This window comes from Adiantum capillus-veneris, chromosome 7, assembly GCF_014529385.1.
Source record: "Adiantum capillus-veneris isolate H3 chromosome 7, ASM1452938v2, whole genome shotgun sequence".
Lineage (NCBI taxonomy): Eukaryota > Viridiplantae > Streptophyta > Polypodiopsida > Polypodiales > Pteridaceae > Adiantum > Adiantum capillus-veneris.
This window is the reverse complement of record NC_140937.1, coordinates 166616731-166688819: the sequence shown is the minus strand read 5'-3', so window position 1 is coordinate 166688819 and position 72089 is coordinate 166616731. Positions and strand designations below refer to the sequence as shown.

The window sequence follows — 72089 nt, the reverse complement described above, 5'->3', positions numbered from 1 at the left end:
AGAGATGAAAAATTCTTCTTTGTCGACAAAGCTTTGGACATGAAGCCCTAACTTCCCAATCAAGGGCGGAACGGATGATTTCTGTCCCTTGAAAACCTTCTCAACCGTTAACATATCTCCCATCTGGAAAGCTTGAATGCCCAACTTGGTGGCCAACTTCATTGATATGAAGTTGTGAGTAGAGCCAGGGTCAAACAAGATGAAGGCATCATGCTCTCTTACCTTTCCCCAAGCATAGGAAAGTGATGATCCTTTGCAAGAAACATCCTCTTTTGGAGCTTCGATGGCGGAAGCCCTAGGAGTCTCATTTGATCCATACAGATACCCTCTTGAGAGATAACATGACCTAGGTACTGAATCTCTTGAAGAAAAAAATTCTCTTTTCTTTTGGTTGAGAAAAATCTTATTCTCCCTCAATGCTTGAAAAATCACTTAGAGATGTTGCTTATGTTCCTCCAAAGACTTGGAATAGATGATGATATCATCAAAGAACACCCCAATGAATTTGTTGTAAGGTCTAAAATTTTTCTCCATTAGACGATTGAATGTAGCTGGTGCATTAGTCAAGCCAAAAGGCATGACTAGATATTCATAAAGACCAAACGTTGTGCCAAAGGTGATCTTTAGGACATATTCATCCATATCCTTATTTGATGATATCCTCTTGAATTAGGTAGAGCCTTGTAGCTTATCAACAAATCTTCTACCCGAGGCATGGGACATCTATTTTTGATAATGATATGGTTTAGTGCTCGATAGTCCACACACATACGGTATGTACCATCTTTCTTTTGCACTAAAAGGACTGGAGAACAAAAGGGAGAGGAGCTAGGCCTCGCCATCCCTTTGTCTACCAATTCTTGTACTTGCCTCTGATCTCCTCTTGTTGAGCTTGAGAGAATCGATTAGGAGGCCTGTTAGGCGGTGAGCTTCCTGGAAGGAGCTCAATTTGATGGTCATCATCCCCTTGTTTTGGAGGTAAGTCCATAGGGATATCATCGATGAACACATCTTGGAATCCTTTTAGAAAATTAGACAAGTCTAACTCTTCTTAATTCCTACCATTTACATTTGATAAAACATAAGGATCTTTTAGAGACTCTTTGACAAAAATCATGTATGCAAAAACTAAGCTCTTCATTGATTTATCAAAAGCACGAGGATTTACAAGTGGAATAGTGTGGCCATGCTCACTAGCATCTATATACATGTTCTTTCAATTGTAGGTGAAGTAGATTCTCCTTTCAGGGAACTTTATACTGGCAACCATGTGATCAGACTATGGCGCCCCTAGGATAGCATCCTCATGTTGGAGAGGAGAGATGAAAAATTCTTCTTTGTCGACAAAGCTTTGGACATGAAGCCCTAACTTCCCAATCAAGGGCGGAACGGATGATTTCTGTCCCTTGAAAACCTTCTCAACCGTTAACATATCTCCCATCTGGAAAGCTTGAATGCCCAACTTGGTGGCCAACTTCATTGATATGAAGTTGTGAGTAGAGCCAGGGTCAAACAAGATGAAGGCATCATGCTCTCTTACCTTTCCCCAAGCATAGGAAAGTGATGATCCTTTGCAAGAAACATCCTCTTTTGGAGCTTCAATGGCGGAAGCCCTAGGAGTCTCATTTGATCCATACAGATACCATCTTGAGAGATAACATGACCTAGGTACTGAATCTCTTGAAGAAAAAAATTCTCTTTTCTTTTGGTTGAGAAAAATCTTATTCTCCCTCAATGCTTGAAAAATCACTTAGAGATGTTGCTTATGTTCCTCCAAAGACTTGGAATAGATGATGATATCATCAAAGAACACCCCAATGAATTTGTTGTAAGGTCTAAAATTTTTCTCCATTAGACGATTGAATGTAGCTGGTGCATTAGTCAAGCCAAAAGGCATGACTAGATATTCATAAAGACCAAACGTTGTGCCAAAGGTGATCTTTAGGACATATTCATCCATATCCTTATTTGATGATATCCTCTTGAATTAGGTAGATCCTTGTAGCTTATCAACAAATCTTCTACCCGAGGCATGGGACATCTATTTTTGATAGTGATATGGTTTAGTGCTCGATAGTCCACACACATACGGTATGTACCATCTTTCTTTTGCACTAAAAGGACTGGAGAACAAAAGGGAGAGGAGCTAGGCCTCGCCATCCCTTTGTCTACCAATTCTTGTACTTGCCTCTGATCTCCTCTTGTTGAGCTTGAGAGAATCGATTAGGAGGCCTGTTAGGCGGTGAGCTTCCTGGAAGGAGCTCAATTTGATGGTCATCATCCCCTTGTTTTGGAGGTAAGTCCATAGGGATATCATCGATGAACACATCTTGGAATCCTTTTAGAAAATTAGACAAGTCTAACTCTTCTTAATTCCTACCATTTACATTTGATAAAACATAAGGATCTTTTAGAGACTCTTTGACAAAAATCATGTATGCAAAAACTAAGCTCTTCATTGATTTATCAAAAGCACGAGGATTTACAAGTGGAATAGTGTGGCCATGCTCACTAGCATCTATATACATGTTCTTTCCCGTGTAGGTGAAGTAGATTCTCCTTTCAGGGAACTTCATACTGGCAACCATGTGATCAAACTATGGCGCCCCTAGGATAGCATCCTCATGTTGGAGAGGAGAGATGAAAAATTCTTCTATGTCGACAAAGCTTTGGACATGAAGCCTCAACTTCTGAATCAAGGGAGTAACGGAGGATTTCTGTCCCTTGAAAGCTGTGTTAGCCATTACCATATCTCCCATCTCAAACGCTTGAATGCCCAACTTGGTGGCCAACTTCGTTGATATGAAGTTGTGAGTAGAGCCAGGGTCAAACAAGATGAAGGCATGCTCTCTTACATTTTCCCAAGCATAGGAAAGTGATGATCCTTTGCAAGGAACATCCTCTTTTGGAGATTCGATGGTGGAAGCCCTAGGAGTCGCAGTGGATCCATATAGATACCATCTTGAGAGATAATATGACCTAGGTATTGAATCTCTTAAAGAAAAAATTCTCTTTTCTTTTGGTTGAGAAAAAGCTTATTCTCCCTCAATGCTTGAAAAATCACTTCGAGATGTTGCTTATGTTCCTCCAAAGACTTGGAGTAGATGATGATATCATCAAAGAACACCCCAATGGATTTGTTGTAAGGTCTAAAAATTTTCTCCATTAAACGATTGAATGTAGCTGGTGCATTAGTCAAGCCAAAAGGAATGACTAGATATTCCTAAAGACCAAACGTTGTGCCAAACGGGATCTTTAGGACATCTTCATCCACTATCCTTATTTGATGATATCCTATTGAAGTAGGTAGAGCCTTTTAGATTATCAAACAAATATTCTACCTGAGGCACGGGAGATCTATTTTTGATAGTGATATGGTTTAGTGCTCGATATTCCACACACATACGGTATGTACCATTCTTCTTTTGCACTAAAAGGACTGGAGAACAAAAGGGGGAGGAGCTAGGCCTCACCATCCCTTTGTCTACCAATTCTTGTACTTGCCTCTGATATCCTCTTGTTGAGCTTGAGAGAATCGATAAGGAGGCCTGTTAGGAGGTGAGCTTCCTGGAAGGAGCTCAATTTGATGGTCATCATCCCCTCGTTTTGGAGGTAAGTCCCTAGGGATATCATCGATGAACACATCTTGGAATCCTTTTAGAAAATTAGACAATTCTAACTCTTCTTGATTCCTACCATTTACATTTGAAGAAACATTAGGATCTTTTAGAGACTCTTTGACAAAAATCATGTATGCAAGCTTTTCATTGATTTATCAAAAGCACGAGGATTTACAAGTGGAATAGTGCGACCCTGCTCACTAGCATCTATATACATGTTTTTTCAATTGTAGGTGAGGTAGATTCTCCTCTCAAAGAACTTCATATTGCTAGCCATGCGATCAAACCATGGCGCCCTAGGATAGCATCCTCATGTTGGAGAGGAGAGATGAAAAATTCTTCTTTGTCGACAAAGATTTAACAAACATGGGGGCATCATCATTAGCACCTTCATGTGCAAAATCAAAGCTATCAATGTCTATTCTACTCTCTTGGTTATTGTTAGACATGTTAACAAAATTTGCGTACGGACTTAGTGTATACTTTGGCAATTCAAAACCTTAGTTTCCACTCCTCTTAGAATTATAAAATCGGCTCTTAAGTATATGCACCCACGGCTCGAAGTGGTTAATTATAGAGAGTAGTGGAGTAGGTCTAACATAGCAGAGTTTTTGAGGGCTAGCTCCTTTCACACTTCTTGTGTCTCAAAAATGGTAGCCGTAGGCAGGTCTAAAAAGACTCCATTATTTAGTCCAAAGCTCCCGAGGTGTGCACCATATCCCACATAGTGGGCTCAACAAAACCGATAATAGATCCCAGTTCTACTTACCCAAATATAAATAACAAAATCAACCATTTATAGGCTACTTAAGGACCTTTCTTCTTAAGCAAGAAAAGAGAAACCAAATGTTCTGATACCAATGTAATCAAATTGGTCTATTTACTTGAGAATAGCGGAAATTAGAGAGAGTACTTTTGTGAAATTACTTTTTGAGCATAGCGGGTGAACAAAATTGATGGTAGCAACATAAACAAGCATTTAGTTAACTTGGCATGAATAATACTTTTGCAAGAGATAGAATTTAGACCGGATTTATGTGGAGCCGGTCCCCCCTCCAATAGGCATTTGTATTATGATTTCTCCCATCAAGAGAGACTTGTTACAATACAATATTTGTGTTCCTTGTGACCTAGGTGATGCGATGAAGATGGAAAGATTCATGCATCACGAGCATAACATAAACTTTGAGGAAAGAATTAACTATCCCAAGCCTCAATCCCAAGACCTCAAACACCTTAGAAGGTGGAGAGAGCTAGCAGGGAATGAAGGTAGGGAAGAGGAACAAGAAACATTTCATAGGAGAAAGAATTAGCTCCTCACTTATTATCACTCTTCTTGCTATCATACATCATAGCATAGTGATGAAGATGGAGAATAAGGAAAGCTTCAGCATTGAAGCATGGCTCTTGGTTGGATTTGCATTCCATAGCCAAGAATGTTGGCGTAGGATCTCAACCTCTCTACTTGCTTGGAGAAGGAGAGGGAGCTCTTACACTTCGCAATTTACACAATGAGAATGTGTGTGAGTGTGTGTGGGAGCGTATACCCCCTAAGAAGGCCCCCTAATTGCTTTGATCAACCCCCCTTGTAGCTCATGCTTGAAGCTCATTGGACCCCTCCAGGCCTAGCTAATCATAGGCAAGAGTCATACCAAGCAACAAGGGTAGCCTTGGGACAAGTGTCCCCCTTTCCCCTTTGAGAGAGAGGGTCTGATAAATTCTAAAACAATTAATTAAATCCATTGAATTCTCATTAGACCCCTTGGAGCCACCAACAGGCTTTAGGGACGCCATGAGGGTAGCCTAGCTAGGGGCTTGACATTGTCCTACTTGCCCCTTGGGAAAGGGGTTCCCTTTGGGAGAGAGAGTGGTCAAGAAACCACCCCTCCTTCTTGCATGGCTCGCCCCCTCCTTGTAGGGATTCAGTTTGACTTTTGTGCCATCTCAAGCTCCTCAACCTTGGGCCTAGTTCTCACCACAAGCTTGGGCTGGGTTCTCACCTCAAGTACAACCCTAGCATCTCAAGCATGACAAGCAGCACAAGCATCTCAATCATCAAGCACCTCAAGCATCTCAAGCATCGCAGTCATCAAGCATGTCAAGCACCTTAAACTTGGGCCAGGTACAACCCTAGCTTACCTAAGGTCAAAGGACTTTTATCACTAACTATTGGAGGTTTCCAATGAAGCTAACCCTAAAGTCTTTATGCTCCATTGGTTAGACTTGCTCTTTGATAGACCATCTCTCATTTGGGCCCCATTACCATTGGCTCCGTGTTGAGATAGATCTATAAGCACATGTCTATATCCTAACCCTTGTTCCCGTTTATTCTCCCACATTAAATGATCACTTTAATATGAGAAAATCATTTGGATTGGTTAGTTATTAGATTTTATGACATGACTATACACCTTAACATGAACCCAATCATGTGTGTACTCGTTTACAATATCATACCACTTGCATGCCCTTTGTGTGTCATTTCCATAAATGGAGTTGTGAAGCTTGTCAGCCTTATAAAACTCTACACACGACTCCTGTAAGAACTAGGGAAACTAGACCTGAGATCCTCCTCCCAACCTCCCTTTATATAGGCGGGCTCCTATCCCCTTGCCCTAGACGGATCCCCTATCCACACTGCCTAGCCCGACCATTGGCCGTAGTCCATGACTATCCTAGTTCTTAGGGTACATGACCCTTGTCCTAACATTACTCCCCCCTTAAAGAAGAGTTTTATTCCTTGAAAACAAAAGTGGGAAACTTCTTCTTAAGAACACTAATGTTTTCCCAAGTGGCACCTTCTTCAGGTCGGTCTTTCCACTTGATTAAGGCTTGTTGTCGTACATGATGTCATGTACACAACTCAAGATATTCCATAACACATTCAGGTTCATGCGGTAAAGTAGGAGGTTCAATGTAATCGACCAAAACCTGTTGGTCAATGACGTTGTTGTCCCCATGTAACCGCTTTCGTAGACGGCTTACATGAAACACCGGATGAATGCGAGAATGTGGTGGTAGTAATAGTTTGTAGGCACGATCACCAACTCGCTTGAGTATTTTAAAAGGCCCACAATATCGGGGAGATAATTTAGGTGTCAGTCCAGTTTTCAGACTTTTTGAATGTTCTAGCACACGTAAAAATACTTCTTCCCCTTCTTCAAAGTTAACTTGCCGACGTTTCTCATCAGCGTATTTCTTATACCGATCCTGTGCTTGCCAAACATTCTAACAAGCAAGTTTCAGCATATCCATGTGGTCTTGGAGGAAATCCTTAACCTGTTGGAGTTTTTTGGTTGCCAACCCCACCGTAGCTGGTGACCTAGGTTGAAACCCGTACATGAGCATGAAAGGACTAAAACCTGTTGTGACATGCTTAGAACTGTTGTAGGCAAACTCGAGAATAGGTAAGTATTCTTCCCAGTCTGTCTATTTTTTGCTGACGTATGCTCTTAGCATATTCTCTAGCACCTGGTTAACCCGTTCTGTTTCACCATCCGTTTCTGGATGATCAGCTGTACTGATGTTGAGTTGTGTACCCAATCGTTTAAATACAGCTCTCCAGAAGTGGCTGTTAAACTTGGGGTCACGGTCACTAACAATGTTACTTGGCAACCCATACAATTTGTATAGATTGTCCACAAATAACTTTGCTAGTTTCGGTGTCTTAACCATTGATTTGGTTGGAATAAACTTACATAGTTTAGTCAACCTGTCATAGACCACCCATACTGAGCCATGACCTCGTATAGTGGTTGGTAAACCTACAATGAAATCCATGGAGATACTTTCCAATTTTCCACTGGGAATTTCCAAAAGATGTAAGAGTCCTCCTGCTTTCAGGCGCTCTGCTTTGTTAACTTGACATTTTTGGCAATGCAAGACATAAGCTTGAACAAAGCCATGTAGGCTTAGCCAGCAAAACTATCGTTGTACGAAAGAATAAGTTTTTCTAATCCCCGGGTGCCCTGCACTTGGACTATCATGACATTCATAAATAATTTGGCGTTGAATGTCTGTGTCCGTCGGTACACAAACTCTCCCCTTGTGGAGTAGGTACCCATTGTCGATGGTAAAATGCTTCCATCGTTGTAGTTGATCACTTGATAAAGGAGAACTAGGTGTGGAGGTTAATTGTATACTACCTGCATTGGAGTGAGAAGGATCCCTCTTTTGAACATGGCTCCACACTTTGGAATATGTTTCATCTTGCTCATATTTGCCCTTGAGAGATTCTAAAAATTCACTACGAAGTTCCATGAACAAGAGTGAATTGATCTCTGGCATTCGAGTGAGAGCGTCTGCCACTACATTGTATCGGCCTTTGCGATACCTTAACTTGGCTTCATATTCCTGAAGGATCTCGGCCCACCTAGCTTTCTGTTTGTTGTGTAAACCATTTGATGCTTTCATGGTCAAACACAATCGCGAACTAAGCACCATACATATAGTGCCGCCATGTCTTTAAGGCAGACACTATTGCATAGAGTTCGCGTTCGTAAGCACAATAATTATGTTGAGTTGCATCCAGCTTCTTACTTTCAAATGCAATTGGCCATCCTTCTTGTAATAGGACTGCTCCAATAGCACGATCACTAGCATCCGTTTCCAAAACAAATGGTTTCAAAGGATCTACAATAGCCAGTATAGGAGCTGTAGCTAAAGCATCTTTGAGTGTTTCAAAACTGGTGCTGTTGAGCGGAACCCCACTGAAAAGCCTTACCTTTGCCTTTTAGTTGGTTCGTCATAGGTACAACAATGTGAGCATAGTTTTTAACGAACCTTCGGTAATAACTTGCAAAGCCTAAAAAGGTCTTTAATTCTTCCAGATTTTTAGGAGGTGGCCATTTCCGTATGGTATTCACTTTGGATTGATCCATGTATAGGCCATTAGCTGAAATAACATGCCCTAAATAATGAATTTCCTCCTTAAGAAAATCACATTTAGATTCCTTGGCGTATAACTTGTTTGCACGTAACAACTCAAACACCTGCCTGAGATGTTGTAAGTGCTCTTCTTCAGAAGCACTATAAACTAGAATGTCATCGAGGAACACAACGACAAATTTGCCCAAATATGGTTTCAAGACACTATCCATTAGTTTCATGAATGTCGCGAGAGCATTGGTTAACCCAAAGGGCATCACCAAAAACTTGTAATGTCCAAACCGTGTTCGGAATGCAGTCTTAGGTATATCTACAAGCCGAATACGGCGGACTTGGTGATATCCTGACCGCAAGTCGATTTTTGTGAAAATGCGAGCATGAGTTATCTTATCAAATAACTCATCTACCCTTGGCAATGGGTATTTGTTCTTAACTGTAACCGCATTTAACCCCGGTAGTCTACGTACATGCGCATGCTGTCGTCCTTTTTCTTCACCGAAAGGATAGACGAAGCCCACGGTGAAGAACTGGGTTGCATAAACCCTCTGCTAAGGTAGTCAGCAAGCTGAAGTTCCACCTCAGCAGCCTCTAAGTAACTCATACGGTAAGGTAGTTTACTAACAGGTTTACAACATACAGCTACGTCAATGCCATGTTGCACTGAGCGTGTCGGCGGTAAACCTGATGGCAAATCATTAGGAAAGACATCTTGAAATTCCTTTAACAATTTTTTTAACTGATTAGCAACGTTTGCTTGTGTAGAATTAGAAATTGGTGGAATAGAGGAGAGAGAAGCATGCGGCGTTGAGGAATGTTCAACAGACTCAATGTTAGAAAGAAAATGAGACAGTGAGTAACACAAGAAAACCTGTTCTATTTCATTATCAAAAACGAGCTGCATAAGCTCGGTAGTACAAATCAGTGGTGATGATGGTATATCCTTTTCTCCTAACAACAACACATGTGTGCCATGGGAATCGAACATCAAACTATTGTGCTCATAGCTACGCATCAGTGATGGTCCTAGGCTATGCAATCACTCCCTAACAAGAACCACATCAGCCCTTTCCATGTTCATAACTTGAAAATCCAAACAAGTAGAGTACCCTTGTACTTCCAATGGAACAGCTCGGCATTGAGTATCGGGTGGATGCATGAATAGGTGGACCAAAAACCTTGTCCCGGATAGATGTTTTATAACCGGTACATAAAACCATCTATATTAGTTCAATTCGATATATTCTTTCGAAAATATTTTTAATTAAATATAGAATTTCCACAGCTTTTTGTTAAATATAGAAGATGGCGTTGTACCTCTTAACTATGCACGTCAGCCAACCCTTTACACCATTACTATTTCCACACCTCTTTTTCAAATATACAAGACGGTTCTATAGCTCTTAACTATGCACGTCAGCCAGCTCTTTGTCTTCCCGCTCTCTTGTTTTCCTGTCTCTCTCTAACTCTCTGTGTAGGAGCACAGATTGCTGATTTACTTTGTAGGCCTATCACACATCTATTGCTGTCATATACTGCTCTTGCTCTTTGTAGGCCTAGCACCTCGCTCAATCTCTCCCTCTCTAGCATGGAGCAAGAATCTCACACTGTATGTGACTGCTCTCAGCCTCACTGTGAACTGTGTGCTAGGTATGCTGTTGATGCGGTCAAGGAATATCATGCTAGGAGAAACAGGGAGCAGCATGCTAAGAACAAGCTTGAGCAGGCAGCACGTGAGGAAGATAATGATCAAAATGGTGCTGATGATGCAAAGCGTCAAAATTTTTACAATGACCTTGTTATGCTCTTCAATCGGCGTACAAAGGCCCTCGATGTTGTATCACGCTCAGATATTTTGTGCAAGTTTGTCAATCATCCTTCTCTTGGAGACCTTGAAATGCCCAGGGCACAAACAACCTTCATTGAAGCCATACGCAACACAATAGATGCAATCAAATTACCCAAGAGCAGACAGGAGCTCTTTATTAAAAGGTTCATCACCACAATGCTTATGAATGTTGAGTGTACATCTACCTCAAAAGTGAATGTTTCAGCTGCATCTAAGTTGCAATTTGCACAAGAGGAACTTCATAGCTGCTGTTTGGCGGACGAAGCGACAAGCGGCCGTTTCCAGAGAAGGGTCATATTTTTAGTAGAAACCTTTGTAAATTCTTTTGTAAGAGAGCATCTCTAAGCCGAGAACTTGTCAAAGGATTTATGATTATTCTTCTGGGAGAATTTGTACATTAGAGAGCCAGTTAGAAGTTTAGGAGCTTTTGGTCGGACAAGCCATTTGTACATACCTAAACTAAAAAGGTCATTTTTTGTGAGTTTGAACATTATCTTTTTGAGGAGAAACTGAGAAGACAACGTACGTTTGAGAGCTCCTTCTTGCTCCAACTTGTAATCTTTGCTATTGTGGCTACGGTAATCCAAATTCAAATTCGTTTATTGCATTGTGTTCCTCTTACTTTGCTCTTCCATTCAAGTGTAATCATTCAAGATTCGGTGTAGGTTTTTAACTACGAGTTTGAGACCTTAAATCGCTGTTTTGAGCGTCTATATGCGTATTTTATGTTGTTTTGACCCTAGGAGAGGCTTTAGGGACCCTAAAACGACCCATTAGGATCACCTGTTCGTTGCTTTTGCTGACTTTGGGACGAACGATCACGATCTTTGTACCTCTCTAGAATGCTATGACAGTGATAGGATATGATCCTGATAGTCCCCTGTAGCTTCCCTTCAAGTTTCGTGCGATTCCAAATAGATTTGCATGGTAAATGGGCATGACGACTGTAGAGCTGTGTAGAAGGACATAGTCAAATTACTTAGCAATAGTGCATTTGATTTGCTTGTAGAGTTAGTAGATGCATCTCATCGAGTTCACTTCATTAGGATTGACACCCGAGTGAGTTGCCATGCCTCATCCTAGTCGCTTCCCTTATATTGATAAATATGTTGATGCTTGAGAGATATGCTATGGACGTCCGTCGCGGCAACCCGCAAACATTGGCGCCGTTGCCGGGGAATGCACCTTAGGTGATGAGTGACCGAGTGTGCAGTTAGATTCTTAAAAAATAAAATCAATCCACAAATCCATTTTACACCTCAGTTAGGCTGCTAAATAGGGGTTTAGAGCTTAGTGGAGTCTAGAGTCAACGGACCGGTTAGATCCTCTCTTAGGAGATTTAGGGAGCTGTGAGTGAGAGTGTTCAAAGCTTTTTTGCTCTTCAATTTCTCTAATTCGATTGAGTATTGAAATCTCAACCGAAATCCGTCGTGTTTGTTTTGTTTGATTCATTTCCTTATGTTCTTTCATTTCTGTACTTAGGAGTAGGATAAGCAAATCACATTTCAATCAGATTTGGGACAAAAGTTAGACTCGAGAAACTAGAAAACCATAACTTTGGCAAAAAGGCCATAAGACTCTGAAATTTTGAAAATCTGACCAAACAGAGCTGAAATTGATTCAAATCACAAAGTGGTAGCACCAGACACTGGGAAATACTTGTCAGAGGAAGCAGACCAAATTTCATCAGATTTGGCCCGAGTACTACGATCGCGATCAATGTACCTAAGTGCCAGATTTTGACCAGATTTGTTGTGTGCCTTCCTGGTAAGATTCTAAACAAGTTTGTCTAAAGCAACAACACCAAAAAACATCAAAAATCAAGGAAATCAGGCCACTTGGGTAAAACTATCCTGACAGACCCAGAAAGTGCAAAATCTTGGCTTTTGATGATCCAAATGCAAAAAGACTTGGGGGATAGCTCTAAAACATCAGTGTCTACAAGCATGCCAAATTTGGTCTAATTTGGTCTTAGAACTACGATCGCGATCGGTGTACCTAAGTGCCATATTTTGACCAGATTTCATCTGTGGGATCCTCAGGTGTATACAAACATAAAAGTCGAAAGGACCTAGAGCCAGAAACCTCAAAATACCTGTCAAACCATTTGAATACAGATCCAAGTCAAAAACTGCTAAATTGGCATAGAAATTGACTTTCAGTAGACCAAAACACATCAAAACTGGGAAGAAACCATACAGAGGGATAGCTTGTACACAGGACAACCCCAGATAGCTTCCAAATCCCAAATCAAGCACCAAAATCAAATCAAACTGACAGATTCTAGAAAACAGACACTTCCAACCAAGAACTGGTAAAAGCTTGACTTTTTAGAGTCTGAATACAAAAGTATCAGAGAGGTAGCCTTAAAATAGCCTAGTGAACAAGCTGGTGAAGTTTCATCTAAATTGGGCTCAAAACTATGATCACGATCGGTGTACCTCTGTGCCAGATTTGATTCATTTTTGACCTGTTCATAGACCTAAACTATTTAACATATCAGGAGTTGTCAAAACCCAAATTGGACATATTGCCAAAATCTGCAAGCAAAATTGTGTTGAAGTCATTGTGAAAGTGTTGAATCTGCTGACAGTTGGAATGATACAGTGATCTCATAGCCATCAAGTGTATTCATTTGCAGAGACCGATCAAGTAACAATCCATGCAGTCGCGGGAGTTGGAAGATCACTCCATCTCCAGGTAAGAGGTTTGGATTCAATCAGTAAATCCCACTTTCTTCATGTTTTTGAGATCGGGAAAACAAATCAACATCCAACACCGAAATTTAGTGGATCAAGCAAGTGTTTTATCAATGGAGGAGAGTGTAAACCAAGGTGTAGTATGACCGTTAGAGCCGATCCTTGAAGAAGGCATCTCCGATACTTCTTCAGAGAGAACTTACGAGTATTTCACGGAACACCTGGGACATTTAAAACTAAGCGGAAGAGGAAACATGGCAGCAGGACCATCAAACCCTTCGGCCACAATGAAGCTATTGTTCATCAAGTATCAATATGACAACAAGAAAGGTGCCAAGATATACAAAGATGGTATGGACCGCTACTGTGTGAAAATAGAAGATAGACCAAGTGAGTTCAGGGACTTAGTGCCTGTGAGCTATAGCGGATATAGGTACCTAGATGACAAGGGTATCATGTACTTGGTAGTCCTAAATCCTAACATTGTAGACAAGTGGGGATTGATGGGCACGAAAGCCAAATAGATGAGGAACATGAGGAGAAGGCACCAACAATAAGCTTCCCTAATGCGAGGTTAAGGCGAGAAAACGAAACTTTGAGAGTCAACATGGATAATGTCTACTTGGGGTTATACAAGTATAATAATGGAGAGCAAGATCTCTATTATAGATGCGAGGAATCCTACGTCGGAGAGATGACTGAGCGAAAAAGACTTTATGTCTTCACCTACACAGAGGAAGCAGAAACGAAAATTGCCGCATAAGACACGTATAGAAGATGATACGCAACAATCAATAAAAAGGAGTTGGAAGGATATACGTACTTTGGGGGACCACTCCACCAGTATTATGTCACTCCAAGCCCACTAAGACCAGCACCTACAACTGTCGCGCCAGACCCAATGGCAACAGGTGAAGAGAGGAGTCATGTAGTTGATTCTTTCAGTTGACCTCAGTATTCTATGCCAAGCCCCATGGGAACGTTACATTCCAGAGAATCAATGCCTACAAATCGAGGTAGTGCGGTTCCTATCTCTACACATACTGCAATAGGTCCGACATTTGCAGCCACACCATCACATTTGCCTCCTAGTAGTAGATTCGAGGCAGGGGAGCCAACGAGAGCAACCCACGACATCCATGATGCACGAGAACAATTAAGTTGAGACACGGGAGCAATGAGACTGGTCGCAGACCATAGACGGATTAGGCCATCCCAAGTAGTGAAGCGCATGCCGAAGAAGTATAGCGGATCAGGGGATCCATATGCCCATGTATCGCTCTTCAAGCAAGTCTTAAGAACAGAGCAAATCACTGATTTCCATACTCAATACAAAGGATTCGGGGTGACCTTGGAAGGGACGGCCTTAAAATGGTTTCAACCTTTGAACCCTGAAACTTGTCCGAATATTGAACATGTATTGCGAGAGTTCGCGGAAGAATTCTCAAAACGGGGTATAAAGCATAATACTGTATCATAGATATATGCTTTTAAACAAAGGGAGAACGAAAAAGTGAAGGGAGCATCCTTGAGATTCAAGCAATACATTGAGAGGTGCCCGAGGAGAGAATTACCGCAGGACGAGAGATTGTCTGTGCTCTTCATTGAAGGACTTAGGAACGAAACCTTGAAAAAGGACCTTCACTTGAAGGCCTGTAGCACATATTTCAACCAGTCATAACCCAATCAGTTCTTTCCTAATTACAATCATTGATCGTGGGTTTCGTGGAAGTTACCTTCCATTTACAGCCGGTTTTTTCCTTCCTAACCTTACATATGCAATGCTTAACTTAATTTGAACTCTAAAAGCTATTAATGGCATAATTGAAATCCACCTAGGACTGGTCGTCCATTTGTTGTGGGGAAGGTGCCCGTAGACTCTCCTCTGTTGGCCTATGGCTAGGCCTTGCTTCATGGTCATTAGTTGCTTTGTTGCGTTTGTTACTAACATCTTCATCTTCAGTCAAAGGATTCCCCCTGGTTCTCTTGGGAGCCATTTCGGCAGCCTTATAAAAAGACTTAATCCATTAGAGGATTAATTGAATAACATTTATTTTCTTTGTTTACCCAAAAATAAGGATTTTTGGAATAGATAGGGATCTTTAATAGTCGTTTTTATAGGTTACTCATCCCATAACTTAATTATGCTATAAATACTTTTTCCCCCCATCCTTTAATAAGGATTTTGGACCTCGGTTAATTCTTTGGCACTTAGATAATTTAATTTCTTAATTTTTCTTATCCATTATATACAAAAATCGGCTACTTTTGACCAAAATACGTACCTAAACTATTTATCTAAGGTTAGGATAATTATCATAGATTCCCCAAGGTATATTCCTTCTTTGGTATTGATATCAAAGGGTTTCTATTTATTTTACTATATTTCCCTTTTTATTTTCCCAAAAATTGGAGTAATTTTACTGGGATATATAGTGAACTAATTTTCTAATGATAGCATAATTACCACCGGTTTCTTGAGGTCTAATAAACCTCTGATAAACATCTAAATTCAATTTAAATCTATTTGTTAATTTCCCCTATTTAATTTGTCTAAAAAAATAGTGTTTCTCTACTAAAATAATTAGCTAGGTTTATTTTTTGAGCTTCTCCTAATTATCACGGGTTTCTAAACACCTAATTAACCACTGATAATTATATCACAGCATTTGAATTTCATTTACTAATTTCCCCTATTTAAATTTCTCAAAAAAACAGGGTATTTTAGCTAAAGTAATTAGCTAGATTAATTTTCTGAGCTTCTCCTAATTATCACGGGTTTTTGAACACATAATTAACCACTAATAATTATATCACAGCATTTGAATTTCATTTACTAATTTCCCCTATTTAAATTTCTCAAAAAACGTGGGTATTTTAACTAAAGTAATTAGCTAGATTAAATTTTTGGGCTTCTCCTAATTATTATGGGTTTTTAAACACCTAATTAACCACTGATAATTATATCATAGCATTTTAATTTCATTTACTAATTTCCCCTATTTAAATTTCTCAAAAAACAGGGTATTTTAGCTAAAGTAATTAGCTAGATTGATTTTCTGAGCTTCTCCTAATTATCACGGGCTTTTGAACACCTAATTAACCACTAATATTTATATCATAGCATTTTAATTTTGTTTACTAATTTCCCCTATTTACATTTCTCAAAAAACAAGGTATTTTAGCTAAAGTAATTAGCTAGATTAATTTTCTGAGCTTGTTCTAATTATCACGGGTTGTTGAACACCTAATTAACCACTGATAATTATATCACAACATTTGAATTTCATTTACTAATTTCTCCTATTTACATTTTTCATAAAACATAGTATTTTAGCTAAATTAATTAGCTAGATTAATTTTCTGAGAGTTTTCTAATTTTTACGGGTTCTTGAATACCTAATTAACCACTGATAATTATATCACAGCATTTGAATTTCATTTACTAATTTCCCCTATTTAATATTCTCAAAGAACAGAGTATTTTAGCTAAAGTAATTAGCTAGATTAATTTTCTGAGCTTCTTCTAATTATCACAGGTGTTTAAATACCTAATTAACCACTGATAATTATATCACAGCATTTGAATTTCATTTACTAATTTCTCCTATTTAAATTTCTAAAAAAACAGGGTATTTTAGATAAAATAATGAGCTAGATTGATGTTATGAGTTTCTCCTAATTATCACAGGTTTTTGAGCACCTAATTAACCACTGATAATTATATCACAGCATTTGAATTTCATTTACTAATTTCCCCTATTTAAACTTCTCAAAAAACAAGGTATTTTAACTAAATTAATTAGCTAGATTAATTTTCTGAGCTTCTCTTAATTATCATGGGTTTTTGAACACCTAATTAACCATTGATAATTATATCACAGTATTTGAATTCCATTTACTAATTTTCCCTATTTAAACTTCTCAAAAAATAGGGTATTTTAGCTAAATTAATTAGCTAGATTACTTTTCTGAGCTTCTCCTAATTATCATGGGTTTCTGAACACCTAATTAACCACTGATAATTATATCACAGTATTTAAATTTCATTTACTAATTTTCCCTATTTAAATTTCTCAAAAAATAGGGTATTTTAACTAAATTAATTAGCTAGATTAACTTTCGTAGCTTCTCCTAATTATCATGGGTTTTTGAATATCTAATTAACCACTGATAATTATATCACAGCATTTGAAATCTACTTACTAATTTCCCCTATTGAAATTGTTCAAAAAAGAGAGTAATTATGCCTAATTAATTAGGGAAACTTCTCAAAAATTTATAGGATAATTTTCCTAGATTAATAACTGTCTAATTCATCTCTGATAAATACTTCAACTTAATATAATCCTAATTAATATTTTTACCATTAATTCATGGTTAATTTGGCTAATTTCAGCCCTAATATGATAGGATAAATAATCATCTTAGTATTACTAAGCTTAATTATAATAATCAGCAGAGATTAATTAATTTAAAGAGGTTTAAGGAGCATGCATAGGCCTAATCTTTGATTTATTAACAATTTATCTTAATCTAACTTTGCTAATTAAGAAGGATTAGGTTAATTACCGTTAGGGTTAATCAGTTAGAGATTAAACTCTAATTATTTCTGCGTAGTGTTTCTCCCTAGATGAGAGAGAAATTCTCAAGGCTCCGAGTCTAACAAAATATGAAGAGAAAGGTCCTATTTATAGCTTTTTCTGGGCATCTGGCAGATTTTGGCAGCTTTCCCTAGTCCAAGCAGCCCCCTAGCTTGAAATTTGTGCCATTTTCAGCCATCACTGCTCTTGGAAAGTTTCCCCAGCTTCCACACTCACCCCATACCTTCCAGAATTTGCCTGGTTGATTTTTGCAGATCTTTAATGATGAAATTTGGAATTTTCTATCTAACTCTAGAACCTTAGTGTAAAGAAGTCTTTGCTAATGATTAATAATGAAACCATCCAATTTTTGTTATTAATTGAATTTCTATGGTAATTTTCCAGGACCCGTAACTATTCCCGTTTTTATCGGAATCAGATTCTGAAAATTTCTAAACATAGTAAAGCTCTGCTTATGATTCCAAAAATACCAAAATTAATAGTGTTTGGAGTCCTGCAATAGTGTTTTCCATTAAGTTTTTCAAGCTTAGTACAGTTTTGAAGGTTTCGGAAACTGGAAACCTCACAAATTGGATAGTGCTATAACTGTGGAAGTACAGATCATTGGGAGCGTAGCTGCCCTTTCAAAGACGAAAGAGTAAATTTTTTGGGTTTTGTGACGGATGTGGTGTGAATCACATATTGCCAGATTGCCCAAGGAATCTGGACAAAAAGGGAAATGCAACTATAAATATTGTGGGGGTGTTACCAAGTGCAAGCAGTGGATCAAAAACCGATTCCATGATCCAAATCAATGTGATAACTAGAGCCCAAGCCAAGGACTTAGAGAAAAACAAGCCATTGGAAGAAAAGGTCGAGTTGTCAATACCCACAGAAAATGAGAGTTTATCTGTGAGAACCCATCGAAAATCCTGGAAGGCCAAACGAGACAGAATGAAAACAAGAAGGTTGAAAACCCAAATTGCCATGCAAAACGAATTACATGAAACGAAAGAGAAACTGAAACAAGAGAGAGATAGTAAAACTGCTGAGGATAACAACAAGCCGAGGAAAGCGTCCTCAGGAGGATCAGTCTTGGTTGAGAAAGTGCTAGAGCCTTTAGATGCTCTATTACAAGTGTACAAAGCAAGGCTAAAAACAAACCAAACCTTAGAGCAGAGATGGTTGACTTATCCTCAACCAGAAGTGGAAACAAAGTGTTTGGAAATATGTAAACACCTCATTGAAACAGCCCAGGCATTGATGGAACCTAAGGCGGTTAGAACCACAGAACAAGAAGTGCTGATTCACAAAGTGCGAGAAAAACTAAAAATCGATGAGCTAGAATAAATAAACAGACCCAGGCCTGAAACGATATTGTCATTGGATCACCGAGTGGTACCGAACACCACTGATGACGCTAAGTCAATGACTATAATGCCAATTCCAGAAGTTGAAGAAGCATGGCCACAACACTTATGGAAAACCATTAGAAATAGAAAGAACGGAAGCGCGACGTTACAGTCTGCTCCAATTCCTAAGATTAATTTGGACAACGGATTTTATCTACGAGATATACAATCGTTGTATGGAGATGCGAGAACGGAGGTTTCGATGGAAAGCAAAGCTCAATCCTTGAAAACCCTGCCTTAATTTATAGGTAACATGAGGCACAATCAGAGATAAGGTTAGTTCCATCCCAGATGAGAACTATTCCACAAATGATTGACTCAAAAAGTCTTCAAGAGATGCTGTCGACACCTATAACATGCACAATCACACACGTCAGAACTCTTGAGAGTCAGACCACACTTATGGGAAGACATGGGGAAACATTTGGAGAACAAAGGAGTAAATATTCCTCTTCAGACAAATCCTATGGGAGAAGAAAACAAACGGCAAGGTCAACCCAAAGCCCAACCAGTGCCCATAAACAAGGTCGGAGATTACTATGAAGGTGAGGAAGGTAATACAACCTTACCTGTTGAATATCGGGATATAAAAATGATACCTATCCTAGACAGTGGAGCGGGAGTTGCGATTGCTACAAAGAAAATCTGGGAGAAATGGGGCCGTCCAGCTCTCAGAAAGACGAGAATGAAACTGAACCTCGCAGATGGGTATGTAGAGAGACCATTGGGAATCCTAGACCAAATAGTTGTAACTTCGTGTGGAATTAACTATGAGCACACCTTTGCTATGCTGGATTTCGGGAAAACAAACAACTTCGACATTATTTTGGGGTGACCTTTTATGAGTCAACTCAAAATGATACAAGATTGGGGGTACGACCAAATTTACCTAAGGCACGAAGAGCTAATAACGAAAATCAACATTAAGGATCACAGCTATAGAGACTTTGCAAAAACACCAGTGCAAGAATTTAATTCAACCACAGTAAATGAAAAAGAAATACTTGCATGGATACAAACAAAAGCACATGTCTGGATGTGTGGATCATCTGATTGTGGAGACATAATCAAAGAGGAATGCGTATTGGAAAGATCCGTAGAAGACGAGGCTTATCTCCCAGAACCTTTCCTTGAACATTTATTTGAGTCATTTGGGTGGACTCAAATATTGTCAACCTTGGATATATGTGTTAACGCATGCACGATTACAAAATTTTGTGACGATGAAGGATATTACCTAGTAACGTTGAAAATGGCTAGCGTCATCCTTAAGTCAGGATCAGAGAGCGAGGAACAAGAAGAACCACCACGTGAGACTGAGTGTAAAAGAATAATTGATGAGAGAAGAACATGTGTGAAAAGTGAACGACTAAGACACATAAAGGGGGGAAAACAGGGTCTGGAATGACCAAAATAGAGAGGAAAACGGAGTACAATAAGCTCAAGCGAACCCTCAAAGACATATGGACGACTGAATTGCAGTATAGAGATGTGTTTGCATAGTCATACAAAGATCTTAAGGGGGTGGATCCAAGTATCTGTCAACACACAATACCCCTTAAGAATGATGCCAAACCCAGCAAACAACGTCTCTATACTTACAATGAGACGTTTGCAAAAAAGATCAAGGAGGAGATAGATAAGCTTAAAGAGGTAGAGTTTATTTACGAAATTGAGCACACCAATTGGGTTTCACCGATTGTGGTGGTCCCGAAGAAAAATGGAAAGTTAAGAGTGTGCGTCGATCTCAAGAAAGTAAACGCTGCTACAATTCGGGACAACTATCCCCTACCCATTACTGATCATGTAATAGAAAGAGTGGCATGTAAAGAAGCTTATAGTTTCTTAGATGGCTTTTTGGGCTACAACCAACTCGCAATAAAGCCAGAGGATCAGCACAAGACAGCTTTTGCAACTGAATGGGGCATTTTTGTATTCAGGGTAATGGCTTTTGGCTTAACAAATGCACCAGCCACATTTCAGAGGTTGATGGGTCATGCTTTTAAAGAATATCTAAGACAGTTCCTAGAAATTTACATGGATGATTTGTGCGTTCACTCTCTCGTAAGATTGGAGCACATAGAGCACTTGACCAAAGTGTTCGAAAAATGCAGACTGTATCGAATTTTCCTGAATCCAAAAAAATGTGTCTTCATGGTAAGACAAGGCAAAATATTGGATATATAGTGTCCAAAAATGGTATTTTGACAAACATGGAGAAGATCAGCGTCATTGTTGATCTACCATGACCAGTAAAGGTAAAGGAGGTATAGGCATTTATGGACCATTGTGGATATTATTGCAGATTTATCTACTCATACGCTATAATTGCAAAATCACTTTACGTGCTGATAACTAAATTTGAGTGGACAGATGAGTGCGAGAAAGCTTTTCAAACTTTGAAGCAAAGGTTGATTTCTGCTCCAATTTTGAAGGCTTCGGATTGGGAAAAGATTTTCCACATCCACGTAGATGCATCAGCATATGCTATAGGATGCATACTTGCACAACCTAGAGAGAACAACATGGATTTTCCAATCAGTTACTCCAGTAGACAACTGAACAATGCAGAGAAGAATTACACAACAGCTGAGAGGGAGGGTTTGGGTATGATCTATGCGGTGAAAAAGTTTAGACACTACTTACTTTCCAATAAATTTGTATTCTTCGTTGATCACCAGGCACTGTTGTACTTAGTAAACAAACCTTGCAGTACGGGAGGATTGTACGATGGTTCATCATACTACTTGAGTTTGACTTCACGATAGTAGTCAAAAAAGGAACTACACACCAACGAGCGGATCATTTATCTAGAATGATGCATGGAGAAAACCCTGTAGGAGTCGATGATGATTTTCCAGATGCATATCTTTTCAACATAGAAATGGTTCCAAGATGGAGCGAGGATGTAATTCCTTTGTTGACTATTGGGTCATTGAATGTGACAAGACAACCATCTACCATTGTAGCATCTAGATCATTGGTAATGTTGGCGGGAAGGCTATACAAATAGGGATCGGATCAAATCCTTAGGCTTTGTGTTGAATCAAGTGAACGGGGATTGTATCGAAACCAAGCTCATGTACAAACAACGGGGATTCACAATGGGCATGCACAGACGTATCAAAGATTGATGAGAATGGGTGTGTACTGGCCGAAAATGCAACAAAGTGTTCATATGCATATCAAATCATACGTTAGCTACACATTTCAAAATCCGATAGAACACGCAACTCTATTCAAATTATCTGTAGCACCCCGATGGAGTAACTACATTGTTGAATACCTCACCACCGGGATACTACCTGAATGGATGAGTAGATCACGTATCAAACCGATCACAAAAGAGGCAGAAAACTATGTACTGATTGAGGACAATCTTTACAAGAGGGGAAAAGACAATCAACTGAGAATGTGTGCGACTGAAGAGGAATACATTCCTATCTTAGAGCAAGCACATGGCGGACAAGCTGGAGGACATTTCTCAGCTGACAAAATGGCCAAAGCAATTCTTATTGCAGGCATATGGTGGCCTACACTATTCATGGACGCTGAAGAGTTTGTGAAACAATGTGACGATTGCCAGAGGACAAAGATTCCTAGTGTAATGGAATTTGCCTATTCAATGTGAGAGTAGCGGAATTTAATGAGAGTACTTTCAAGAAATGATTTTGTGAGCATAGCGGGTTGACATAATTGAAGATAGAAACATAATCATAGCAATTAGTTAACTTGGCATAGACAATACTTTTGCAAGAGAGAGAGTTTAGAGAACATGACAACAGTTGAGGACCGGATTTATGTGGAGCCGGTTCCCCCTCCAATAGGCATTTGTATTATGATTTCTCCCATAAAGAGAGACTTGTTACAATACAGTCTTTGTGTTCCTTGTGACCTAGGTGATGCCATGAAGATGGAAGGCTTCATGCATCACAAACATAACATAAACTTGAAGAAAGCTTTAACTATCCCAAGCCTCAGTCCCAAGACCTCAAACACCTTCGAAGGTGGAGAGAGCTAGCAGGGAATGAGGGTAAGGAAGAGGAAGAAGAAACATTTCGTAGGAGAAAGAATTAGTTCCTCACTTATCATACTCTTGTTGCTAGCATACATAATAGCATAGTAATGAAGAAGAAGAAGATGGCAAGCTTAAGCATTGAAGCATGGCTCTTGGTTGGATTTGCACTCCATAGCCAAGAGTGTTGGTGTAGGCTCTCAACCTCTACTTGCTTGGAGAAGGAGAGGGAGCTCTTGCACTTTGCATAGTACACAATGAGAGTGTTTGTGAGTGTGTGTGGGTGAGTATACCCCCTAAGCACCCGCCTAGCTTGCTTGGGTCGACCCCCCCTTGTAGCTCATGCTTGAAGCTCATTGGACCCCTCCAGGCCTAGCCAATCACAAGCAGGAGCCATTACAAGCAACATGGGTAGCCTTGGGACAAGTGTCCCCCTTTCCCCTTTGAGAGAGAGGACTTGATAAATGCAAAATCAATTAATTAAATATCCTAAATTATCATTGGACCCCTTGGGTGGCCAACCAATAGGCTTCAGGCACACCATGAGGGCAACATGGGAAGGAACTTGACAAGTGTCCTTGCTGCCTCTTCAAGCTGGGGCTTCCCTTGTGTGTGTGTGTGTGTGTGTGTGTGTGTGTGTGTGTGTGTGTGTGTGTGTGTGTGTGTGTGTTATCTCTCATCCCCCCCCCCCTTGTAGGCTCGCCCCCCTCCTTGTAGGGATACTTTTGACTTTAGGAGCTCAAGCACCTTAGTCATCAAGCATGACAAAGCAATTGGACTAGGGGGTATTCCCACAAGCATCTCAGGCAAGCATGTCAAGGCACCTCAAGCACCTTAATCAAGCGGCAAGTCAAGCACCTCAAGCATGGAGTAAGTCAAGCACCTCAAGAACCTTAATCAAGCACCTCAAGCAGGACAAACACCTCAAACACGACAAGCACCTCGAGCTTGGGCCGGGTTCCCACCTCAAGCTCAGCCCTAGCTTACCTAAGGTCAAAGGACTTTTACACACATTATTGGAGGTCTTCAATGAAGCTAACCCTAAGGTCTTATGCTCCATTGGTTAGCCTTGCTCTTGATAGACCATCTCCCATTTGGGCCCCCTTTACTATTGGCCGCGTGTTGAGATAGATCTATAAGCACATATCTATATCTTAACACTTGTTCCCGTTTATTCTCCCACATTAAGTGATCAATTTAATATGAGAAAATCATTTGGGTTGGTTAGATTATAGATTTTATGACACCTAGAGCACGAGATGATATGCCCTTGAGGCCAATGATGGGGGCAAGAGCGTTTGCGAAATGGGGAATAGATTTTGTAGGACCGATTGCGCTTCTTGGATATAAAACGCACGCTCAATACATTATTGTAGCAACAGATTATCTAACAAAGTGGATGGAAGCCAAAGTAACAACCAAAAATGATGCAAAAATGACAGCACAGTTTTTGTATGAGAACATTTTCACCAAATATGGCTTACCAATAGAGATAGTGAGCGATAGAGGGACTCACTTCATCAATGAAGTGATCAAATTCTTATTGGATGAATTCATGGTAATTCACAGGAAGTCAGGTCCCTATCACCCACAAGCTAACGGCCAAGCAGAAAGTACGAACAAGATTTTGGTGACAATTCTCACCAAAATGTTAGCGAATCGAGAGCTGATTGGGATCAAAAGCTGCATTCAGCTTTATGGGCATATAGAGTAGCTTAGAAAACATCATTTGGAACGACTCCGTTCAACATGGTTTATGGAATTCAAGAAATTTTGCCACTTGAATTTCTTATCCCCACGCTTCGGGTCGCTAAAGAATTAGAATGGGCGGGCCATGAATTATCCAATTAGGTATATATCCTGAAAAAACTGGATGAAACTAGATTGAGAGCCGTTGCATCAATCTACACACAAAAATGAAACATGAAATCATTCTTTGATCAACATGTTATCAACAAGGAATTTGCTACGGGGGATTACGTCTTAATGTATACCCTGAAACAACATTCACGGAAACTCAAAAGGCGAGGCAATGGACCCTATGTGATTCATGACATATTATCTAGCGTTGCCATTAAACTTGCGACATTAGAAGGAGAGGAGATGCCTAACTAGATTAGTGGTTGCAGACTAAAGAAGTACAACCTACCACTAACCTCAGAGATGCTTGCCAAAATACACGCTGCGAAGAAGTGCAAGAACAAAGCAAATGCGAAAAAAGCTCAAGCGCAGGAGGAGTCCAGATCAGGGTTTTAAAACAAAAACAGAACTTACAACAACAAAGACTTACTCAACCAGTAGATACGGCTCAAATTCCTCTTTCTATAATTCACACTGATGAGCAATGGAAAACAGGAATCGATGTTCGCATCAATGTCAGACTTCCACATGGTAGATATCAATGAGCATTGATTGACACAGGAGCAAGTGTCAATGTGGTCAACTTCTCCGCTTACAAGATGCTTACAGATGAACCCCCAGTGCAATCCACACGTGATTTACAAGCTGCAAACGGGGCAACAATGCCAACATTGGGGATAGTAAACTTACCAATCAATATTGATGGAAATAGTTGTCCTCATCAATTTTTCCTAAATGAAAGACGGAGAAATCAAAGAATCACTATGTTTGGGAGTTCCATGGATGAGAACGTACAATGCAGTGACTGAATGGTCCAAACATGCGTTGATGTACACACACAACTCTAACACGTAGATGACTCCATTCGCCAAAACAGATCACTTGTGACCGAGTATCCCCATCGACAAAAACCAACCAACTCATCAGCCAAAAACACAAAAAACGTTTGTTCAAAAAGTATGGATAAAGAAAAAAATCATGCAGAATAAACAGAGCCAGATATGGCTACCCAAGGAAAAACTCCCGACGAAAGCAACACCATATCAAAGACCTTCAGGAGTTAGTTCAGAGTGGAAATGGCAACCAAAATTGGAGAAAACCAAAGATTCGGCGACAAAGCTCGAAGGAAAACCCAAAAGTCAAAACAGGAAGCCTGAACGACCAAAATGGCACTGGAAACCTATGAAAATTCAGGTAACTAAATTAGAATATGTAAAGGTGCAACAAACCGCATACAAATGGTTCCAAAAATAGTTGCCATCACAACACCAATAATCGGGGAAAGAGCAATTCGACAACAAGCTCTTCTGTTCCATACACAGCTATCCTCGCCATCAAAAGCCACTGAAAACTGCATTCAGTCCCCGCATCTTGTACAACACCTTGTTACCCAGCGCATTGTCTCAAACATGAGAATAGGGCCACATTACACAGCCATGCATACACGCAGATTTCAAAACCCATGCACATGCACCCAACCGTCGTCCGGGACGACTGAGTCTAGGAAGGGGGAAGTAACTGATGAATCTAGCAGCAGTCAGGACCATTAAGGGGTCCAACGTGTATATATGTACATAATGTGTGTGTTTTTCATTATTTAGAGTTCAATTTCGAACATATTTGATCAAAATCTGGCATTTTTAGCGTTTTCACCATCCGATCAACATAATAATGAGTTGTAATGACAAAATTCAGAGCATTGGGATGCTTCTAGTGAAAATATATGCTTAGGGGTGAGTGTAATAATTTTTGGCTAATTTTTTCCAGTTAATAAGTATTTTCAATTTATTTTGTTTGATTTTCGTTAATAAAACATCAAAAATAAAAAAATATCGCTCACAAGTGTCGGAATCAAGTTCTGGAAGCAAACGCCGAAGTATCATGATAAGGTTAGCAAGCATGGAAGATATGAAGCTAATCTGAAGATGTTGAATTTCAGCCTTAATGATCATGACTACATTTCGCCAAAATCGCATCAAATGATCATACGACGCCGGAATGACAAGCGGTTCGACCCACAGGTGGTATGCACATTATATCAGGATCAAAGGTAAGGAAAATAAGCCCTATGTCATGAAAACCTCGGGAAGATATAGGTCAGGTAGGCCAAATTCTAGCTCATTGTTCATTTTCACATTTTGAGAGAGAAGAAGAAAGCTTCTTGACGTAGAGCGAGTTGCCACATTTCTACCCCGTACGGACGGTCGGAGCCAGCATTTCATACCAGATTTCACAGGTATGTTCCTTATCAAGTAAAGATCAAGTCTATTACGCATGCAAGCGTGAATCATTGCACAAATGGGCGAAGGGATCAAATCAAAGTCGGATCAGGTCAAATAGGTCAAGGGCCCTTAGAGGCATCCAAACAAAACTTTTTTCAAGAACAGAACACATCAATGTGCTCCCCACAAGGTCAGGAACAAAGCCATGTGATCAAATCTCAGTTTGGTGATGGTACAATGATCGCGATCTGTGTACCTCACTGACAAAACTTGGGACAGAATCTGCAAAAAACCTCCCCTTAGCCTCACCTACAATCTGCAGGTGTCAAAAATCATTTTGGCCTCTGTGGTACGGTCGCGATTGGTGCCCCCAAATGCAGGTTTGCAACTTTTGATTTGGCCCAGGCTTGGAACTCAATTAAAGATACACTCTCTTGAATTTTCAAGGAAAATGCACAAATTTTTCTCATAGAATGGGCCTAATTTGTCAAACACAACCGAAACGGGAAAATTTGACTTACAACTACCAAAATCCGGTTAAAATTAATGATGAATAGTTTGAAGGGCATACCTGTCCGACTAGGAGTCAGTATAGTTGTAGAAAACCTCAAACGGATCTCAGAATCTCCTACAAGTATAGATATGATCATTTCAGTCTCAAATGATCACACAAAGGGAGAATTTTGGCCGAACCAATGCCAAAGACCAAAAGGTGACTTAGGGATGCTCAAATATCACATTGGTATCCAAAGAATGCCTGAAAAATGCACAAGTCTGGAAAAATCTCCCAAGTCGGGGTAAAAAGTGCCTGATCAAGTCAAAATCAGACAGTGGAGTAGGCTGATGATAGCAGCACATCATGGAAGCAGTGAAATCTCTAAAACTAACTTCAACTAACTCCAAGCTCCAACCAAAATTCATAAGGAAAACCCAATATGGCTAGACTTAGTAAAATAAGGTCAAACATTGAAAAATTGCTCTAATTTGTTCATTTAAAGTCCAAACATGGAAATAAATCATCAGTGGGCTAGGCAGGCATAGGGGTCATGACCATCCAGTTTTCACCCAAAAAATCCCAGGTACTACGATCGCGATTGGTGTACCTCAGCATCAGATTTTGACCAAAACTCAACAGATCCCTTGTAAACATCTTGTTCAAGTCACCCATCAAGTTTCAAGCCATTTGGACATCAAATACTCATGAAAAGTCAAAGTCTAGTCCAAAGCTCCCTTGTAACCCAAAATTGGGACCTATAAACTCAAAAGTGGTTCAAATGAAACATAGAGTGGACCAAAATGACCCTCCAACTATCAGCAAACCACTCATGTGATCAAATCTAATTTTGGTCTCTGTACTACGATCGCGATCGGTGTACCTCAGGCCTAGAATTGGCTCAGATTTTAATCAGTCATAGCTCTAGTCTTCCTAGTCCCACTGGTGAAATATGGATAAGAATGGATGAAATTTGTTCAGATTATGATCAATTTTAACTTTTGAACTGTTTTTTTACTAAAAGTCTAAATGCGATTGATTGCGAAAGGAAAATCCTGACAGCTTGTGATTCTACTGACACAGAATGCCTCGCCAAAAGAAAGAAAGGTAGTGGACAGCAACACCATATGAAGTGGATGAGCTTGCTACAAATGAAAAATCTCACATCTCGAATGAAGTACTAGCTCAGATCCCTGCTCACATTTTCATCTCGAAGTTTAGGGATGTTGATGGTGACATGGTAAAGACGACTATCATGCCACAGGAAATATGGAATCTCCACCGAAGGCCGGAGGTAATAGAGGTAGTGCGGGCTGTACATTTGGAGCAATTTTTCAAATTACAGCCATGGGGAACGGACTACATGTGGGCCCACGAGCTCATGAGCTCAATATGATGGGCAGGCAATGCTCACGGACAAGGATGGATCGAAGGTAAAAGTAAAGATCACGAAAGAAATCATCAACGAAGCTTTGCATTTCCTTCCAGGACAACACGACTTGCTGGCAAAGACCAAGTCACTGGATAACGAGAAGGCATTCATCAAAGCAAAAGGAAACAGATAAAAATACAGTGACATGATATACGGAGAGCTGGAATTACTGATGAGATTGATCTCTCAGCATTTCAGAGTACAAAAGCCTCCTCGCTACACCGAGCCAATCCTGCACATTGTCGTGGTCATGGCTCTAGCAACAGCCAAAAATAGAACCATTCGCTGCGACTATGGTTCTTACATCTTGGAAAACTTGGTCGAAGCAAATTTGAAAAGCTCGCAAAAAACAAAAGCTACATGAATGCAGGGCCAATGCTAACGAGAATAGCATACCAAGCTTTGGGAATGATTGAAGGTCTTCCAACTGCCAATTCTCAAACAACCCTGATTCAGAAAGCAAAGCTGGTTGCTCATTCAGTAAGGACGACCACTGGCGCAACATCATCGCGCTCAGCCAAGGCATCCAACAAAAGCTCTAGTGATGAAGAAAAGATGGAGACTGTCAAGGAAGGAAACTCTCAAGGTTCAAAAGACAAAGGGCTATCGGAGTTTGAAGAAAGCGAGGAGGAAGACTCCACAAAGCCTCTCTAGAGAAAAAGGAGGGAAAGAAGTGCAGTACCGCAGTCTGACCTTCAAAAATCATATGCAGAAGCCCAACAAGGAGTCGAGGAAAGAAGGACCAAGTTACGGGCTGACAGACAGGCAAGAGCTGCTGCAACACAACAAACACAAAAACGAAGATTCGAGAAGGAAAGGTTAGAAGCAGAACAAAAGGCTGCAGAAGTGGACATTTCTTCACAGTCCACTGAAGGAACAAAGAAAAAAGATGCAGCTGATGATACAAACCAAGCAGAGCAGCTAAAGAAAACTCATAGAGAGCCTGGAATGTGGAAGCGTGACGGGCGGCAGATTTGACCTGCCAAAGAATCATCAAGATTTTAAAGAGAAGAAAAGCGGAAGCATCTGCTTCACAACGAGGGGAAGGTGCTTCCAAAAAGAGGCATGTACGAGAAGAAGAAATCTCACCTTCTCCCTCGCCTAAATCACCACCTCCTCCCTCGCCGAAATCTCCTCCTCATCCTCCTTCTCCATTAAACAAAAAACTGCCACCTCCTCCTCCTTCAACCTTGCAAAAGGAGTGTATACCTCCTACGGAAGCAATTGCATACCACGAAGCCTGCCAGGCTGTTGTTGGTTTTGATTACAGGCGAACTTTAAAGGAATTAGAAAGACAGTTCCAGTGCTAGCATGTGGTGCTGAGAGAAAAGGAAAAGCAGGTACAGGAGGCCCAACAAAAGCAAGCATCTGGGCAAGAGGAGTTAGAGAGCCTGAGGGCACGACTGGAGCTCACAACGAGGGAAAGAGACATTGAGAAACAGCAAGCTCAGTCTCTGATCAGAGATTTGGTGGACGTCAGGACAGATTTGACCGCCAAAGAAAAAGAATGCCAAGAATTGACGGCAAGAGTACAGAAAGCAACGGAGCAGCTTGCTTATGAAAGCGCAAGGTTTCAGAGAGTTAACAGTTTGTACAACACTGTCAAAAGTACTCTGACAACCTTGATGGAAAACTAGGAACCTGCTGGAGCATTGGTCTCCACATCGGACAATGTCACAGCAGTGAACACCATAGCGGCACTGAAATCGGAGCTAGAGCAAGAAAAGCTTCAAAGACAGCTGCTCTTATCAGGAATGATGGCCCAGAGGGCGGAAAATGAGCAAAAGATAAAAGAACTGGAGCAGAAACTCGCACAAGCAAGCGCTGAATTAGAGACTCAGAAGCAGATCGGTGACACATTGTTGAAGGAAAAGAAAGATCTGATTTTTCAACAACAAATCAGAGCAGACAAAGCCCAGAGTCAACCGCAACTGCTATCCACACAACAAGTGCCTGATTTGCCTGAAACATCACACCAAGGGGAACAAGAGCACGAATTTGCAGAGCCAGATTTGGATATTAGAGATGAGCTCACTGAGATCATTAAGGACATGCCAGAGGGACCAGCAAAGGATTACATGCTCTATGAAAAGAAGATAATGGAGTCAGCAGCCCTGGCCTACTTACAGCCAGAAGAGTAGGTGGAAGGGTTTGGCCATGAGTACCTACCACTTCCTCTGATATGCCATGAAGCAATTCTGTGGAAGGAAAAGATGCGGCCAGCCCTACCACGAAACAAAGATGGGGGTTACGAAGGCATTGCACTGACACCGGAAGAAGCCCAGATACAATGACCACCCAAAGTGGAGGCAAAAATGGTTGGACAAACGGCCACAGGATCTAACTAGCTACCACAACGCTCCTCAACATATACAAATAGTTCCTACTTTCTGCCCAGTCCCTCGAAGACGCACGTGGAGGGATTTTGCCACATGGAAAGGCTCAAGGCAGCAAAAGCTGAACTACCCATTCTTGACAGCGTAGCAGCCTCCTACAGTAGCCTACGTGGTCAACACATTGAATTCGACAGTCACCTTGCTGCGGGATGTCCCTGACGTGGCTTGTCAAATGCTAGTAAAGATAGCCCGGATGATCATCACCTGCATCCAGGTGTTTAAAGACACTGAAGGCGACAATCATGCGTGGAATTTGTTCTTCAAAGGGCACAGAGGGATCTGCTGGAATCTCCAGGATTCGCCGCCATGACACATTTTGATGGCAATGTACTCCAGGCTAATGTACCTGCCTTCACACTACTTGCAGACATTCGAAAAGGCCTTCGTTCATAGGGTTCTTCGAAATCGACTCAAGGATCTTCCATCCTATGGCGAAGGACCTCAAGGCACGGTACGTAGCATACCAACACACATTAAGTGAAAATCCTTTCAGACAGCATCAAGAAGCCCCGGAAGATGTCCTTTGAACAAGAAGCTTTTCAGCAACACTTGCTTCATTGGAGCCACATCAACGGCCAAAGCACTGAACATGCACGAGGGCGTGCAAGAATAAGGAAGGGGGGAGTGTTTGGCAGACGAAGCGACAAGCGGCCGTTTCCAGAGAAGGGTCATATTTTTATTAGAAACCTTTGTAAAATTCTTTTGTAAGAGAGCATCTCTAAGTCGAGAACTTGTCAAAGGATTTATGATTATTCTTCTGGGAGCATTTGTATATTAGAGATCCAGTTAGAAGTTTAGGAGCTTTTGGTCGGACAATCCATTTGTAAAGACCTAAACTATCAAGGTCATTTTTTGTAAGTTTGAACATTATCTTTTTGAGGAGAAACTGAGAAGACAGCGTACGTTTGAGAGCTCCTTCTTGTTCCAACTTGTAATCTTCGCTATTGTGGCTACGGTAATCCAAATTTAGATTTGTTTATTGCATTGTGTTCCTCTTACTTTTCTCTTCCATTCAAGTGTAATCATTCAAGATTCGGTGTAGGTTTTTAACTACAAGTTTGAGACCTGAAACCGCTGTTTTGAGTGTCTATATGCGTATTTTATGTTGTTTTGACCCTAGGAGAGGCTTTAGGGACCCTAAAACGACCCATTAGGATCACATGTTCACTGTTTTTGTTGACTTTGGGATGAACGATTGCGATCTTTGTACCTCTCTAGAATGCTATGAGTGATAGGATATGATCCTGATAGTCCCCTGTAGCTTCCCTTCAAGTTTCGTGCAATTACGAATAGATTTGCATGGTAAACGGGCGTGACGAGTGTAGAGCTGTGTAGAAGGACATAGTCAGATTACTTGGCGATAGTGCGTTTGATTTTCTTGTAGAGTTAGTAGATGCATCTCATCGAGTTCACTTCATTAGGATTGACACCCTAGTGAGTTTCCATGCCTCATCCTGATCGCTTCCCTTGTATTGATAAATATGTTGATGCTTGAGAGCTATGCTATGGACGTCCGTCGCGGCGACCCGCAAACAGCTGCAAAGAATCGGTTGAGGGCAGCAAGTGATGGCAATTTTCCAATCTCTTTGTGTGCTTGACAGCCCATGGATCGTGGTTTCATAACACCTGATGAGAAAGAGTTGATCTTCTCTTTTTGGATGTTTAACACTCGTGTTTCACCCAATAAGAAGGATGTGTGCAGAAAGCGTATTGGAAGAAATTCATATGTCAAACATCCTGTGCATCTTCTTGAACAATCTCAGGTAATAACTTGATTCACTATATCCATTTTTGATTTCTAATATGTGCATTCATGACCTATATTCACTATAATTGGGTTGATAAGAGTAGATATGAAATTGGATATGAAGGAAGCTATAAATGGAAATAATGGGAATTTGTATTTGGTCCTAGACTAAGAGTAGATAAATATTGGATGTGAAGGAGAATATAAATGCAAACACAGTTTTTATCATACGCGTATGTTTGCAGAAACATACGTTTGCAGATGCATACTTTCACACGCGTATGATATGTATAAACTGGTTAGGTAAAAAACTGGTTTACATAACCAATAAAAACTTTTAACACTTATTTCTCACTGGTATACATCGTGGTTAAGTGTTCACATGTACTGTCTGTCATGTCAGATAGGTAAAAAACATATCGGTTTGAAAGGAAAATACTGGTTTACATATCCAGTAAATTTTTTTTAACACTTATTTCTCACTGGTATACATCGTGTTTAAGTGCTCACATGTACTGGTTAGGTAAATAACATATCCGTTTTAAATGAAAAGACTGGTTTATTTTAGCAGTCAGAACATTTGAACTGGTTGACACTTATAAACCATTGGTACGTACCAAGGACATGTGTTCATTTTTTTTAACACTTAATTCTCACTGGTATACATCGTGGTTAAGTGCTCACATGTACTGGTTAGGTAAATAACATACCGGTTTTAAATGAAAAGACTGGTTTACATCAACAGTAAGAACATTTGAACTAGTTGACACTTATATACCACTGGTACGTACCAAGGACACGTGTTCATTTTTTTTAACACTTATTTCTCACTGGTATACATCGTGGTTAAGTGCTCACATGTACCGGTTAGGTAAATAACATACCGGTTTTAAATGAAAAGACTGGTTTACATCAGCTGTAAGAACATTTGAACTGGTTGACACTTATATACCACTGGTACGTACCAAGGAGATGTGTTCATTTTTTTTAACACTTATTTCTCACTGGTATACATCGTGGTTAAGTGCTCACATGTACTGGCTAGGTAAATAACATACCGGTTTTAAATGAAAAGACTGGTTTATATCAACAGTAAGGACATTTGAACTGGTTGACACTTATATACCACTGGTACGTACCAAGGGCATGTGTTAATTTTTTTAAACACTTATTTCTCACTGGTATACATCGTGGTTAAGTGCTCACATGTATTGGTTAGGTAAATAGCATACCGGTTTTAAATGAAAAGAGTGGTTTACATCAGCAGTAAGAACATTTGAACTGGTTGACACTTATATACCACTGGTACGTACCAAGGACATGTGCTCATATGTACTGGTTTGCCTAACCAATTAAGTGAAAAAACATACTCGTTTGAAATAAAAATACTGGTTCATAGTAATGTAACAGTTTTCTTCAAAGATAATAAAAACCTGCAGTTTTCTTCAATGTTCTTTAACCATATATGTTCTTCATTGTAGGTGGAGCTCTTTCTCAACTTCAAAGAACAATACCCTGAAATTGTAATAAGGCAGCGTGCGTTTGAGTACATGAAGCCATATTTTGTGCGGAAATTGAGAGACCGATATACTTGTTGCTGCATTTCACATGTTCAAATGTCCTTCCTAAAGGATGCCATAAATGACATGCGAAGTTCTGTATTCGGTCTACATGGAAAAGCTTGCCAATGTCAATGCAACATATGCGAAGACAATGGTGGATGCAAGGCACCAAAAAACCCTATCAAGAGTGTAATAGCCTTATTGGACTCTATACTGTGTCCAAAATCAGATACGTCCACCTTCCATGCCCTTGCCTGCTTGAGTGGTCAATGTAAAAGGTGTGGCCCGGATAAGTTAGATTTTTGTGCTGTAGAGGCTCCATTTATTGCTAAAAAGATTGTGGTGAAGATTTTTGAGGACCTAGAAGTAGGAACTGCGCGTGACGGTCAGAAGAAGAAAAGGAAAGTCTTGTCGCATAAGGAAATATCATGCCAGGATCTCTCAGTCATGTTCAAATACCATCTTAAGAAATACATAATGCATAATTTTGTGTATAGATGGCAAGCAGAACAATATAAGGAATGTATACAAAGCTTTCCAGAGGATGTTGTTGTGTCAGTTGTTGACTTCGCTGAAAATTATAGTTTCAAAGAACAAAATAAGATTCGGTCCATGCACTGGTATTCAAATCAAGTAGCTATTTTTGTGCACATAACATATTTCCGAATTGCAGGTAACGACATCACCCTAGATTAGTATTATTTCTTTTGTATTAAGCCTTCAATAATTTTTTATTTTTATATTATGCAGGTGAAATCCACAAGACAATTCACTTCTTCATTTCAGCTGACAAGCAACATGACACACATTTTGTTCAACACTATTTTCTGAAACATGCGCAATGGCTAAAGCAATTTGGTCTAAACATAAGGCGTCATTGGGTATGGTCTGATGGAGCAGCTTCACAATTCAAAGCAAGAAGACCATTCTATTTCCTTGCCAGGTATACCATGTTCTAACAAACATTATCTGAAGGTGGTTTTAATATATAGACCTATATTATTGGCATTAAAGTTGTAATAAAATGCTTGTCTAACATCAGTAATATTATAATACGTGTCTTTTTTGGTAATTTTATCGTGCCAAGAGTATATTAATCTTCTTCTATCCATTGAATAAAATGCAGATACAGTGTTTTTACGGGATGGAAAATGACTTGGAACTTTTTTGGATCCGGCCATGGTAAGAGAGAACAGGACGGTGCAGGAGTAGTGATAAAAAGGTCTTTAACTCAATACCAATTGCAGCCAAACTGCCCAAAGATAGACTGTGCTGCAGATGTTGTGGCATTATTGAGACGGACCTTGTCAGATGGTGCTACAGCCACCTATGCATCCCAGGCCCATTATGTAAGCATGATTTTTTGAGTGATTGAATTGGGGGATGTCGAAAGGGGAAAAAATTGGGATGTGAAGGCTATTAAAAATACCCGCTCAATGCACTCTGTTTCTGCATATTCAGAGCATGATACAACTGCTTTGAGAACAGGTTCACTGTCTTGTTTCTTTAGTGCATGTAAACAGGAAAAGTGGAGGAGATGTGTGAGCAAGTCACACGTTCCTTTCTGGACATACCTTATTTTGGAGCCTATAGAAGAAGCGGAAGACGATGACGACGAAATAAATGAGGATGCAGCATATGAAGGACACTATGACACCCTCAGTCAAGCTCTTATGGTTGGTGATAATTTTGATGTTCCCGCACCAAAATACAATGAAGAAAAAGTGGATTTCTATATAGTGAAATGCACTGCAGCTATTCAGGAGTTTCATTCTGACGCTGAAGATGACTGGGGAAATATCATTGGGTGAGGATCCTATGCTATCAAAAGGTTTTACTATCGTATGATAAATGAGCAGACCTACAAGCTTTTGACAAAAAGCTAGAGGTGTTTATATATTCACATCTTGTTCGGGCAATCAAAATCCCCATGTTCTTGAGCAGTACTCCATTAAGGTCCAAAATGAGAACCCTACGCTGGACGCTCAACGGAGGTGGTGGCCTTGGCCATATCAGTGGGATTCTTTTAATTAGTCTATACCATAGAGGAAACACGAGCACTGCAGGAGACAACACGCAATTCCATATTGCACGAATGTTAGCCCTGCCATTCTGCTTGTCAGCCCTGAACCTATCTGCAAGGTGCCATTCTTCAACTGAAAACATATCTACAGATGCAAAATTACACAAGACTCAAATTTAAATATGCAATTAGGAAATATTTACAGATTGAAATCATACAATAAAAATACACAATGTTCAAAAATTAGGCACAAGATGAAAGAGACGTCGAATGGGAAAGAAAGTTGTATTAATTTCAGAAGTGGTTACATAAAAAGAAACATAGGGGGGGCAAACTATAATCTTTTGCAGGCTCTAGGTTTAGGGTCAGAACTTGTGCCGGTATTCTGCATCTCCTTAGTGTCTTCTATGTCCATCTCCTCTTCTGGCTGCCCCTGGGTCTCTTCCTCTTCCTTGCTTTTTTGCTCCATTTCAGGCTTCTAATCTCTACTCTTCTCGATATATATTTTTTTGCCTTTCTTATATGCTAAGCAAGGGTCTCCTTGGAACTTCCCTCCAGCCTGACATCTACACGACCATCAGCTTTAGAAAGCTGTGCAGCAAAAGATCACTTATTAGAGCCTTAATCAATGAAAAAACTTACTCTTGCCACGTTGGCCTCGTTTTCTCGGGGTCTTTGATCTTGTCACCCACACGCCAGTGTCTAGCAAGACACCGTCTTCCTCATTCTGGGTTTTCCCTTCAGCACCAATCGTACTCTACTCCTTTACCTCAAAGTTTTGTTCTTATTCTGTTGTTTCTGAAACAGGTTTTTCAGCATTACCAGGGACACTTTCATCAAGCAAAACCTCCACAGGTGTCTTGTATGCAGGTGTCACTACATCTGAAGCAGCTTTTGACTCTGAAAAAACATCAGAGAAGACAAAAATCAACCACTTGAAAAAACATCAAAGAAGACAAAAATCAACCACCTGATTACCCATTGAAACAATTTTCTCACCTGTTTTTGGGCATGGTTCAACTGGCTTCTTCTTTAAAAGGAATTGGTCTTTTGCAGAAATAACTCCGGGGCAATTCTTAAGCATGCACTTTCCTTTCTCAGCCAAGTGAGCATAGCAGAATGCATGGTATGCATGTGAACAAGGCAACAGAACAACATGGATTGAGCGATTGTGATCATGAATTTTTACACCACAATCATTGCACACATCAATGAGAACAACACTATGTCTAGGAGCTAAAACTCGTGCAGACAAGACTATGGTTTCAGGTAGCATTGGTTGACTAATCATGTCTATCACAAACGTGACACAGAGACCAAAGTTTTTCTCACGCTCCAAGCATTTGGATAATTCTTGCTGTAGGCAAGAGACCTTTGTTATCAGACAATGTCAAACAGGTATAAAATCGGTATGAATGCTTGAAGATCGGTATAATGATGTTATCATACCGGTATGATTACATCCTGCCGGTATGATGTTATTATACTGGATAGTATAACATCATACCGGTAGAATAACATCCGGTAACATCATACCGGTAGGATAACATTATACCAGAAGCATAACATCAAACCGGTTGGATTTTATCATACCGATCGGATCTAACCATACCGGTCGGATGTTACCATACCACTAAGATGTAATCATACTGGTAGGATATAATCCTACTGGTATGATAACATCCTACTGGTATTGTCATCTACCCTTACCGAATATGATATAATCCTACCGGTATGAAAAATCATACCGTATGGTACTTTGCAGGTATTGTACTACAATCAGATGGAGTTAAAAGCATACCTGTGCCTGCTGTAGGGTGACTTTTTCTTGGTCAAATTTTTCTTGGAGGTTGTCAAAAAAGCCTGTTGTACATTGGCATCGTCAGGGATGTGCATTCGAATGGTGTCAAGGGCACCCTTGCAACAGTGCACATCAACAACAGATTTGACCACAAGATCCTTAGCGTTTTGACACTCGGCTTATACATTGTCATGAGATTTTCTAACCTGAACAAGAAGTTCTTGCAAGGAAGTGGATACTTCAACACTAAACGCAAACTGAGTAGTCGCAAAAAGCCCACTTCCGTCTGGTGTACTTGAGAATGGGGTATTTACTAAGAAGATGGCAGAACCACTTGGGGTTCTTGTGGATACTTGGGAAGTCTCTAGCTTCCATTGTTCTCTTTTCCTATCTAAGTGACTTTCATTGGTCACATTCTTCACCACCTCAGATGCAAACTCAACCCACTTTACTGGACCTGTGCATACAAAATAAACATATCTGCGTGCAAACTTGACTCCCAGTAGATAGTTTGGTGGTTTGGATTGGTACACATGCTTGTAGAGTTGGTAGAGTGCCTTGTAGTGATCCGGCCTTGCTATTTTTATCAGCACTTTTTTCTCCTTCACTGGAAGACACGTGAAAACTTTCATCCATTCGGATATGGGCACATCTGCATCTATCAACTTCCTAACATATTTCCTCTCAAGACTTAACCCATATTCCCTGTGAAAATCCTCCTTTGTCGTGCAGAATGCCTTTAATGGCACCTCCACATCCTTGGGGTGAACAAAGCGGCTGATTTTGGGAGGAGGCTGTAACTTCTGTCTCTGAAAGGAATAAATCCATATTCATTACTCAATGTATCCACACCTCAATACTCTACTACACATACAGGTCCGTTGTACACAACATAGAGAGAGAGACAAAGAGAGGTGACATACCTTCGTGGTAGACTGTCGGGTCTTTGTGGGGGAGACCTGTCAGGCTGCATTCCTTGGGCTCTTTCTTAGGTTGCTATCCAGAGCAAAGGATAAGAAGCGTGCACAGGGGGCTGTAGAGTGAGCTGAGAAAGACGCAGAAGGAGAAAGGCACAAAGATATGGATAAGTACAGTCATGAAAACATTTGACTGAACATTCGCTTGACGTGGGCTCCAAACGTGTTTTTGAATCCTCCACACGATTTTTAAGATTTTGTATCCTCCACTTGATTATTTAATTCAAACAATTCTTGCCCATAACACTAGTTTCATACCCCCTAAATTTTAAGCCTCCAAAAGCAACTTTTAACCGGTTAAAACCGGGCCACCTATTCATGCATCCACCCTATCCCATATTTCACTATCATGTCCATTCATCATTGCTACCTTGTAGTGGTGGGTACTCGGAGGTTGAGGCAGTTTGAGCTTTTTCACCAATCCATAATTGATGAAATTGTGTGTAGCACCGTCATCTACCAAGTTGCACACCTTGTGCCCTTGCAGACTGTAATGGAATTTGCCTATCCAATTTGAGAGTAGCGGAATTTAATGAGACTACTTTCAAGAAATGATTTTGTGAGCATAGCGGGTAGACATAATTGAAGATAGCAACATAATTATAGCAATTAGTTAACTTGGCATAGACAATACTTTTGCAAGAGAGAGAATTTAGAGAACATGACAACAGTTGAGGACCGGATTTATGTGGAGCCGGTCCCCCCTCCAATAGGCATTTGTATTATGATTTCTCCCATAAAGAGAGACTTGTTACAATACATTCTTTGTGTTCCTTGTGACCTAGGTGAAGCAATGAAGATGGAAAGATTCATGCATCACCATGATAACATAACCTAAACTTGAAGAAAGCTTTAACTATACCAAGCCTCAGTCCCAAGACCTCAAACACCTTCGAAGGTGGAGAGAGCTAGCAGGGAATGAGGGTAGGGAAGAGGAAGAAGAAACATTTCGTAGGAGAAAGAATTAGTTCCTCACTTATCATACTCTTGTTGCTAGCATACATAATACCATAGTAATGAAGAAGAAGGAGATGGCAAGCTTAAGCATTGAAGCATGGCTCTTGGTTGGATTTGCACTCCATAGCCAAGAGTGTTGGTGTAGGCTCTCAACCTTTACTTTCTTGGAGAGGGAGCTCTTCCACTTTGCATAGCACACAATGAGAGTGCTTGTGAGTGTGTGTGGGTGAGTATACCCCCTAAGCACCCCCCTAGCTTTCTTGGGTCGACCCCCCCTTGTAGCTCATGCTTGAAGCTCATTGGACCCCTCCAGGCCTAGCCAATCACAAGCAGAAGCCATTACAAGCAACAGGGATAGCCTTGGGACAAGTGTCCCCCTTTCCCCTTTGAGAGAGAGGACTTGATAAATGCAAAAAAATTTAGATAATTCAAGTAATTTATCATTGGACCCCTTTGAAGCCTAGCCAATAGGCTTCAAGCAACACATGAAGGTAACATGGGTAGGGACCTGACATGTGTCCTTGCTGCCTCTTCAAGCTGGGGCTTCCCTTGTGAGTGTGAGTGTGAGTGTGTGTTCTCTCTCTAATCTCTAGGAAAAGGGCTCGCCCCCCCTCTTGTAGGGATGCTTTTGACTTTAGAAGCTCAAGCACCTTAGTCATCAAGCATGACAAAGCACTTGGACTAGGGGGTATTCCCACAAGCATCTCAGGCAAGCATGTCAAGGCACCTCAAGCACCTTAATCAAGCGGCAAGTCAAGCACCTCAAGCATGGAGTAAGTCAAGCACCTCAAGCACCTTAATCAAGCACCTCAAGCAGGACAAACACCTCAAGCAGGTCAAGCACCTCGAGCTTGGGCCGGGTTCCCACCTCAAGCTCAGCCCTAGCTTACCTAAGGTCAAAGGACTTTTACACACATTATTGGAGGTCTTCAATGAAGCTAACCCTAAGGTCTTATGCTCCATTGGTTAGCCTTGCTCTTGATAGACCATCTCCCATTTGGGCCCCTTTACTATTGGCCCCGTGTTGAGATAGATCTATAAGAACATATCTATATCTTAACACTTGTTCCCGTTTATTCTCCCACATTAAGTAATCAATTTAATATGAGAAAATCATTGGGTTGGTTAGATATTAGATTTTATGACATTACCTCTCTCTTGAAATCATAGTCGTCCTCGACTATGAGGTAGAAGAGATAAAGGTTTAGTCATTAGTCAATCGTACTTAGCGGGTAGAGGATCCCTTTTTTACCCTACGACATCTTTCCAAGATGGATGACTAATCCATTTGGTGCTTGGGAGACATAGGTGCCGCAAGCATGTCTACTCTTTAGTCCATTTCATGCTCCCAAAGTAGAGTGACAAATTCTACTTGGTGTTTGAGAGACGTCGTCATCACAAACATGATTCTAAGCATGCATACTAGTTAAATTTGTGCACAATAAAAAAGAGAATTAGTCTTATAAGAGAAAAACATGAGTCATTTAAAAGAGAGTTGTACATTTGCTTACTCTAATGTAGCATTGTAAGCATTGACAAGGTTCATACTATCCTTAAGTTGTAATCCTTGCATCCATTTAGCATCTTCAAAAGGATAATTTTTGAACTTAATAAGATACCGTCGGATTATCTTACCATGTCGTCGTACCTTGTCTTCATGCCGAAGGACAGCTTCGGGTTGTAGCACCTCTTCTTGGTCTTCAACTTCGGGAGGGTCTTCAATAATTGGTTCAATTGGTGGCTCTCCTTTGTAGGGCTTAAGTAGGCTTACATGAAAGGCATTGTGTATAAGCCAATGGTTGGGCAGCTTGAGTTGATAAGCCGTCTCATTGATAGGCTTCAAGATTTGGAAAGGACCATAGTATCTTTTTGCTAGTTTAGCATAATACTTTTGATGGCCCGTAGGATTTTTGCCCGTCGTTTGCCTTAATCGAGCCTTAGGAAACTTGAGTAAGACCCAATCATTTTCTTTGAACATTAAGGCTCTTCTGTGCTTATCAGCAGCAGCTTTTTGCCTTTGCTGAGAGATGGCTATAGCCTCCCTAATCTTTTGAAAAGATTCTTGTAGGTCACGGCTATATTCATCGGCGGCGAAGATCTTCCCATGTACTTTGAGTAGCAAGGGACTTTTAGGTCTTCCCTCTATGATCTCGAAAGGTGCTTTCCCCGTAGAAGTATGTACAGTATTATTGTAGGCATACTCTACTAGAGGTAAATACTTTTCCCATTGTGAGCGTTGATCTACTTCGGTAACATAAGTCTTGAGTAGATCGAGTATCGTAAGATTGGATATCTCACTTTGGCCATCTGTTTGTGGGTGACAGGACAAAGAGAAATTCAATCTGTTCCTAGATTTTCAAAGAGACCTTTCCAAAAATTACTGGTCATTCTCGGATCTCTATCTGACACGATGGATGTGGGTAATCCATGGTGCTTGAAAATCTGAGATATGAAGAGAGTTGCCATTTGATGTGCCTTAATAGTCTTTTTGACAGGAATAAAATGTGCTTGCTTGCTAAACCTGTCGACTATTGTCCACATTCCTGTATTCCCATGGATAGACTTGGGTAATCCAAAGATGAAATCCATGGATATACTCTCCCATGGTGAATTTGGAATAGGCAATGACTGGAGTAATCCAGGTTGCTTCCCTCTATCATACTTGGTCTTTTGGCATACTACACATTTTGAAACATACTCTTGTATGTCCACTTTCATGGTAGGCCAATAGAAATACGTCTCTACTCCTCGGAGAGTAGGTTGAATACCTCTATGCCCTGCATATGGAGGAGCATGGGATTCATACATAACCTTCTCACGAAGGGAATGGGTAACACATAGCCTATTGCCGTGGAGAAGATAACCATCCTGCAAGGTGAATGGTTCCTCTTTCTTCCCCAAAGCAAGGGCTGACATAATGTCTCTAAAGTCAGGGTCAGTAGCATACTCATCCATCATAGAGGATAGATCATTGTGAGTAGCTATAGACACCGCATTAACTTTTGGTCGTCGTGAAAGTGCATCGGCAACTTGATTGTGCTTACCAGCTATGTGAGCAATATGGAAATTAAATTGCGAAAGAAAATTTGCCCACCTCATTTGTTTGTCGGAAAGCTTGGTTTGCGTCATGAAATACTTGAGACTTTGGTGGTCGGTTCGTAGGATAAATGGAGTCCCCAATAGATAGTGCTTCCATGTGTCTACGGCATGTAGAACAGCTAAACGCTCTTTCTCATAAATGCCCAAGACTCGTTCATCACTATTGAGCCTTCGGCTCTCATATGCTATGGCATGCCCTTCTTGAAGCAAAACCGCTCCAAGGCAATCACCACACGCATCACATTGGACCTCAAATGGCTTTGAGAGATCCGGAAGCACGAGGATTGGTTGGGAAGTAAGCTTCTCTTTGAGTTTTTCAAAAGAATTTTGCTCCTTAGCAGTCCATACAAACTTAACGTTCTTCTTTGTTAAGTCGTGTAGTGGTCTTGGTACTTGAGAGAATTTTTCTATGAAGCGTCTATAGTATGTACACATACCAATAAAGCTTCTTAGCTCATGTAGATTCCTTGGGTTAGGCCATGATTTTATTACCTCTAACTTTGATGGATCCATACGAATACCATCGTGAGAGATAATATGACCTAGATATTGAATCTCTAAAGGAAGAATTCACTTTTCTTTTGGTTGAGAAAATGTTTGTTCTCCCTCAAGGCTTGAAAAATCACTTGGAGATGTTGCTTATGTTCCTCCAAAGACTTGGAGTAGATGATGATATCATCAAAGAACACTCAAGTGAATTTACAATATTGTCTAAAAATTTTCTCCATGAGATGATTGAAAGTAGCTGGTGCATTAGTCAAGCCAAAAGGCATGACTAGATATTCATAAAGACCAAATGTTGTGCGAAACGCGGTCGTTAGGATATCTTCATCCACTATCCTTATTTGATGATAGCCACTCTTAAGGTCAATCCTACTGAAGTAGATAGATCCTTGTATCTTATCAAAGAGATCTTTTACCCGAGGCATGGGAAATCTGTTTTTGATGGTGATATGGTTTAGTGCTCGATAGTCCACACACATACGGTATGTACCATCTTTCTTTTGCACTAAAAGGATTGGAGAACAAAAGGGAGAGGAACTAGGCCTCACCATCCCTTTGTCTACCAATTCCTGTACTTGCCTCATAATCTCCTCTTGTTGAGCTTGTGAGACTCGATAAGGAGGTTTGTTAGGCGGTGAGCTTCCTGGAAGGAGCTCAATACGATGGTCATCATCCCCTCGTTTTGGAGGTAGGTCCATAGGGATATCATCGATGAACACATCTTGGAATCCTTTTAGAAAAGTAGACAAGTCTAACTCTTCTTGATTCCTATCATTTTCATTTGATAAAACATTATTAGCTTTTAGAGACTCTTTGACATAAATCATGTACGCAGAAACTGAGCTCTTCATTGATTTATCAAAAGAAAGAGGATTTACAAGTGGAATAGTGCAACCACGCTCACTAGCATCTATATACATGTTCTTTTCCCTGTAGGTGAAGTAAATTCTCCTTTCAGGAAACTTCATGTTGGCTGCCATGCGATCAAACCATGGTGCCCCTAGGATAACATCCTGATGTTGGAGAGGAGAGATGAATAAGTCTTCTTTGTCGGCATAGCTTTGGACATGAAGCCTCAACTTCCCAATCAAGGGAGTAACAGAGGCTTGTTGTCCCTTGAAAGATGCATTGGCTGTTACTATATCTCCCATCTCAAAAGCTTGAATGCCCAACTTGGTGGCCAACTCTATTGATATGAAGTTGAGAGTAGAGCATGGGTCAAACAAGATGAAGGCATCATGCTCTCTTACCTTTCCCCACGCATAGGAAAGTGATGATCCTTTGCAATGACCATCCTCTTTTGGAGCTTCGATGGTGGAAGCCCTAGGAGTCTCATTCGAGTATTCTTCTTGGGGCAAGAACGATAGCCATGTCCTTGCTCTCCACACTTGAAACACTTATGGTCCTTGCGAAAAGCTTCAAGCTCTTCAGGAGAGAGTTTGTTTTTACCTTTGTAAACTCCCTTCTCCTTGGACCAATTGTTGTTGTTGTTGTTGTTGTTGGAAGTGCCTTGGGAATTATTTTGAGCATTGGATTTCCCCTTTGCATCATTTTTATCTTTGTTTTCCATGGGCTTGACATTACGTCTAGCCCCTTGATGGAAATTGATGCGTGAAGCAACCATGGTGTGGTGGATTACTTCGGTAATAGTACCGGGCCGTTGAGAGTTGATGTATTCGGCCATCTCTTCAGGTAATCCCGCACAGAATTGCTGTCTTTGTTCGGCAAAGTCTATCTTTTGAAAGACAGTAGCTTTGAGATGAAAATCCCAAAACTTGTCTACATACTTGTTGATAGACTCATGAGAGAGAAGCTTCAAGCCGCGCCATTCGGTAAGAACTTTATCTTTAGTATCACTTGGAAGAAATTGCTTCATGATGGAAACTCGTAGAGTTTTCCATGTCTTTGGGGCTTCTCCATTGCCACGAAGGCTAGCCCACCATTGACGAGCTGATTTTTGGAAGTTCATAGCTACATGGCGTAGCTTGGAGGACTCTGTGAAGCCCTCGTCCCCAAAGGCCGCATCAAATTGTTGGATGAAGGCCAACACTTTGTCGGTACCACCAAAGGTGCCATCATAGGTGAGAAAAGAGATACTCTTTCCTCCCTCCTTGAACTTCTTTATCTTTTGTGACCTTCGCCATGCAGGAAATGATTTGCGATGTCCTCCCCTCTTGTATTCTCTAGGAGAATAGCCATAACTTTCATCGGAAGAGGAGGAAGGTGAAGAAGAAGGAGAAGAGGGTGACCTCTTCCTAGCCCTTTTCTTCCTTTGTTTCCTCTCTTGCCTTTCAGAGTTTCTCTTTTCCTCTTGGGAGGAGTAGGCGACCGTCTAGACCGCCGTCTTCGTGGAGCCACATCTTCAGAAGAACTTAGACTGTCAATGCTTTCTTTCTCTTTGGATTCCTCCTCTCGAATGGGAGAGAGTCTTCTTTTGGGGGTCTCTTCAAGAGGCCTCCTAAGCTCTCTCTCCTCTGGGAGAGGAAGGGAAATTCCATAAGCACGAAGTTGTTGAGTAACTTCGGCTTGCAAAACAGGGTTGCCCATAGCTTGTTGCAACCTAGTGACGAGATAATTCACAAACATGGGAGCATCATCATTAGCACCTTCATGTGCAAAATCAAAGCTATCAATGTTCATTCTACTCTCTTGATTATTGTCAGCCATGTTAACAAAATTTATGTTTATACTTAGTGTATGCTTTGACAATACAAAACCTTAGTTGCCACTCCTCTTAGCCTTTGAAAATCGGCTCTTAAGTATCTACACCCACGGCTCAAAGTAGTTAATTATAGAGAGTAGAGGAGTAGGTCTAACATAGCAGAGTTGCCAAGGGTTAGCTCCTTTCGGACTTCTTATGGCTCAATAATGGTAAAGCCGTAGGCAAGTCTAGAAAGACTCCATTATTAAGTCCAAAGCTCCCGAGGTGTGCACCATCCCCCACATAGTGGGCTCAACAAAACCGACAATAGATCCCAATTCCACTTACCCTATTATAATTAACAACATCAACCATTTATAGGCTACTTAAGGACCTCTCTTCTTAAGCAAGAAAAGAGAAACCAAATGCTCTGATACCAATGTAATGGAATTTGCCTATTCAATTTGAGAGTAGCGGAATTTAATGAGACTACTTTCAAGAAATGATTTTGTGAGCATAGCGGGTAGACATAATTGAAGATAGCAACATAATTATAGCAATTAGCTAACTTGGCATAGACAATACTTTTGCAAGCGAGAGAATTTAGAGAACATGACAACAGTTGAGGACCGGATTTATGTGGAGCCGGTCCCCCCTCCAATAGGCATTTGTATTATGATTTCTCCCATAAAGAGAGACTTGTTACAATACATTCTTTGTGTTCCTTGTGACCTAGGTGAAGCAATGAAGATGGAAAGATTCATGCATCACCATGATAACATAACCTAAACTTGAAGAAAGCTTTAACTATACCAAGCCTCAGTCCCAAGACCTCAAACACCTTCGAAGGTGGAGAGAGCTAGCAGGGAATGAGGGTAGGGAAGAGGAAGAAGAAACATTTCGTAGGAGAAAGAATTAGTTCCTCACTTATCATACTCTTGTTGCTAGCATACATAATACCATAGTAATGAAGAAGAAGGAGATGGCAAGCTTAAGCATTGAAGCATGGCTCTTGGTTGGATTTGCACTCCATAGCCAAGAGTGTTGGTGTAGGCTCTCAACCTTTACTTTCTTGGAGAGGGAGCTCTTCCACTTTGCATAGCACACAATGAGAGTGCTTGTGAGTGTGTGTGGGTGAGTATACCCCCTAAGCACCCCCCTAGCTTGCTTGGGTCGACCCCCCCTTGTAGCTCATGCTTGAAGCTCATTGGACCCCTCCAGGCCTAGCCAATCACAAGCAGAAGCCATTACAAGCAACAGGGATAGCCTTGGGACAAGTGTCCCCCTTTCCCCTTTGAGAGAGAGGACTTGATAAATGCAAAAACAATTAGATAATTCAAGTAATTTATCATTGGACCCCTTTGAAGCCTAGCCAATAGGCTTCAAGCAACACATGAAGGTAACATGGGTAGGGACCTGACATGTGTCCTTGCTGCCTCTTCAAGCTGGGGCTTCCCTTGTGAGTGTGAGTGTGTGTTCTCTCTCTAATCCCTAGGAAAAGGGCTCGCCCCCCCTCTTGTAGGGATGCTTTTGACTTTAGGAGCTCAAGAACCTTAGTCATCAAGCATGACAAAGCACTTGGACTAGGGGGTATTCCCACAAGCATCTCAGGCAAGCATGTCAAGGCACCTCAGGCACCTTAATCAAGCGGCAAGTCAAGCACCTCAACCATGGAGTAAGTCAAGCACCTCAAGCACCTTAATCAAGCACCTCAAGCAAGACAAACACCTCAAGCATGACAAGCACCTCGAGCTTGGGCCGGGTTCCCACCTCAAGCTCAGCCCTAGCTTACCTAAGGTCAAAGGACTTTTACACACATTATTGGAGGTCTTCAATGAAGCTAACCCTAAGGTCTTATGCTCCATTGGTTAGCCTTGCTCTTGATAGACCATCTCCCATTTGGGCCCCTTTACTATTGGCCCCGTGTTGAGATAGATCCATAAGCACATATCTATATCTTAACACTTGTTCCCGTTTATTCTCCCACATTAAGTGATCAATTTAATATGAGAAAATCATTTGGGTTGGTTAGATATTAGATTTTATGACACAGATATCCGTGCTTACATACTAACTCATGTGGTCCAAAGGTTTGTTGCCACATGGAAGTTGTGAGACAGCATTCATGCACCACCTCAGTGTGTGTTACTTCCACTGTAGAGAACTTTGAGGAAGACTCGAGAGGCAGTAGTTGCACCGTGTGCACTACTTTCTCCTTCCCTTGGGCAGCAGATTTCCCCTTGGGACAATCCTTTTTGCCATGGCCTCTTTCTAAGCATTGAAAACATAGCTTCTCTTTCTTGGCCTTATCAAAATCCTCAGGAGAGAGAGGACCCCTGGACCCCTTGGGGTTTTTAGATGCATCTGAATTAGCAACTATAAATTTTCTTTTATTGTGCCCATACTGAGTGCATTTGTTACCATGTATACTAGCAGGCACATTACTATTATGTGTTTTCTTATCATCAGGGTCATCATGAATATGTGCTTTCACTATGGCTTCCTCAAGTGTTTTAGGTCCTGGGATTTGACATACTTCTTAAGTTCTGGAGTCAGACCTCGTATGAACCCTCGTACTTGTTGAAAGCTATCCAAGCCTTCCAACTTGAGGATGGCGTCCCTATAGTGAGAGATATATTCAAGGAGTGATGGATATTGGCGCATAGAACACGTATCCCAAGTCGTCCAATTCCGATCGGCCTCGTTTGTAGGAAAAAATTCCTTGCTAAACATTGATTCAAAGGCTGCCCAACTCTGTGGTATGATGTTCTTCTCCTTGAGAGGCATCCACCATTTGTAGGCCTTGGCTTCCAGAGTTAAGCTCGTTTACAGATCTCTTACTGCATCCGGAGTACACAGTAAGGCGTGAATTCCATCCCATTTACTGAGAAAGGTATTCACTGCATCCTTATTGCGGTCCCCGTCTTCGCCCTTGAAAACTGGTGGTTTAAAATTCTTCAATAAATCATCTACCTCTTTGGCAGTGAGAGTATGCAGTGTTTCATTAATTGGGCCTTGCCCTTGTGTTCCAACATGCTCATGCATGTGGGTGTCAGCAGGACTCTTAGTCTGCTGTTGCATTAATTGAATGACTAATGTGGAAAGTTTAGTAAAATTTTCATTTAAAGCCTTAAAATTTTCATCCATGACTGTCATGCTTGTCTGAAGTGCACGAAATTCTTGAATATCGAACAATTCATAAGTATCTTCTCCTGCCGTAGCATCGCGGGTACTCTCCTTGAGAGGATCCGGCCGCGAGCCGTCATTGGCAGGATCAGGAGTACTTTGCTCAAAATCGAATGTCATGTTGATATCCGAATCCATGGCTACACAGTGCAGTGAAAGAAGTACTTAGAAAACAATACCTGATTTTGGTAGCACTTGCCAAGTATAGCTAACTCCCCTTTGCGCGTTGTAGCGCTTAACCGTTGCGAATAAACAAGAATTTGCACTGGAGGCGTACAAATGTAACTCCGCACTATCGCCCGTGGTTCAAAAGATGACTGAACGCGTGTAGTGTAGATGGTTGAAGCTTCTCCTTTGAAAAGAAGCTCAATTATTGAAAGCTTCGGTTATGATGTTGCTTGAACACCACTTGAATTCATCACAATTGGAAAAATATGCAGGTTCTGGAATTTCCTGCAATTACTGAGTAGAATATTAAGCCCTGAAGGTCGAGGGACTTTCTTCGACGGCTTGTAGCTTGCTCTGCCTTGCTTGACCGCCTTGATTCACCGATTTTCTTGTGGGAAGGGCCACTAATAGTGGCCAAGTCTCAAAGCTAATTGCCAAAAGGCCTTGAAATGTGAACTTGGCGAATTTTTTGAAGCAAAAAACTCACAGACAGCGTGCCGTTCACTGCGCGAGGACGAAGGTGGGGTGTGGGTGTTTGCCCAAGCTGGTAGCGGCCGCGAGATGTTTGCAAACCACCTACCTCCCCATGGCGCTGCCTTCAAGCCAAACTCCTCCGGATTCCATGCACCACACAGTCGGTTCCAAAACGGGAAAGACTTCTCGAATTGGCAAGAAAAAATGCTATTTTTGGAAAAGCCTCACAAAGGCCACGGTTCTCACCTAAAGACCTTGCTTTTAGGAACCTAAAGTGACCGCGCCTAGAGAGAGAGTGGAAGAGAGACTCCTAAGCTCTGATACCAGTGTAAGAACTAGAGAAACTAGACCTGAGATCCTCCTCCCAACCTCCCTTTATATAGGCGGGCTCCTAGGCCCTTGCCCTAGACGGATCCCCTGTCCACACTGCGTAGCCTGACCCTTGGCCGTAGTCCATGACTATCCTAGTTCTTAGGGCACAGGACCCTTGTCCTGACAACTCCACTTCTTTCTACATGCCTCACTATCCTTGTCAAAATTTGAGTACAAGGCTGGCAATCTATTAGACATCTTGGACCATAAATCACGTCCTTGTTTTTGAGGCTTGTTGAAATCATCATGTAGGGCATCTCGCTCATGGAAAAGACTCAGGACTAGATCATCTTTCCACATTTCTCACTTTGTGTTCGCTTCTTCACCCCCCTCGGTTGTTGCATCCACCTTTTTTGTCTTGCCTTTCTGTCTCTTTGATGGTTGCTTTGCCGCAATCACATTGTTATTCGTGCTTGTCTCCTCAGTACTCCTAGCTTTTCAAGCTCGCTGCTTCACATTACCCGCTCAATCTTCTTGGGATTCCCCACCGTTGTTGCTTCTTGGGTGTAGTCCTAGTTGTGTACTGACCAATGTTGGTGTTGTGTTGGAGTAGGATCACGTGGAACACCCCAAAACAAGTGAGAGGTGGAGATCATCATTGGAGCAAAGCCAACATTTAAAAATCTGGTTTAAGTGAATGAAGATGTCATAAAATCTAATATCTAACCAGCCCAAATGATTTTCTTATATCAAATTGATAATTTAATGTGAGAGAATAAATGGGAACAAGGGTTAGAATATAGACATGTGCTTACAGATCTATCTCAACATGGGGCCAATGGTAAAGGGGTCCAAATGAGAGATGGTTTGTCAAAGAGAAAGGCTAGATAATGGAGCTTGAAGACCTTAGGGTTAGCTTCATTAAAGACCTCCAAAGGTTAGTGTTAAAAGTCCTTTAACTTTAGGTAAGCTAGGATCGTGCTTGAGGTGGGAACCCGACCCAAGCTTGAGGTGCTTGCCTTAATGACTAAGATGCTAAGGTGCTCCATGGCTAAGGTGCTTAAGGGGGTAAGGTACTCAAAAGTCAATGCATATCCCTACACAAGGGGGGGCGAGCCCTCATTGTAGGGACTAGAGAGAGAACACATACACCCTCACACATGGCATCCTTGCTACAAAGAAAGCAATAGGGACACTTGTCAACCTCCTCTTCATGTTTCCCTCGTGGTGTGACTAAAGCCTATTGGTTGAACTCCCAAGGGGTCCAATGATAATTTAGTTAATTTAATTAATTGTCTATGCATTTATCAAGTCCTCTCTCTCAAAGGGGAAAGGGGGACACTTGTCCCAAGGCTACCCTTGTTTCTTGATATGCACTAGAATTGGTCAAGCTTGAGGAGGTCCAATCATGTGCAAGATAGTGCTAGAAGAGGGGGTTGACCAAAGCAAGAAGGGGGCTAGCTTGGGGGGTATACTCCACCCCCCACCCCCCCACCCCCCCCCCCCCCCCCCCCCCCCCCCCCACACACACACTCATTGTGTGAGTTAAAAGTGCAAGAGCTCCATCTCCTTCTCCAAGCTAGTGGAGAAATTGAGAGACTACACCAACACTCTTGGCTATGGAATGCAAATCCAACCGAGAGCCATGCTTCAATGCTTAAGCTTGACATCTTCTCCATCTTCATTACTATGCTATTATGTATGCTAGCAAGAAGATTGATGATAAGTGAGGAACTATTTTTCTCTCTTATAAATGTTTCTTCTTCCTCTTCCCTACCCTCATTCCCCGCTATCTCTCTCCACCTTTGAAGGTGTTTGAGGCCTTGGGACTGAGGCTGGGGATAATTAATGCTTTTTACAAAGTCTATGTTATGCTCTAACGCTTTTTTCAAAGTCTATGTTATGCTCATGATACAAGAAGCTTTCTATCTTTATTACATCACCTAGGTCACAAAGAGCACAAAGATTGTATTGTACCAAGTCTTTCTTGATGGGAGAATCTATAATACAAAAGCCTATTGGAGGGGGGACCGGCTCCACATAAATCCGTTCCTCAGTTATTGTCAAGTTCTCTATGTAAATTCTCTCTCTTGTAAAAGTATTGTTCATTCCAAGTTAATTAAGTATTAAGGTTAAGTTACTACTACTAAATAAGTTCACCCTCTATGTTCTCAAAGTAGTCTCACAAGAATGCTTTCTCTAATTCTCCTAATTTCGCTATTCTCAAAGTTCATAGGCCATTTCCATTACAAAAGAGGAATTGGGTATCGCAGAAACTTGACGGAGCTCTGTGAAGTGTACCTCTTCCTCGTCAAGGTTCTCAGCATCCAACAATTGTTGCATGGCATTGCTCTTCACATTGCAAAGGACAAGGACTCTCTCTCTCTCTCTCTCTCTCTCTCTCTCTCTCTCTCTCTCTCTCTCTCTCTCTCTCTCTCTCTCTCTCTCTCTCTTTGATACATGCCTCTCTCATGCATGTCCATATTCAAATTCAAAAACAGCCATCATAACATCCCTCTCAACATGCACTACATACATGCCTTCATGTACTTTTCATATCATATGTCAAATTCAATTAAAACTCTCTCTCTCTCTCTCTCTCTCTCTCTCTCTCTCTCTCTCTCTCTTAGCAGCAAGCTAACGTGGACACCATTTTTCGGAGTTCTCCTCGTAAAACAATTACTATTTTGATAAATCGGGAATATTGTAACTCCTATTTTCTTGGTAATCTTTGTAATTAATGAGCCGGGGCTACAAGCTTCCAGATTGTATCAGCCAGTCAATTCTTAGCTTTGGTAGAACTCTAGATTATTAGTTTTGATCACTCAAAACCTTGGCTAAGGTATAAAAGCCAATTTTTGTAAGATTTTTACACGTTTTGGATAAGAAATACACAGCGTGAGCTAACGACACTCACTCCTCTCCTTCTCGTGCTTCCTACTCCCTCCCCGGTTGTCACATTGCGATTGCGTTTGTTGCATTGCAACCGCAGGTAAGAGCTCTACGCATTGATGTAAGCCATTCACAATATTTCGTAGCTTTTGGCATTGCCGACCCGCGGCCTAATTTCATCATAACTAGGAATTTACACTTTTAAATCAAAAACTAAGCATAGGTGGGGTATTGGGGCATCATTGTTAAGCATTTAGATGCATTTTGGGTCGAAAATGACTAGGTCAAAAATCTACTGCTATTAATAATTCCAATTTTGGAACTTGACGTAAAGTGGGGTTTGAGGCCATAGGCATGTATGCTTAGGTCTTATAAACTTGTCCTAGAAGTTTAGTTAAGTTTGGATGTCATTTGATGATGTAACGGATGTGATTTGCTTGCCGATGAGCGATTGGCTTTTGGTGATTTCAGTCACTTCAGTGTAGCTTGAGTTAGATGCAAGTTGTTAGTTGTTTTCCAAGAGATTGACAACCTCTTGTAGCCTCTATGCACTAGTCGAGTGAGCTTTGTCCTATGGTTTGACAAATTAATCGTGATTCTCGCTAATACTGCAATAAGATAGGATGGTGAGGTTAGACATGCAACCCACATTTGGCACCATTGTCGGGGATCGAAGAGACCTAAACTAGGAAAAAACACGAGCGTCTTGTGAAGTTGTCCTTTAACACTAGGTTGGTAATGGGACACTTTTATGTCCTGGGACACTTTTATGTCCTGTTAAGTGACCATTTTCCTTGAATTATGTCAAGAGTTTCAAAATGGATTTTGAGGTGCTATCTATCTAGAAAGTTGTCTCATGAGCTGAAAAAAACTTGACATTTTTTTGGAATATCAATTCCATCTTTAACCTTGTCCTTGCACAACATTTCACAACCTAAACTGTGCGAAAAAACGGGTCCTGTTTTGGCTTTTTTCAACTTTTGCAACTATACTACTCTAGAATTCATTTTTGTGAGGTCTATAATGCTAGAGAACTATCTTTAGTAGTCCTCAACATGTCCTGATGCTTCTAGGGAGAAATAAATATTAAAGTTGTAAGTTATGACCAAATTACAAAAATTGTCAAATCCTGTTTTTTAGCCAATTTTAGCCCTTCTATGATTTTTTTGGTGGATTTCATGATATCCAAATGCATTTTTTATTTTCTATGTCGCATATTGTAACATAAAGCTAATATTACTTGAGTTTTGGGGCACCTAATACCCTATTTTGCATAGTATACAACGATGGTTGATTTTTTCAATTATAGAAGAAAACTAAACATTCTAGTATATCAAGTATAGCTTTTTCAATATTGTTAGTTTCTTGTGACAACTACATGCATTTTGTAGGTAGTAACCATATCTAGTCATAAGGATCAAATTTCGCTAGATATTGAATAGTTTCTATGGGATTCTACAACTCATAATGTTGAACCCAGTTTTTTCATGTTTGCTGTATTTAGCACTTCATCTTTGTCCTTAAGATTCCCCTTGGTAAGAGATGTATTATTCTTTTGACATGCTCCATGGCTCCTTATGAACACAAAGGACAATAGGGAACTAAGAAAACATGCATATATTATTTGTATTGAGCGTGGCTATAGAAACTTTGATGATAGGTTTGCAGAATGGTAAAAATTCAACTTTTTTGTACCTATTTATTTTGGAAAAACAAAAAATAGTGAGTGAGAAGCAATCATATGTTCTGATCACCAACCCATTGAAGTTAACTAGGGAATTTATCTCAAGTCCTACAAAAATTCCTAATCTTATTTTTATGCAACAAAACGTAAGAAATTACTGTTTTGATGAAAATGCACTGGTCCATCAACTTTGGAGGCTTGGTGTGACCAAAAGATGAGAAATTTTACAAGTTTCTAATTTTTTCCATGTGTAGTAGGCCTTGAACTATAACCTCATGAAAGGATTTTACAAAATGAGTGGATCTACTATGGTTTTGGAGGTTTTTTTCAAAACCCTGAAAGGACACTTTTATGTCCTGTTAGGTTACCAACCTAGTGTTAACTTCCTCTAGATTTGCCTAGAGTTCAAAACTTTCGTTTAGGAACCGCATAGCTTAAGATTGTCATCTTTTGCTGTGTAGAGGTAGCTTGGAAGTAATCGTACTTGTTGAGTACCTTTAGGACTGTAGGATTGTAGATTTAGATTAGGATTTGGAGAATGATTGGGAGAGGAGACAAGTCTTAAGATCAAGACTCTGAAAAACATAAAAAATACAAGAAAACGAGTGTTTGTGGACACTTTCCACAACCCCATTGCATGAGAAACTAGGAGTAGGGTAAGTAGGATCCGAGGTGGATTTCAGAACATTGCTCTCTCTGAAAGAATCAAGTGTGATTTGTTATGTAAAGTTTTAGAATTTCAGGTCTACGGCTAGATATAGCTTGAAAAGACTCGAATTCACTCAATCCAACTGGAGAGTAAGCCTAAGAGTTGTCCGAACCAGTGGGTAAGTTCAAAGACACTTCGAGGTAAAAATTTCCAGAAGTTGACCAAAACTCAGATTATTTACTTTTTCTTGATATTTTAGGTCAAATTAAGTTTTAACCCAATTTATAGGCTTTAAAAACATCATAAAAAGACTGTCTTTGAGAAAATTGCAAAAAAGTGTTCATTTCAAGCCTCAAGTTAATAATCGCGATTATTAATTTTTTGCTCTAAATTGGCCAAGGTTCATACCATTGACTCATTGCATGTGTACAAACAACTTTTGTAAAGGCCCAAAAGATTTGGATCACTAAACTGGCAAAAAAACTGGATAAAAACTAAAGTTTGTACTGACTTTTTGAATCTTGCTTGTAAATTGGAGAAAAATTTATCCAAACTTGTTGAAAATTGATCCATAGGCTTATATTGATGTGATAAACATGTGTATATGCTCAGTTGATCAAAAAGATGAAAAAAGTTACCAGTTTGTAAATAATCGTGATTATTTACATTTGTCCCAATTTTCAACTATTTTGACCAAGTCAGCATACCACTAGTTTTACCATGTTGTAATAAGCCCACAAACCAAATTTGGTAAGATTTGAATCACTGGATTGAAAATTGTGACTAAAATTGCAAAGTTAGTTTGCGGACAGATAATTAATGACCATTTGACCAAAAATTGTCCAAACTTGATGAAAATTGGCTAGTGACCTTAAGTTAAGGTGCTTAACATATCTGTGTCAAAGTTGGGACAAAAATTTGCAAAAAATTTTCAGGAGTAAATAATCGCGATTATTTACATCTCCTTCATAACTTGGTGATTTTGCAAATTTGAGTATACCACAAGGTCAAGCACATCAAGTAGACTCCACAAATCAATTTTGGTGAATTTTGGACCACAAAAGTGAGACTTAAGCCAGATCCTTGAAATCAAAGTCCGCGGACACGGAACAGTGGGTAAACTTGATCAAATTTTGTCCAAACTTGTTGAAACTTGATTAAGGACTTTAACAAGTTGTATACTTGCCAAACCTATCAAAAAAGTGCAAAAAATTGACAAAAGTAAATAATTGTGATTATTTACTTCTGCTATCCAGAGACTTTAATTTTGAATTTTGGGCTTATACAATGTTAGACCATATAAGGCCACATGGTAATTTTGGGTTCAATCGGATCAAAATTGGTACAGATACACTCAGTTTATAGGTTGCAGATTAGACCTTTGATTCTGCTAAAGCCGAATTTGAAAGTCAAATTTTGACTTCCATAGCACGATTTGAAGTGATACACAGAGACCAATCACGAGAGTTCTCAAGAGCTCTATTGTCCTTATAGAAATAAAGCTAATTTGATTAATTTTGTATAGGAATCAGGTTGCAGTTGGGGAAGCAGTGGCTTGAAAGAAAGTTGCAATTGAATAGAGTGGAAATTGACGATAAGTCAATCCAAGGTGAGTACTCTATCCAAGGCTTCATAAGTCTACATGAACCTTAGATCTGGTCGTGTACTAGGAAATCAAGGCCTATTCGAAGAAACCACCAGTAGAGTATGCACTAAAGAAAGCATGAATCAAGGCAATTCCTTGCACACAATTCCTGAAGAAGTCTCAGACACTTTTTTAGATTCATCATCCGAAATGTCTTTTTACTCAACTCACTCAAAAATCGGAACAACAATGCGCTATAAGCATATACTCTCTTTTTACAAGACTAACCATCATGGAGCCCAGGTTTACTTGGACCCTAATCAGGAGTATGCTATTCGCATTGACGACCATGGTATTGAGTTCAAAGAAGAGGTTAGGACAAACAAACAAGGAAAAATGTACATGGATCAAAACAGAACTCATTATGTACAAGTCGAAAATCCTGATGTGGTAGAAAAAAGGGGGTTAGAAGTAAACATTATAATCCCAGATATGTCAGCAAAAGAAGGACCACTAGCTTTGGAATTCGAGGGATACGATCAAGTAGACTTAAAGCCTTTGAAACGGCTTAGTACGGATAATCCTAGGATCTGAGTCTATTGTTGGGAAGATAGAAACATAAAAGATTTTTTGTGGACTTCTCATGCTAGACCAGGACAATTAACAGCCATGAAGATCATCTATATCTTCAAGATAAAAGATAAGGGATCTGCGGATCTACCAACTTACCTGTTTAGGGATTGTTATAACAACAACTTTGTTATGATGACTTTTGAGGAGGTAGAACAAACCAAATACCAGGGGAATTCCATACAGGATTGGATATTGGGTCAAGGACAGAAACCACTCCAAGTGACGAACATCGTGAGAGATCATCTGAGAGTAATGTGAAGAAACCAGAAACCACCTCATCACATAGAAAACCGGGTGACACTAAGGCCAGTCTAGGGCTACATGAGTCACTATTCCAACAGAATGGTTTGAAGGACTCGGAACAGGATCAACTCCCAGAAGACCTGGAGTTGAACCAAATAGACGTGTCAGACCAGCTGATTTTCAAAAATGGGTCAGAAAATACAATGGATCAGGGGATCTATATGACCACTTAGCAAGCTTTAAGCAAGTGCTAAGAGCAGAGTGTATATTCAATTTCCATACTCAATTCGAGGGGTTTGGAATGACATTAGAAGGAAAATCTTTGACATGGTTCCAAAAAATTTCACCAAGGTCAATCATGGACTTGAACACATTACCTCAAGGATTTGTAGCTGCTTGTTCCAAAACAGGGATTAAACATAATATGGTAGCTCAAATCTACATCTTTAAACAGAAACATGGTTTGTCTGTTAGGGATTGTGCAACTCGAATGAAACAATACATTGCCAGATGCCCAGAGATGGAGATACCTACAAAAGAACAACTTTTATCTTTGTTTCTGGAGGGACTACTAAACAAACAACTTCATGCTATACTCTATAGTAAAAACAATACAACCCTAGAAGTGTGTGTGTCTGATGCTATTGACCTAGGAGATAGTTGAGAGCTCTTCAATGAAGAAGATGTCCCTAAGGATAACCAAAGTGAGAAAACAACATCCACAAAACCAGCACAAGTGGGAACGGCTGATGCGGCACCACTTTCAGCCATAGAAGATATGCTAAAAAGGATGAACGACATGATGAACAATATGCAAAAAGCGCTGATGAGAGGAACAAGACAAGGGATACCTCCACAGGGACAACCAATTAGGCCAAAAAAATGATGTGCAATCGAGGGTAAATGGACCAACCATGAGACCCACGAGTGCTACTTCAGACCAAAGTATGATGGGAATGTTCAGTATGTGTCCATGAGGCCCTACGGACAACCCATGTACAGATATGAGCCTAGTATGGCCCAAGCTCAAGGACCACCAATGGGTATGGAAAGACCTCAACCTATGATGGGATGACAACCTTTGTATCCAAGATATAATGTGGTGGATGTAAAGTACATGCACTCAGAAGGAGTCATAGATGAACAAGCATTAGTGCCTGTTACTCCCTATGCAGAGCCTAGTCCATCTACAGTAATGGTAGAGGGAGATTGATATAGTCCACATCCACCACCAATGGAAGAAACCATGACTTATGCTCTACCAGAGCTCGCACCAATGTATTATGTAGCTAATCAAGGTGTCAGACCTCCCATGGGAAGACCCATGATGAAGCCCAGAACATGAAACTATCATAACTGTGGTGCTGATGACCATTGCAAGAACGAATGTCCAGAGCCTGACAAAAACCTCAAACCAATTTAAGCCTATTGCATACAATGTTGCAACAAGGGAGGACACTTTCTGAAAGATTGTCCTAAAAATCCTTTGAACAAGGGAAAAACTGTTGTAAACGTAGTCCAAGTGATGCCTAGTAGCTCATCAGAGAGCGAACCATATTGTTCCAATCAAGGTAATCACTAGAGCCCAGGTAAAGAAAAAGAAACACAACTCCTCTGATGATTTGGAGAACACGAAAGTTTCTTCTCAAAGAATCAAAAGGAGCAGAAGCAAAAGATATGAGATGTGAAAACAAAAACAACAGGTTGAAACAAAGAGAAAGCAAAAATGCTAGCCTAGGACAAGTTGAAAGAAACCGGTAGTGAATTCAAGGAAACAACCGCGAAATCTAGAGGATCCATTCTGGTTGATAAAATTTTTGAGCCTATTAATGCTGCCTTGGAAGCTTACCAAGCAGGACTTAAAGCAGGCCAAAACATGAAAAACAAATGGAAAAACTATCCATCTCCAACCATGGAAGCAGCGAAGCTGGATGCTTACCAAAACTTGGTAAGAATCACGCAAGAAATGTTGGATAAACAAAAACCCAAGCTTGAAAGTATTGCAAAATCGGAAGAGCTTGCGGTATAAGAAACGAAAGCAAAATCCTATGTGGTGCAAGAACCCCACCTTGAAACGAATGAACCAGAGCTTTTAGTGCCGGACAACGAAGATGCCTTAGACGGAATTCCATTCGTAGATGAAGACTGGACAGGACACTTATGGGAAAGGGTAAGAGAGATCATGATGGGATCCGAACTTTAAAATCGGCTCCTATAGAGGAAGTCTGGTTGGATAACCTACCATCTGACATGAACATGGATTTATAATCCTTGTACTGGGATTGCGGATCGGAGGCTTCATGAATATCTAAACCATTGACATTAAAAACATTACCTTCTTACTTGGGAGATAACGAAGATGAATCCATCATTTGCAAGACCACTCAACTAAAAAGAGCCAAATAGACCTTAAAAGTAGACAACATTCATTCAATCATGTCTACATCTATCCAATGCACTTTCACTTTGGGAGAATTGTTGAAACTCAAGCCATACTTATGCAACGATTTACAGAAAACCCTAGAGAAGGTGGGGACAACGGGGTTAATCTCTAAGAATTTGGAAAATTTGAAAAATGAAATGGAAAACAAAGAGATTAGATCAATTCCTATGAACAAGATCGGAGAATATTATGAAGGGGAGGAAGGAAACACTACCCTCTCAGTGAATATAATGACATTGAAACCATGGCAATACTGGATAGTGGCGCTGGCATAGCCATAGCCACTAAAGCACTATGGGAATCCTGGGGACAGCCAGCCATTAGACAAACGCGAATGAAATTGCAGTTGGCTGACGGACACATTGAGAGACCACTAGGGCTACTTGAAAAAGTGATAGTCAATTGCTGTGGAATTGAATATCAACACACATTTTCCATAGTAGACTTTGGGAAAAAAACTCAATTATGAAATCATATTGGGAAGACCTTTCATGCAACAGGTACAGCTTATACAAGATTGGGGAAACAACTATCTGTATTTGAAGTAGGTGGGATCTATAACAAGAGTCAATCTAAAAGATCACGCTTATAGAGATGTCTTGAAAACACCCATCCAAGAGTTTGATTTAGTCTCTTTGGCTGAAACTAAACTCCCATCCTGGTTAAACAAAGACACTCCTATTTGGATGTGCGGAGCTTCAGAAAATGGAAGCTTAACACGAGAGGAATGTATCCTAGAAAGGGACTATACAGACAAAACCTACATACCTGAACCCTTTCCAGAGCATTTATTCGAACCATTTTAGTGGACTCAAATTTTAGCGACAATGGATGTATGTGTGAATATGTCTATGCCTACTCAATTTTGCAATGAGGATGGCTACGACATAATTCCTATCCAAATGATGTCAGTCCTTAACATTGAAAACAAAGATGAGGAACCCAAGGACTTGATGAAAGCTCAAAAAGTATTTTTGGACCTCTATTACGATGCAATTGATGAGCTAGAGGAACACTTAGCTACCTCATAAGATTCGGGGTCAGAAAAAGAGCATAGGAGAGCTCAGATACTCTTAAAGGGAGGGGAGGAAAAGTCTTTTGACTTTCCAAACCAAAAATCAAGAAGACAAAAATGGTATAGAAGAAAGAGAGACACCAATATCGTGAAAACACGATCTATGCTATCAGTCTCCATTAAAACACAATTCTTGATGCAGGTAGATGCTAATGATTGTGTCAAGGACAAAATAACTGGCAGATATTCTTCAAACAGAAACTCAAAAATGTCTCAGACATCGAGAAAAGCAAGGAAGGGTACTCAGGATAAAAAACCACTCATGACCAGAGTTGAGCGGAAAAAGAAATATCAAGAGTTGAAAAAAGCTCTAAAGGAGATATACACAACCGAAATGGAAACCATGCAAGAGGATGGTAAGGATGTAATGCATGTTCCATCCCATTACAAAAAGTATACTCTCCAAGGTCGGAAAATCATAATTGAACAACCTGTTAGGGAACTATGAAAACAAGGCGAGTCTTACGAAGGACCTGAAAACGCTAAAAGGGTAGACTTGGCTGAACCAAGAGAAGAGCCTAGACCGGCTTACATTGCAAATGACCTAATAGAAGAAGAAGAAAAGCTTTTGCTGAGCTTGTTAAAGGAATACCGGGATATCTTCGCTTCGTCTTACATGGATCTCAAGGGTGTTGATCCAAAAATCTATCAACACACTATACCCATGAGAGATGATGTGAAACCAAGTAGACAGAGACCATACACTTATAATGAAACATTTGCCAGGAAGATCAAAGAAGAGATTGAAAAACTAAAGGAAGCTGAATTCATTTATGAAATTGAACACACAGATTGGGTGTCTCCAATTGTGGTAGTACATAAGAAGAATGGGAAATTACGAGTGTGTATTAATCTCAAAAAGGTGAATGCAGCTACCATTAGAGACAACTTTCCTCTTTCAATAACTGAGCATGTTTTAGAACGAGTGGCAAGAAAAGAAGCTTATAGATTCTTAGATGGATTTTCGAGATACAATCAACTTTTGGTTGACCCAAAAGATCAGCATAAAACTGCTTTTGCAATAGACTGGAGTATATTTGCCTATTGGGTTATGCCGTTTGGGTTAACTAATGCTCCAGCCACATTTCAGAGATTGATGAGCCATGCTTTCAAAGAGTATCTTCAAAAATTCTTAGAAGTATACATAGATGATCTATGCGTACATTCGTCAATCCAAGCTGATCATTTTGAACACCTCAAAAAGGTATTCAAGAAATGTAGACTTTACAGGATTTGCTTAAACCCTGAAAAGTGCACATTCATGGAAAGACAAGGAAAAATTCTTGGACATATCGTGTCTAAAAATGGCATAGCTATCAATATTGAGAAGATTCATGTCATTGCTGATTTGCCTAGACCAACAACAATCAAGGGGGTACAAGCCTTCATGGGACATTTTGGATATTACCGACGGTTCTTCTACATGTACGCTATAATTGCAAAACCCATGTATAGTTTGATTACTCACTTTGAATGGACCGAGGCATGTGAAGAATCCTTCATGAATCTTAAGCAAGCTCTCACCTTAGCTCCAATATTAAAAGCACCATATTGGGATACGGTATTCCATGTACATGTAGATGCTTCAAACTTTGCTATTGGTTGTATACTAGTCTAACCAGGAGATGTGAAATTTGATTTTCCTATTTCTTATGCTAGCCGACAATTGAACATGACAGTAAATAATTACACCACCACTGAAAGAGAAGGACTAGGAATGATCTACGCCGTTAAAAAGTATATACATTACCTATTAGCCAACAAGTTTGTGTTCTTTGTGTACCACCAAGCCTTGTTATATTTGGTCAACAAGCCATGCAACACAGGGAGAATAGTGAGATGGTTCATCATTCTTCTCAAATTTGATTTCACTGTGGTTGTAAAAAAAGGCACTACACATCAACGAGCAGATCATTTGTCAAGGATTGTTTCAGGGGAATCACCTAAAGGGGTAGATTATGATCTACCAGATGCCTATTTGTTCTCTCTAATAATGATACCTAGATGGTCGGAAAACATTGTGTCATTGATGACAATAGCTCAAGTGGATTCACAAATACCACTTCCTATCACAATTGATTTAATCAAGCAATCGGCTATGTATCAATTATTAGCTGGAAGGCTATATAAAAGAAATCGAGATGAGATATTGCTTTTATGCATTGACCCTGAAGAAAAGGAACAATACCTAAGTCAAGCACATGTTACCATAGTAGGACTTCACTTTGCGGAAGATCAAACTATGCAAAAAATCTTAAGACTTGGAGTATTTTGGCCGACTATGAGGAGAGATGTTAGATCTTCTGTAAAAGATTTCCCTCAATGTCAAAAACAACCACCCATTCCTCATGTAACATTGTTTCAAATGTCACATGTTCCTAGTGGAGTAATTATCTGGTTACTTACTTATCAAGCCGAACATTTCCTGAGGATATGAGTAAACACCATCAAAGAGCAATTGAAACTGAAGCAAGAGACTATGCTCTTATTGGGAACCAATTGTATCGGAGAGGTAAAGATCAACATTTGCGTCTTTGTGCAAATGAAAACGAGTATATTCCGATTATAGAACAAGCACATGCTGGATTAGCTGGAGGTCGCTTTTCTAGTGAGACCACCACAAGAGAAATCTTGATGGCAGGCATATGGTGGCCAACACTTTTTGCAGATGCCAAAGAATATGTTTGAAGGTGTGATGCTTGTCAATGAGCAAAAATGCCAACAGGAGTAGACAGTATGTCCTTAAGTCCAATGATGGGGGCTAGAGACTTTCCAAAATGGGGTATAGATTTTGTTGGACCGATACAACCACCTGCTTATGGAACCCAAGCTCAATATATCATCGTAGCTACGGACTAATTGACCAAGTGGACCGAGGCTAATTGGACCGAGGCTAAAGCGACTCAAAAGAATGATGCCAAAACCACTAGCATTCTTATATGAATATGTATTCACGATAATTGGACTGCCAATAGAGATTGTCAGTGATGGCGGAACTCATTTCCTCAATGAGGTAATAGAGTATTTACTTAATGAGTTTATGGTCATTCATAACAAATTAGCTCCCTATCACCCACAAGCAAACGGACAAGCTGAGCATACGAATAAAATTCTTAGCTCGGTACTGACCAAAGTGGTTAGTTCAGGAAGGACAAACTGGGAAATGAATCTCCATGTTGCTCTATGGGCATATCGAGTTTCATTCAAAACAACTCTAAATGCTACACCCTTTAACCTTGTTTATGGTCTTGATGCCATATTGCCAATAGAATTTCTATTGCCGACATTAAGGGTAGCACAGAATCTTAAATAGACTGGACATGAATTGTCAGAAAGACTTGAAGATTTGGAAAAGCTAGACGAGCAAAGGCTAACTACTGTAGCTCATATCTATGCACAAAAGCAGAAACAAAATCAATTTTTTGATTCCCACTTAATCACAAATATTTTCAAGAAAGGGGACTTAGTTCTAATCTATTCACTTAAGCAACACATTCCCAAGTTTAAGAAAAAGGGAAACGGACCATTTATCATTGAAGGTGTATCTCCAAGTGGAGCAGTAAAATTTTTCACCCTAGATGGTGAACCAATGGCTAATTGGATTAGTGGATGTCGTTTAAAGAAATACAATTTTCCACTAACCAATGAATTGCTAGAGAGAATGCATACAGCCAAACAAAGGAAGATCAAGCGGTAGTAGGTTATTGATGAAGCCCAAGAGAATCTAAACTTCGGGTGCTCAAGCATAAAGCTGCTCTCAAGAATCAACAGATACTGATTCCCATCAACACTTTGGAACTAAACGATCGACAATGGGAATTACCTAAAGAAGCAGTTTAATAGATGACGACTGGTTAGATGGAATGGATCTGCGCATCAAAGTACAGCTCAACAATCATAGCACCAATGCTTTGGTAGACACGGGAGCTAGAGTGAATGCAGTAAGTTATTCCACATACAAGAAGGCAACAAGTCAAGCATTGACAACAGGAATAACGACAATCAAAGGATGCAACAAAAATCCAACTCCAACATTGGGAGTAGTCAACTTGAACGTGGTAGTACATGGATGTTCATGTCCACATCAGTTTGTATGCTTGCCAGATGAACACATAAATGAGACGATGATTCTTGGCATTCCCTGGATGTATACATACAAAGCAGTACCATATTGGGATACGAATCAGCTAAAGCTATCACCTAAAGGAGGGAAACTCATTGTTCCAGTTGCACCAAGCAAGGAGGAATGGAAAAGAAGCAATCAATAGACCAATCCACGAAGCCAATCTTCTACATCCCCTAAAAAATCAAATGCTACAGGTAGCATACAAGGAGTCAGGTAGATTTGGGTACCAAAAGCACAACTTAAGGATAAACCAATTCAGATATGGGTGCCTAAAACTTCACCGAAGAAACATAAGACGGTTCCAAGGATTCGAACACAGAATCGAGCATCTACGAGCAAGGAACCTAACATGAAAAGGTTTTGGAAGAAAAAGGAGCACTTATCTTCTCCACAGACCGCGAAACCAATCAAGCAGTGGCGAGTTAACTCTCAACAGACTTCACCACATCATGCGACACCAAGCCGACCAAGCTACCAATGGAGAGAAAAATCTTGACAACAGTCTACCAACAGCTCAAGCAATCAGCGTGCTAAAACACCCTAATGGTACAATCAAACAGAGAGCACAAAATCTACAAGATTTTCTCTTTGGAAGACATCAGCAACAAACCTCAACATCGAAAACCCTTGAGTTATTTACTCAAGACCCAGCTCTTGCACAACATATTCGTTTGAATTGCATTGATTTTCATATCATGGTAGAGCCAATCATGGCTATGCATAGACACAATTGTTCAACCCATGCACGCAGTTGTCCCGGAGTACGCCATCTAGGAGGGGTGGAAGGGCACTAAGTACTAAGTAATTAAGGGCAATGTTTGAAGAGGGAGGAAAAAGTTCCATGTTAACAAGTGATTTTTTGCAAAATTACCTAAAAATTCCCTTATAATTCATCAACAAGGGAAAAATCATTGATAATATCTTCTCGATGAGTGTAAATAGTGTATATACTATTAGAAAATCATTAAAAATAGTTCTTTTTTGGGTATTTTTCATCATTTTTGTTGATAAGGAGGCTTAAAAATGGAGAAATCCAACAAAAAACAATAAATCTGTGTTTTTCAAGTGATTCTCTTAATTATTTGATTTTTATTTTACTTTTTTAAAGAATTTTGTTATTTTCTTTGATTTTTTCAAATAAACGAGTCAAAATTAATAATAAATAGCAAGAAAGCTCAGATGGAAAAATTGAAGACACGATGGTGATAAGAAGGACAAGACGGACAAGCACAAAAATTTTCAATGAAATCAAAAGACGAAAGCGGGAAGCCTAAATTAGGCGGCCAGGCCTACTTTTGCAAAAATTTTTGCAGAATGAGCTACACGAATCCGATCAGAGAAATTTTTGAGTCTAACATAGATTTCACGGCCTAGTAGGACTAATGAGGGAATCTGGGGAAATTTGGTTCGGGAAGTCCAGGTATAGATATCCATGGTAGGCTAAAACCACCTCATTTCCACTTGGAGCCTTTGTAAAGAGAGATTTCGGCCTCTTTCGCGCGACATTTCCGGAGCCCACAGTTGACCTTTTCAATGTCGTCTCACACGAGACATGAGGGGTAAGTTCTTTACTCGATAATGATCCATTTTGTACGGTCAGTAGCTAGTCTAAAGCCTTAGAAAAAACCCTAGAAACCGAGCAGTGCACGAAGACCTACGACCTAAAACTGACCCTAGCGGCCTGCCAACTTGACCAAATCGGATGGGATTTGAACCATAGCATACCCTAACATAATAGAACCTTTCTATACCATCAGATGACCATTCGGCTAGGGTCAAGGGATCCCCAATAGAAAAGTTAGGTTTTTGGCAATTGCCAAAATTTCGATCTGACTCCACAAATGGCTTGCTAATGAGGTCCATATACAATGTATATGATTGGTTTGATGAAATCCATCAAGCAAAGCCATCGAAAAGCAGAAAACGGCTCAAAGGTTACAAAGCGTCAAATTCGACATACGAGGCCAACAAATGAGCCAGAATTGGACAGGTAGCTTCACGACTATGTTACGGACAAGTACCAAGCCTCAAAGTTGACCGAACAACCCAACAGACAGAGTAATCACAAAAAATGGTGTTTTGAGAGTCAACATAGCACAAAGTGATGCCGGCATGATCAAACTTGACCAAATTCAATTTAAGACTTGTATTAGGTGTATGAAACATGTTTAGGTCAAAATTTGTGAGTTTTACAAATTTTTTGTCACTGAAGTAAATAATTCCCGGGGGATTCACTCTATACACAAAATGGGATGCCACCTGGGAGCGGACAACTTTGATAAAACCCCTATATACGACTCATATTAGGAAATATGACCCCCCTTTCTACGCTTATACAACAATCAATGAAGAAAACTAGCATACCCCTATCTTACATATAAAATTTAGGTCTCACATGATCTAACTGAGTAAAACTAGTTAAAGAGTGTGTAGCATAGTGAGTGACAACATATAAGGAACCTCTTCTATTGATAACTAGATGTACTCTCAATGTATCTTAGTTTGACTTTCAAACTATGTGCCCGATCATCCTGCACTCTTGCTACTCGTCCAATGTGACCCATTCAAAGTTGGTGTAAATGAACCCTTGACCTGCTCCAAATCAGCCCTTATCTATGAGCGGCTTGATACAAATTTGATGTGTGGCTTGATAGAAAAACTTGCCCAAAATTCATTAAAGTTCTAGTGCACACAGGTGTGACCAATCCTTACAAGTAATCAATGTGGGTAAGCCCCCCCCACCCCACCCCATAGATATGATACCCCCTTCCTTATTTTTAGCTTGGGAGATAAATTATTGGGGCCTATCCCTAACTCATACGCTTATGTGACTTGTAAACAAAAACCCCTCCCCTGCACTTACATGGTGCGGTAAGTTTTCCATGGTGAATCCGCCGAGAAATAATCGCGATTATTTACTTTTGCATCATTTTTTCTTGGAAATTGTCAAATCACCTCACCTATCATGTATGCACACCTATTACATGCCAAAGATCAAGTAGCTTGTAAAATTGTCAAAAAACGTAAAGAAGTCTTTGCAAGCCAAAATCTAGGTTATGAACAACTTTTCTTGATCCAAATCACCTCATATCTCATACCCAAGGTCTATACCATGCCTAGAACCAATTTGTGCCAAAGAATGTCAATTTTGGAAGAAAAATTAATAATCGCGATTATTTACTTTTTGATCAAAATTGGGGAATTTTGATATTTGGCCATCATACATCCAAAGTACATGTTGTGATAGGCCCACTAGCCAACTTTGAATCAATTTGGATTTCAAAATCTCAATTTTTCTTTATATCTACTGTTTCAGAGACCTAAAGCCAAAATCTGGTACCATTTTCAACCTGTGTATCCAAATGAGCCCATATTTCACTCAGAGCATGTATTTGGCATATACTTCAAGCCTATAAAGACAAGTTTGCAAAAAGTTGAAAATTTTTCTCAGCTGTAAATAATTGCGATTATTTACTTTGGTTGCAAATTTTTGTTTTGACTGTACAATTTTGTTCCTTGCATGATTTTATGCAACTTTGCTTATTCAATATTTGATTTGAAGCAATTTGGACAAGATTATCAGCATTTCAGTCTAAAAGGACATTCCAGAGAAAAATCCAACAAATCTGCTAACTTTGCACTCTATTCATTGAATAGGAACAATGCAAGCCGCGGAGAAGGCCAAGAAGAAGCTAAACCAAAAAGAGAAACTACAAGAACTGCCTGCGTATCAACTGGACCCCGAGTCAGTCAAGGCGGCAAAAGCATCCTATCTTTCTAAAGAACAGTTGGAAGAACACCACACCACGGTCTTCACTGGCAGATTCAAGAGTGAAGAAGGGCATCAGGTGGAGTTGCAGCTCCTGCCTAAAGAGGTCTATGATGTAGCTGCAAAGCCTGAAACCAAAGAGGCTAACCACGGGTTGGGGCTCAGACATTTCTACGAACAAGAGCCTTGCGGAGTGGACTTTCAGAAAGCTTACGAGCTTTTGTCCACAATCAAAGAAGATGGAACCGCCAGATATAAGACACCCAAGGGAACAAGGTCGAGATAGTAATTACAAAAGAAATAGTGACAGAGGAACTCAAACTACCAGCTGAAGGAATGACCATGCGGGCAAGAGACAGGAAAACCGCGGGCACATTTACAAAGGAAGCAGTCGCGGCTACATTCGCCAATCTCATCCACAAACAGGTGGAAGAGCCAGCCCATCTGTACCATCAACGCTTCCATTTCCTGGCAAAAAGGCCACCAAGGTACACGACACCAAATCACGCCATGGCCACCACCTTTACTAAAGTTTTGAGTCAACAACCGCGAGCACATTTACAAAGGAAGTAGTCGCGGCTACATTCGCCAATCTCATCCACAAACAGGTGGAAGAGCCAGCCCATCTGTACCATCAACGCTTCCATTTCCTGGCAAAAAGGCCACCAAGGTACACGACACCAAATCACGCCATGGCCACCACCTTTACTCAAGTTTTGGAGTCAACAACAAAGCAGCATGTGGACCACGTGCAGTATGTCTTGGCAACCTTGAAGGCCACCAAGAAGGAGGGTAAAATAACATACTTGGGTGCGCCAGAAGTGTTGACAAGAATAGCTTATCATGCCATTGGCATGGTTGATAACCTACCACCTGCCCCTGATCACAATACATGGATCTTGGCAACACAACCCTCTCCAAGACCTACAAGATCAGGTAAAAGATCTTTTAAATCAGGTGATGCATCAGATGATAGCTCACCAGAGCGACACAATAGCGAGAGCTTTGACAATGAAGAAAAGATACCTAGGAGGGAAGAGATGAAGAGGAAAGCTATGGCTGCCCACCAAGAGGAGCCAGCTCAAAAACAAGCACGTTTCGAAAGAGGAAAACAAGCTTACCAGCGCAGTAGGCAAGCACAAGGAAAGGACCCAAAAAAGTGGGTACCCACAAGATGAAAGGACCTCGAACAAAGCATCAAAGAAGAAAAGAGGTAGATGATCCAAAAGATTATTTAGAAAGAATGTACCAAGAGGCCAAAGCCCTAAAGTTGAAAGAGGTAGAAGAAGCGGCAAAGAAAGCTGAGGAAGCAGCTACTCAAGAGCAAAGCCAGGCATCTCCCCGACCCACCTCACCGCCACCGAAACAACAGGACCATCCCATGCCTACTCCACCACCATCACCACCAGGCCAAGGTACCAATGAAGAAGCACAGACTAAAAAAGGAAAAGATTCTGAATTCACCCAACGAACAGAAGCTACACAAAAATTTGACCACACTGAAGGACATGAGAAAAAAGAATCCGAACCAGAACCGGAGCAGGCAACATAAGAAACTCAAAAGCCGATGCAAGAAACTGATAAGGAAGTAGAGATAGAAAAAGAGCATACCACTATACATGAAGTGGAGCCCAAGCCAGAGAAGGTATAAAGGACAACACCTGAAGAGACGGTAAGGGTTGAGACCACACCATCTACTTCCACTCAACCAAAAACTACCAAGGCATAAAAGCCTCAGGATGGCCAAGGAGAAGAACAACCATCTACCTCTACAGAACCACCAGCACTTACAACACAGCAAGAAGCAACACAGGAGGCTGCAGGCACATCCCAACTATCAAGATAGGAGGATTGATAGTCCAACGACGAAGTTATTTTACAAGTAAACGAGTATGCAAGGCAGATGCAAGACATGTCGGAGAAACTCCGCTCAGCAGCCTTAAACCGCAGCACAAACGCCAAGGAACTAGAAATGGTCATCGATGCTCTTCAAGGAGATCTCGAAGACAGGATGATTATCATCACTAATCTCCAAAGGCAACTGCAAGAGCTAAAGACAGAAGCGGAACAACAT

General features: G+C 40.5%; 1 pseudogene; it reads right to left on the bottom strand.

The window, feature by feature from the left end:
* Window positions 1–37091: 37091 nt before the first annotated feature.
* Window positions 37092–70480, bottom strand: LOC147454996 (uncharacterized; annotated as a pseudogene).
* Window positions 70481–72089: the final 1609 nt, after the last annotated feature.